The following is a 72,089-nucleotide window of genomic DNA, read 5'->3' as shown; positions in this document are numbered from 1 at the left end:
CTGCAAATACACAATAAACACTGCAAATACACCATAAACACTGCAAATGCACCATAGATATTCTAAAAAAACGGCAGAAATACACCAAAAAAATATAGATATCCGGAAAAGCATCAGAAATACACTATAAATACACCAAAAATACACTATAACGTAAATATATTATAAAATCACTACAAATACACCATAAATCAATTTGTTCTTTACAAAATCAGTAGTAATAAACAAATTTATGAATAAGAGAAAGACAAAATAATTATATGAATAATAATATAATTTTATAAACAAGAAAATTATAGATCTTCAATAATTTATTTACACATATTTAAATCATCACAAAAAATATAAAAATGTACACAAATTTAAAAACGATGTCGAAAAATTCATAGCACGAATGGAAGAGACGAACGGACTAGCGCGAACGGAAGAGACGAAAAGAAAATGAGTGAAAACGACCAGAAATCCATCGAAAGTAGATGAACGGAAGCACGAATGGAAATGCGAACGGAAAAGACGAACAAAAAAGTAACCGGAAGAGATAAACTGAAAATTAAAAGAAAAAAAAAAGAATAAAAGAAGAGAGAACTTTAAGAAAGAAGAGAAAAAAAATTGGTTATGTAAAAGTTTAACGTAAAATGAAATAAGGCTACTATATATAGTGGGTACTTTTGTAAATAAGTTATAAAAATAGGTAGCGTAGAAAATAAGGAAAAAATGGCAAAAAGTGATGTAAATACTTGAAAAAAACAGGTAATTCGCAAATAATCCCTTAAATTTTTTATATTTAGATTTATTCTTAATTTATAATAAATTAATGATACATCAGTCACGCGAAAAATTTAATGATAAATTTTTAAAAGAATTATAATTTAATATAAAGTGATAATTTTTTATGAATATATAAAGTGATAATTTATTATGTAATTAACCTATCAAAGAATCATTTGAAGTAACAAAAGTATATATCTGGGGTCAGATCATTCCTAGTATTGCCCCCACATTCCACATGACATGCTTTATTTTTGTTTATTTATAGGAACTGGTCATGATCATGGGTCTCTTTGATTATTGAAATAATCAAGCTTAGTGATCAGTTTATTAATTTAGTTATAAATGATTTTTTTTTCTTTTAAAACCAAATTAGTTTTTCTTCTTGTCATTTACTCGTTTTTTTATGTACATGTTAATAGTTTCTTAAACTTGTTAAATAGAAAAATAAAACCAAAAAGATTAGGGAATAAAATAGAAAGGATATAGATCGTTCACTATTTAGTTCTTTATGGGATAATTGTTTTAAAGTGGGCTAAGTATGGGACTCTTTAATTAACTAAACATATGTATTTTTTTTTCATGAATTATAGACATTATTTTAGAATTATTTGAGTTGCATTCGATGAATCTATTTAATAAGATTTTTTTGTCATTTTTCTAAAAACCGAACCGCAAAATGAAGACCAGTCTGATTCGGTTTTTCTTAAAAACCAGAATGTAATTCAACAATTTTTAATTAATTGAAAAAACAATTTGAATTAGTGAATCATTAAATTTGTTAAAGCATAAGAACCGAACGATTTTCATAAATTTAAATATAAGACGGTAAATAAGGTATAATTATATATTTTTATCTTCTAATTAGAGAGTATCGTAACACATATAATTTGTAATATATATTAAATTATAAATATAATTTTCATTCAAATGGTTCAGCCGGTAAATAAATTGATTCAATCGGTTAAGATCGTAAATCAATGGAATGACCAATACCGTTTCGGCTATCGGTTCGATTTTAATACAATAATTTTAGTATCAATTCAGTTGCACCTAATTTGAACAATATTTTATCAACTTTCTTAATCATTATCTTAACTTTAACTAATCAAATCTAATCCTAACTCTCTTTAAATACTCTCTTCTCAAGAATTACTCTCACAATCTCTCTTTCCTTTTGCTTAATGCAGTCCTATTTTTTTTTTTCCATTAGCTCTCTTTTCCACTTTTTAAACTAATCTGTATTATGATTATGTTCAAATCTTTAATTTTAATTTTGGATTTGGATTTTGATTTTGTTCAAATCTTTAAAGTTTTCTTTATTGCTTGTGGCTTATGGTTCCTTTTTTTTAGGGTTTTAGAGTTGTTGCATGGAGCAGATCTAAGAGTTATGATCATCGATCATCAGTGATCAGTCAGTCAGTATTGGCAGATACAGCATCATCAAGATTCACAAAAGAGTTTAAATTGAACAAAATAGATTCCTTTATGAGAATCTTGATGATGCTGCATCAGCAAATATATGACTATATTTTTTCTTCTAATTTATTTTTTCAAGATGATCAAAGGAATATAGAGATCACTGATAAATTTAGTTTGATATACGCTACAGCCAAATATCATGAAGATTCAAGGTAATATTTCTGTTTAATTTATATTTATTTCAAATATGCTCTTCATATATTATGGATTAATTAATCAATCTTGTAGATTTATCACTCTCTTGACATATATATAGTTTAGGGTTTGTTTCTGAACTACTTTTGTGTATAAAACATGATCACTCAGAAACCACAGCCATGGATGATGGTTATAAATGAGCTGGCCTCTAATTTATTTATATACCATTTCAATTGGTTGGATTATATAGTAACTTTTAAAAAAAAATTAATTTGAATATGATAATTTTATTAATAATTTTTTTATTTTTTATTACTAGAGTTAAATTTGAGTTTGAGTTCAAATAATTCGAATTCGAGTTTAAATTTAATGATTTAAATTCATTTGAATTTGAATTTAAATTATACACTCGAACTCAAATTCTTAATTGGTTGGATTATATAGTAACTTTTTTTAATAAAATTAATTTGAATATGATAATTTTATTAATATTTCTTTTATTTTTAATTACTAGAGTTAAATTTGAGTTTGAGTTCGAGTAATTCGAATTCGAGTTTAAATTCATTTGAATTTGAATTTGAATTTAAAATTTAAATTATACACTCGAACTCAAATTCCGCATATAACTTTAAACTCTGTTTGGCTCGTTTGTATCTCAACCATGTATCCATGCATCTACTAAAGAATGGTCTCCCACTATTCTTCCCCACTAATGAGTAGTTTCGTGCATGTGTATTTATTTTTACTTTTAAATTAATATTGGAATATTTTATTAATAATAGAAAAATAAATTTATTTTGAATTTCTCCTTTATCAATCGTATTGAAGGAATAATTATATATAACATCTGTAATTAGCACATCAGTGAGAAAAATATTCCAATCAATAATTATGCTGAGCCACATATTGATTGCATCATTAAAACAAGAAATCTTATATAGATGTTCAATCATTATATCATACTATTATTAGTACTGGTTTTCATTATGATACCTACTATCCACATCCATCTAAAACTCTGAATTTAAGCTAGGACTTGTTAAATTCATCCTATGAATCTTTTTGTTAAATTAGGCTCTAGTATGCCAAATCATTGGATCAAATATTATCCGACTCGCCCTAGTTTGGTATTCTCGGACCGAGCAAGAATATTTATTTTCTGCATCGCATTCAGCTCAATATGAGCCTGTATTAAATTTATTATTCACGTGCGAATTTTACTTTTTATAATTGATTAAGTGTGACTTTGAAAAAATCGGTATGAATCCGCATTTTTTTGTATTGTCCGAGATTGAGGAATGAATATTAGGTTCGAATTGAATATACGCCAAGCTTAGACTTGCATTTAGAAGAGTCAAACTCGATTGAATGCGTTCCGAACCGTCCATACCGGGCCATCAATGTAATGTATGTTTTGCTTTTCATAAAAGTTCATACATTGATAAGACCCGAAGAGCTTAAATGAGTCTGAATCTGTTTAAGATGTGCATTACAAACTGTAATATTTGTTTCCATTGGCCTAACTAATATATTTGTCTTTTCATAGGCTAACTTTTGCTGTTTATTCAATCATTCTTTATCAACTAAATATCAATATAGATAATTAAGAATTATAATTCCTTTAAACTGAATAATTAGCTAGAATTATATGATTCATAGGTGGTCAAGCTTTAGATTAATATTACTACTGTATAAAAGCGCTACTATGACTAAATTTTTTTCCTTCTTCTTATTATTACTAGTATTATTTTACGTGCTACGCACGTGGCTCGTAATGTGATACGTCAATAATTATAGTAATTTTTAATTAATAATAATATTAAACAATAATAGTTTAAACTAATAAGTTTTTACATATTTTTTAAGAGATAAATTATTATATTGAAGGTGTAATTAAAAATGGATTTTTGTTAATTTAATGTACATTCTTTTTTTTTTCCTTTTTATCAAGCCCCTATAGCCATATATATTTAACGTTATGATGAATTAATAACCACTAAAACATGTAAGCTATGTCTGATTCATGTAGCATAAGATAAAATAGCTATTTTATGAAAATAGTGAATAATTATTTTTGAATTTTTGACTATTTTGATTAGATCACGTTTCTGATACAATGATATTCCTAATCAAATTATGATTCCGGCAATCCTAATTCAATTATGATTTCGGCAAGTGGTGGTATACCTAATTTAAATAAGAGTTTATATTGTTCATTAATACAAAATAAATAATATCAGAATTTGATGCCTTAAACCATTCATGTTGATTTTGAGCATTACGGTAAAAATAGAAAATAACGTTGTTTGCTGCATATAAAACAAACCCTAAAAAAACTCAAATTAATTAAAAAAAAAACAAAGAGCAACGAAACCGAGACATTAAATGAATAAAAGCAATATAGAAAGAAAAACTTACTAATGAGAACAACTTCAAAAATTGGCAGCCATTATTTAGAAAGGTTGTGAGCACACAAAATTTTGTTAGTATTAAGGATATTAACATTTTATTAAAGAATAAAAAAGCAGGGATAAGAGGATTTGCCAACTTGAAATTTGATTTTTTTGTCGTGCCATGCATGTACCTCGTAATATAACTCGTCAATGAACGTATTAATAAATTTTTTATAATTAGATCAATTTTTTATTTATAATTAATATTAAATTAGTTAAGAATTTATTTGCATATCCCCATAATAATCATAATTAAATAATTAACTTAAATTTATTAATAATATCTTTAAAAATAATAAGATAGAAATTTAAATAATAATATATTGACCAAATATAATATTTTAATTTTATAGTTCAATCAAACTAAAAGATAGGCATTCTTATTAATTTGGAGACAATTTAGTTATTTTTTACATTCTAAAAATTAAATTGGAGATAATTTAGCTACCTATTCTAATTAGGACTTTAATTGCAATAGTGATTAATTAAATAACTAATTAGTTAATGACTATAAAACCTTTATTTAGTAGTAAACTGAAAAGAATTATTCAGTAAATTTGCCTGTCCCCCCCCATCCGTACTTTTATATATAGTATAGAAGATTACGATAGATGAGAAATATGGTTCAAATATGAGTCTTTCAGTACGGTAATACCATAAATAATTAATTTTTTACTAAAAGTATAAATAAATAAGAGGTCAAACTCATTTTAAGGCCTCGCTTGGTTCGTTTTATAGCAATTCCTGGGAAATTAACTTCCCACATTTTTATCGATTTTATCTAGCTCTTTTTCATAATTTTATCTTTAATTAGTTTTTATATTTAATTTATTTTAAATTTTAAATTCTTATTGGGATGGAAAAGGAGCATACACTACATGTACTTGGTATGAAATGTGTATGAGGTCAAACTTGAAGAAGAGTCAAATAAATAAAAATTCAAAAATGTAAGGATGAGAGAAACAAAAATTTAAAAATACATTGATTTATTGAATAAAAAACTTGCATCCACTCTCTAACAAAAATAAATAAGGGTTAAATGCAAATTCATACACCAACTTTGACCTAAATTGCAATTACAACATAAACTTTTAAACTTGGCAATGTCGGTAACAAACTTTCATTTTTTTGGCAAATTGACACACCGACTATTCATGCAACGACAAATGGCGGTATATTACAATATCCACGTTAGTGTTTTTTGAGTTTAGTGTATCGATTTGCCAAAAGTGTAAAGTTTGTTACTGAAATTGCCAAGTTTTAAAGTTTATGTTGTAATTGCAAATTAGGTCAAAGTTGGTGTATGAATTTGCATTTAACCCAATAAATAAAAGTTCCATCGGCCCAAACATCTTAGTAAGTTGACTTGCGACTTAATATTTTTCAGGCTAATTTCATCTACAAATGTTTTCAAAACTCGCACTAAAATAATCAAATATTTTCAAAACTCAGTTCAATAATTACACAAGTGTTTTCTAGGACTTGCATTAAAACCTTTAACAATAAATATTAAGACTAATTCACAGCTTAACAGCAAAGAATAGAATAAGTTCAAGAGCCAAGGAATTTATGAATACAATAGATGAAAGGTCAAGATTGTTGTTCCACCATTACTTCATACAATAAGTTCTATATATTATAGGTAAAGGCTTGTATATTTCGTTACTTAAAATTAGTGTCAAAACATATATAAAATGATTCTTTTCAACTTTGTTGTTAGAGCAAGTTCACCCTGGCGCCAAATTAAGTTCTCCGTCAACTTAATTTGCGCTTTAATGGCGAGTTTTGATTTTGAAGCTCGTCATATTGCCTCACGGTCGATGAAGTTCGCACCCGCAATTTATTGCTTCACACACGCATAGTATCTTCATGTTTCATGCTCAAGTTCACTCTTGCTAACTTCCTCAAACAGGCGGTGTAATGAATTGCATACATCGAGCTTTTGAGTTCACTCCGCCCTTGCAATGCTTATTGTCTATTTTGGATTATCAAGCTTGATTTTTACAAATTTGATCCTTTATTTGATTTGAAGTTTCATTGATTGTTAAAATAAAAACTAAAAATAAGACACGGGCGCGGTGAAATGTCAAAACTAGTTTCTCTAGAGGTTTATTAAGGTGATTGGACTCCACTTCAAAGGAGTGGTCGGACTCCGCCGAGAGTTTTATAATCATAAAAAAAGTCATAGATAAGATTAAATCATCAAATGTTTGACAAATAGTATCATGCAATCCTCTTTTTTCATAATTGGATATCTCCCAATTTTACAAATTAAGATAACTATATCCAACTACGACTAAAAAACCTACTTTCAGATACATAATTCTCATTTTAAACCCAAATAACCTTTTACAAACATAAATTAAAGATCAGTTATGTAAAATATTGGCTTCCGCCAACAATAACAGTGGACTATGTTACAGATGTTCTAAATCGTTTTGTAACTCGACCGCCCGCCCACCAAAAAATTCCTCCTTGTTCTTCTACGTCAATTAGCTGTGAAACTTTCACCGGGCAGTAAGTCATATATTTTAAGAAAAGGAAAAAGCTTCTGAATCAAGAAATTTTAAAATATTTACTCATGGAATAAAAAGCTTATAAAAATATTTTTAAAAAATAAATATAGTTTGAAATTTAAATATATTTATCTCTGTTTATAAAATGAATGACCAAAATATCAAAATTAATTAATAGAAATATGTCTGTCAAAATAGCCAAAAGTTGTAGAAACAAAAAATAATTTTATGTAGGCTTTTATGTTTGTGCATTTGTTGCTTAAATATAGTTAACATAAAGTAGAAAAGAGGTCAATTACAACAAAAACAAATCATAGATTTTTGCGTGTTTTGTAATTATACCATGAATTTTATTTTATTTTTTATCAATCATCGATTTAAAAAAAAAACTAGAACACCGACCTATTTTGCGTCGAAATGCCTACATGGTTACCAAAACAATTTATATTCTGGTGTCCACATCATCATTTTTAACTGAAAATAGCTCGGATTTTAATATTTCAAAATATAGAAGCTCGTGACTGATTTTATTCAGTTTAAAAGTTATTGGCAAATTATATTTTTTGTTTTGAAAACGCTGATGTTGCTGCCAAAATAATGTTTATTTTAATATTTTACTTTAGCATAATATAAAAGTTGGTGATACATTTTATTAAGTTTTATTTACAAATCATGCTAATATTCGTAATTTAATTTGCACATCATCCTAAATTACATCATAATTTTAGATATATTAGCTTATTTTACCCAAAAAAATAAATGCCTTAATGTGTGAAAATGGTCTATAAATTAAAGGGAAAAGTGTCATTTATGCCTCTAAGGTTTGACTCGAGGATCAAGTAAGCCATCAACGTCTGAAAAGATTCAAATATGTCCCTAACGTCTTAAAATGTAAACAATCATGCCTCCAATTTTGACACATAAATGAGACATTAGGAGTCTAGTTGTCTAAATTGGGGGCACGATTGTTCATTTTTTAAAATGTTAGGGGCAATATTTGAACCTTTCAAGACGTTGAGAGCTTACTTGATCCTAAAACCAAACCTTAGGGACATTAAATAACTCTTTTCCCTAAATTGAATTATTCATACTTTTTAGGTGGAAATCAGTATGATTATTTTAAAAAATAGCATAATTTTAAATTCACAATGTAATTGACAATTTAGTAATATTTTTGAATGTGTAAATGCATTTTACCTATATAAAATTTAGGTAAAATATATATTTGGTTCCATGTATTTAACCTGTTTTTGGCATTGGATCCTTGTACTTCTTCAGGGGGGGGTAGTAAAATCTAAAACCAAATCATATTTTAAGAAAAAAGTATAAAATCAAATCACACCAAATATTTATACAAAATTTTGGTTTGATTAACCAAACCGGTTTCGGTCTGTTTGGTTATTATATGTTTAGATAAAAATTAAAATATATTAATTTATACTTATATATGTATATTACTTTATATCTATTATTTTCATAAAAATACAGACACACTTATTATATTCATAAATTAATATATAAATAAGTAAATTATATATTTATATTAATAACATCAAGTTTCTAAATAGTTTTTTTCCTGTATGAATTAAAATTATAGCACTTTTTATGACGGAGAGGCCTATTGTTTAGAAAAATCAAAGTTTAATGACTTAATATTACCAAATAAAAGTGTAAGGATAAAGTGTCAACAATGAAATAAACTTAGGGATCCAGATATACTTTATGCTAAAAATCTACATTGTAACATAAACCAATTGTATTATTATACATGTAAACAACAATGTGAACTGTAAATTAAATTAATAATTAGGTAATTACAACTATGGTGGACTTCCTTTATGTTAGTTTTGACTACATTTTAACTTTAAAATATGTGTTTAAAAGAGAGGATTTTATTTTATTTTTCTCATTTTTTTTTAATTTCTAATAAGTAATATTAATAAGGCCATCTCCTTCCAGCCCTGCCCATGCCTTGTGCAGATCACATGTCTACATGTGGTTCAGCCAAATGCTTATATTCTAAAACCCACATGATTAAGCAAAAATAGAAAAATATTGCTATGCCCAAAGAGTTAAAAATAAAATAAATTTGAAAAATGTACCATAAACAACATTATTTTTTCTTTTAAAATTTTAAAAATACATTTTTTGAAAAAGATGTACATTGTAGATCAAAATAAAACATACCATGTGGCTAGATTTTGACTCATCTATTAAATTCATTTGACCAATTAAATTTGTGGTCTAGATCAGATGGGTTAAGTTCTTCAAGAAATACCCACAACAATGTTGTACTTTACATACGCTTTTGAAAGTTTAGAGAGTATTTTTTCAAGAACTATAATAAAAATAGTTTAATGGAAGTATAATCTAGTCTGATCTAATCAAATCATTGTCAAATTTAATTTCGACTTCGCTCAAAATTGTAAGTTTGAAAGTTAGAACTCGACATAAATTGAATTTAAATTTAATTCTTCGAGTTCGAGTTCGAATTTGATGAAATTGTTGAAAATAAAGATTGATTATATTTGACTCGATTAATTTATAAAAAAAAGTTAAAAATTAAATTATAATATTAAAATTAATTTATTATCATAAATATAGCATTTAAAAAATAAAAATAAATAAAGTAACTAAAACTCGACTAAACTTGTGGGTACGTCAAGTGGGATATCTTGATATTTAAATTTAACTTGACAATTGACTCGGGTTGTTTGAACTTCAACTAGGTTAACATCGAGTAGATTATCACCCCAGTAATTTTAGTAATAGAAATTTTTATATTTAAGGACCATAGGTCTTATATATGCAATGCATTTTATTTGACCAAACCAATTTATGTGAACTATAATATAGAAAAAGAACTAAGAAAGTTCTAAGTACTTGAACAAATTAATTTTCTGCATATCATAGATAAAAAAAATGTGAAGATTCGATTACATAATGTGGAATATGTGTATATTTATGTGTGTATGTTTTTGGGAAGGAGATTTTATGGGTTATTATTGGAATTTTTTGATTTTGTCATATGATTTCTTTCTGTCTCTCAAATTGATATGTCACAATCACATGCTCTAAACATGATCAGTTAGAACAGGAAATTTTAGTTTTAATTTTTAATTTCATTCAAATATTTTGCTGAGGTCAAATATTCTCTCTTAACTGTGATTCAAATACTGTGTTTATATCACATGGAGATAGGTAATTGTTGAGAAGAAAAACAATTAAATTTGCACGCAATTTGTAAAATAATTATATTTTTCTAGAAAAAGTTTAGTAAAATAACATTCAAAAGGGCAATAATCACTAAAAAATACGAAAAAACAATTTTATTTATTTGTGATTCGACTTTCAAAAAACGTCAATTTTGACCTAATTTCGATAAGTACATTTCAGTTGTAGTCTATTAGATATATTAATATGAAAAATATAATTTTCTCATATATGATCAAATTAAACTATTTCAATCGAAAAATACTTATTAAAATTTTAAAATTAATTTTTTTGAAAGGTTAGGCTAAGAAACAAAAAAAAATGAATATTTTTAAGTAATCAGACACATAAATTTTTTATTTGATTTTCAGAGGAGAGTTGTGTGATCGATCATACAACACAAGCATTCTTAACTTTTTAAACTAAAAATTTCAAAATTATTTAAATTAGATTTAATCAATAATTAAACAATTTTAATAGAATTAAACCAATTTTATCCTATCCTCAATCTCTGAAAATAAAATTAAAAAATAAATTATTTTTATACACATAAAATTAATACATGCTCATTTAATCTCAAAAGAAAAATATGTTTGTAATAATCTAAATAAACATTTTCAATTTATATATAAGTATAGTGAGAATTATAATTATGACATCTATATAAGATTTTTTTCTGTTTCTCTTTACTTATTTATTTATTATAGGAAAATGGTGTAAGAACTTGAATTGTGGAAGCCAATATTTTCTCTATCAAAGTCTATAAAAATATTTATGGAGAATATAAAAATGAAAGGAATAAAAAGAAAATGTGATCCATTTTCTTTGATTATGGTCGGTTTCTATAATTGTTTTTTTAATAATAGAAGCAGAAAAATCTTTGAAGTTTGTCATCCCCCACAGGCAGCAGAAACCACATATCAATTGCATCACATGCCATACAGTTCTAGAGAAGAGATCATGAATAATTAATTGGATTTCAGTGTATTTCAAAATTCTTTTAATCAGTAGTAATAAATTAATAGTAAGTAACTTTGATTTTTTTTAATTTGCTGATCCAAATGGTTGCATATTCATGTGAATCTAAAATTCTAACCACTACATAATTTGTTTATAATTTTATCCGACTCGAATCCAAATTAATTCGGATCAGGATTAATCTATAGCTATTTTTATAAAAAAAAAATGTAATACTTGATTGATATAGTATTGATTAACAATAATTTGCATAATTTGTAATGAATGAATTATCTTAAAAAAATTAATCATTGAATTATCTTAAAAAAATTAATCTGATGATGAAAATAAAGGTAATTGTAAATCTTGACGTGACTCACAGATAAGTAGTAGCATATGGATACATAATGTTTCATCAATTTTCATATGGAATTATTCATGGACAATACTAAAAATCATTTAAAAATAAAAGAATCCCATGAAATGAATATTCTGCTTCCAATGCAGTCTCACTAAGATTAAAGTATAACATGTAACTCTAAACAAAAACATTTTTATACATCTGTGATCTCTGCCAAAAACAAAAATTAATTTTTTTAGTTTCTTAAGGAAATTTTGAGTTAACCTCATGAATTTGCATGTGCTGATCAATTTATGATTCTTTTAATTATATTCTTAGTTTGTAAAATTATCAATTTTTTCTAAATTGCAACTTTTTATTTTCAGTTATACCCTTGACCAATTTTTCATTTAAAAATAGTACAAATAAATCTTTCATATTTGACGTATATTCTAAATAGATCCTTAATGTTATACATGGTACTAAAAAGTCCCTTTTTCAGAAATTCTAATATTTTATCAATATTGATATTTTATTTTATATAAATAATTTTTTAAGACTTTTTAAAGTATCAGTGTTGATACTTAAAATATTATAATTTGTGGAGAAAGGGCCTTTTAGTAACTAGATTGATTTAGTGTCAACTGGAGTAAATAAATTCCCAACAAAGGTTACAAGTTGAACATGCTCCTGGTTTCAACAAAAATAGTAAATTTATGAGCAAATTACTCTAACATCCTTCATATATGATGTAATTTTTAATTTAAAAAAATAAACAACATGGTTTTCTATTTTTAGTTTTTTTATACAGTTTTTATCATTCCGCTTATTTTCAATTTGTGCCAGTCAAACTAAACAAGAAGTATTTTTTAAAAATTGAAAAAATTAAAAAAAATTAAACTTCAAACAAAAAGCGAAATTATAAATCATGATAGATGAATTATTTTATCTTATTTCAACACTTTTTTTGTATTTTAAGGCAAAATATACATATATATCTTAATAACGATCTGAATATTTATATCAGATTATTTTTTATTTTACGTAACACATAATTAGTGAAGAATCAACTATCAAACTATACATTATTATATTACATAAACACATTATCAGTTAAATATCAACTTAATATTTTAGTGTTTTGCGGTTAAAATCTTTTCATGTTAAAATAAAATTAAAGTTTAATCATTAAAATAAAAACTTACTAAAATTTGATGAACAAAATGGAATAATTAAAAACTTTAGTGACTTTTTTTTATGAATAAAACTTTAGTGACTTACACAATCAATTACTCATTTAACTATATTTTGTCTATATAGACAACATAAAACCATATTTTGTCTATATGGACAACATAAAACCATGCTCCTGACATTATACATCAATTATAAAATGAAGCACCTTTATATCTAAAATAAATGGTGCTCGATGAAACGATCCAGATTCTACGTACACTATGCTGTGGGCTGGGGGTTGTGTGTTTTTGAAAGACTCGGCATACCATGAGAAGCCGATTAGCTCATAAGGACCGCCATTGTATAACCATTCATCAACGAATGCCGTTTCCCATCGCATCCCTTTTTATCCGCTTTGAACATTCTTCTAGCCACAAGTTTAAGGGAAAGAGCTCGATCATGTACACTTCAGTCGAAGCTCCTTAACTCCGGCTCCGGCCAGAGAGTTGGATAGATGCCACTTATTCTTAACACATTGACTCTGTATACAATAGCTAAAAAAATTAAAGGCTTAATCTATCAAAAAGTTTCTGTATTTTCAATTTTTTTTATTAATCCAGTCCTTCATGTACTATTTATTTTTTATTTAATGAGTCCTTTATGGACATAAATTTTAAGTATGTGGCGCTCAGTCGCCTTTATAAGTGGCTAATAACTTCCACATCAAATGAGACAAAAAGATTTCTATATTTTTAAAATTTTATTTTCTAGTCCTTTTTAAAGTTTTTTGATTTAATAGATCCTTGTACTTATGTTTTTTTATTTATCTGACCCCTCTATAAATTTGATGATGTGGCCCACTTTTTCGATATGTCGAGTTGGATGGATATCTAAATTCAGTCTCACGCGCATTTTACGACAAGTATAGTGCGCACTATTTTTCCATCGAAAAGAACCTAAACACTCAAAACAAAGTAAGTACATAAACTAGATAAATACGTAAATATAAAATAATATTAGATAAATAAATTTTTAAAAAATTTAGAGTCCTAAAGATGGATTTAGCCAAAGTTAAATCAAACAAGAACTTAAATATTTATCAATGTGAACAGTCAAAAACATAAAAATTCAACATGTTTGAAATCACACTTTGTCTTCATAATAAAAACAACAATCATACATAGACTATTATATTATATATTTTCATAACCTAACTCCCTATTTATATAAAATGTCATTGGCTACAAACTGCCTATATATACAAAAATTTACACCAATTTGACACTATACACCTCTCTCTCTCATCCCTCTTTCTCTCTCTAGCCACTCTCCATCTTCCTCCTCACATAGACACCAATTTTGATTGGTTTTTTTTGGTGATCTAGGGTTCAATTTGATGACATGGATGGGAAATGGAGAAAAAAAGAAAGTTCATCATCATCATCATCATTTGTTAGAAGTTTTTCAACAAAGAGTACATCTTCAAAATCACCATTATTAAGAAGCTCTTCAGTCAAAGTATCTTCTTCTCCAAGTAATAGTAATCTTTCAAGAAGTTGCTCTCAAAAAAACCCTTCTATTTCAAGAAAATGTAGTAGCTTAGCCAAGGAGCAAAAGGCAAGATTTTATATCATGAGAAGATGTGTTGCTATGCTTGTTTGTTGGCATAAACATGGCGATTCTTGATAATAAATTTTGCGTTTTTGTTTTTTTAGAGATCGATGGATGAAATTTTAGATATTTTTTTACATTTTTTACAATTTTTTTTCTTGTTTTCTTTGTTAGCTTCAGTTTGTAATTACATTTTGTAGAGGGCTACAATTGTAAGAAAGTGATCATTAATTTTTGAAGATAGAAATCCAATATCATAGCTTAAAAAAATAGCTACATTATTCTTTATTTATTTTTTACTTATAAGACGATTCGAATTTGAACTCGATCTTAGAGATATTAATGGTATATTTTGATGTTTTTAATATTTTTTGATTGATTGTGTTATTTTCATGGAAATTTATTAGGATCTCATATTCTTATTTTAAGTATTCATGTTGAATTTGTTTTGTGTTTTGGCTTTGATGGAAGAGAGAATCCTATCAGCTGTTGGGACTGACAGTAATATGGTATGGTAGTAATAGACATTATTAGCAAATTGGATCTGCATTGGGAATGCAGACTCATCTTTTCAATTCTTTTCTATACCTTTTAGTTGGTAAAAATAGGCCTTTTTTAAATTAAAATGCAAAATAGAAGTAGCATACGCAAAAAATTTAATCTCAAAAGACGAATTTTAAAATATAAATCGATAATTTTTTTATACCGATCGGGATGGAACTTATAATCGAAATTTAAAAAACATAACGATTTGCGTTTTCAATCAGCTTCGACTAAAAGCACGTCTCCATCTGTGAGTGGCTCCCCCTCTGTATATTATTATGATGTATGAGAAATTTTTATGTAGACTCAGTTAATCACGTCATCCGTGGACTGAGTCAATCATATTATAACACCTCATTAAAATAAGAGTATTCTTATAATTTCGTTTGTTATTTACATACACTTTTGAATAATGATATTATAAGAATACCCTCATTTTAATGAGGTGTTATGATATGATTGGTAGTTTACGGATGACGTTATAAACTTACTCTATCTAAAAATTTCTCTGTGATGTATATGTTTATAATATATTTTTCCAATATACATTATAGAAAAATCAACTTGATTTTATGTGTTCCCATATCAAAATACATCATATCTTCAAACCCATGTCCCAATTATATATACAATCTATCCAACTTCTTTTCGAATATTTAAAATTTAAATTCAAAAAATACTTACATAAATCCATACATGATGTAATTAATGGTTAACACTGAGATACATATGTAGTAATTATATAAAAATATATTCAAAATACATAAATTTTTCATCGTATTATGGTTTATTATCTTAAAAATTCCAATACTTTCTGTGTGATGTCAATTCTAACCAATACTTTTAAAATTGACTCATTTAGCCTGATTGTATATTTAACTGTTTATTATGTCAATTATGGTCATTTTTGAAAATAGTTTTAAATTCTATTGCATCTCGGCTATGTTACAGCTGAGCCAACATATTCAATTATAAATGCTAACATGTCATATAAATTCAAATTGAATCATCAATCACCTAAAATTGGTTGTCCGATTTATTTTCAGATTAAAAGCTACAAATGATTAGGCAACTGATCATTATTTATAGTTAACATTTTTATTAAGTTCGATTGTTTCTTTTTAAATGCTGTTTTTTCTTGCATATATGATGTAAATGATTATTTAATAAAACATTTATTATGTACTAGTATAATTGAATATTTAAATTTAATTTCTTAGTTTGTAGGCAGTGAACTATCTATTTCAAGAATAGACAAGCACCAAAAATTCCAAAAAAAGTTGAAAAACAGCACCTGAATTATGTAGGGTGCAATAATATTCTCAAAACTTCCATAGAAAGAAGAAGTTAAACAGACAGTAATAAGGTGAAAACTGACAATAAGCACACGTACTCTTACTGAACCTTCCCCAGCTGATCACAAAGAAACTTCCCATCAAAAAAGAAGAACAAATGCAAAATGAAAAAAAATATTTTTTTTACTAGAATATTTTACCCATTTCCATCAATTATTCATTTTTATTTTTTGATCGCCAAAGAGAATTATATTGAAAACTCATAAATCGAAGCAACATCTTCGATAATACAATGACGGCTGAGATTAGAAACATCCTCCATAATCATCATATCCTCCGAAATAGATAAAGCCCAAAAAGTTAAAAATGAGCCGCTTTGTTATTCTCTCGAGGAGTATAACCGAATAACTAAACCAAGAGGAGCTGTGCGTTTAGTCGAATAAATGACATTAAATTTTAAATGTTCCCACTATATCCATAATTTTACCTATTTCCATCAATTATTTTTTATTACTAACAAATTTTTAACATTTAAATGGATGTAACAAATTATGGATATAGTGGGAACATTTTTAATTTTATATATTCTACATAAAAAATTGCTAATACAAGCATCACAAGTTTAAAATAACTACAAAACACACACAAAAAGATAAGATAAAAAAAGTTTTATAGAGACGTCTATATTGTTTTAAGAAAAATCATAAAAAAAATTGGTGATGTAATTTAACCTATGTGATATGGTTGTAAAAAAATCAAGTCTTTATAAGTGTTTGCAATTTAAATTAAGTTTTTTATATTTTTATAATACTAATTTGATAATTTTATTATTATTTTACTCATCTTTTTTAATTAATTTTTTAATATTTTAAAATAAAAAACCAGAACTCAAAAAAAAATTACTTAATAAAGAACATAATTGATTATTTGGTTCCTTGTACCCTCCTAGCTTTCAGCATTATTATTTTCGATGAAAAATGAAAATTTACATATATAAAATAATATCATATGAAATTATACGACATGGACAGTAAATTTTTTGTATACATTCTCTTATTTTCTTTAAATTGTCAGAATTGCCATGTGAAAATGTGTAAGAGGAGCTATAAATGGGAATCAATTTGCTCTTCGTGGGGTATCTCACTTCTCAGACTGTTTTCATGGAAAATAATATCAGCTGCAACTAAAACAGTTAGTAATATATTTTGAATGTATTTTATATATTTTCAGTTTTTGAAAAAAAAAAAGATAATATGTTTGTGATTTTAAAAGGGTTTCAGTTTTTCCTCAAAAAAAAAAAAAGGGTTTCAGTTTATAATAATAAATTTAGATTTTATATATGGTATACAATTTTTCAAGTAAAAGTATAAAATCAACACAAAGATAATTTACTTTCTATTATGAAATCTTAAATTTTAAATATGAATTTTGTTGCAATAAAATACTAAAATTAATGAAATGCGAAAGTGATAAGTATGCTGAATGGAAAAATTCTAGGATTTTAATTATGAGCTCTAAATTTGAGTGTTTAATTCACCCGAATACAATAACCTACAAAGATAAATTCCACAAAGCTCAAACAGTCTAATATGGTGTTTAGTGGTGATTATTAATTAAAAATAATTAATTATATAAGCGTTTGGTTTAACTTTTTTAAACATTTTTCAACTTTAAAAAAAAAATTAACCGCTGTGTGTTCGATTCCTCCCACAAGCACTCTCCCTTCCTCAATTTATATATATATATATATATATAAAGTTGAAACACTTTTCAACTATTTTTTTTTATAATTATATCTGAAAATTTGGTGAACCGAATATATAAAATTAATTTTAATTTGAACAAATTATATATTAAAAGATCCCTGAGATATATCATAATTAACAATTTGGTAACTATTGTTTCAAAAGTTTACTTAATGGTCTCTCATTTTTAATTCCGTTAATTATTAGGCCCTTCCGTTAATTTCGACAATTACTTTCAAATGATTTGGTACCCACCTTTAATTTTGTGAACGGTTAGGTCCCTCACATTTAATTTTATTAAATGATTTGGTACCTCAATTTTAAACGATTTGATCCCTCAATTTTAGTTCCGTTAAACGATTTAGTCCCTCAAATTAACGGAAGGGTCTCTTAGTTAACGGAATTAAAACTGAGGAACCATTAAGTAGACTTTTGAAACGAGAGGTACCAAACTGTTAATTATGGTATAACTCGGGGACCTCAATGTAATTTTCTCTTTTAATTTTTACCGCTATTTTTATTTTCCTAAAATTATTCTAAACTTTTATTTTTTTATTATGCATAATAATACGGTGATAGATTTTTATTATTAATAATTTGTATATTTAATAATATATTGAATTAATTATTTTAGAGATATTATATTAATTTAAATAATTAATTTTTTTATCTATTTTTTATAACTTATTAAAAAAATCAGGATTGCAATTTTTTAATTTTTTTTTTATAATTGCAAGTTAAGATAAAGTTTGTGATTTAAATTTTAATAAATTTTTTTGATAATATCAGCATTTTCACAAAGAAATAAAGAGAAAATAACAAGAAAACCAACATTTTCATACCTTTTTTCATTAAATACAAATTAAACTATTTTGTTTACATTTGTTACCATGTTTCTTACATTCTTACCAATTTTCTTATTACTTTTCATCAGCACCATGTCTTAAATGTACTTAATAGATATATCGCTGATACATATTTTATACACGATAAATATATTTATAAAATATATTAAATAGATACATTGTTAATACAAATTTTTAATTATATTATTTTATATTTTTATATTTTTAAAATTTAGTTAATTTTTTAAATATATTTATATATATTTTTAAATATATTTACATTTTTAATATTAAAATTAGTATTAATATTTATATATAATAAATAAATTTTAGTATAATTTAATACAAAGTTTTAATATTCAAATAAATATTTATTAGAATAAGAAGAATACTTTTTGAAGTAAAAAATCATGCATCAATCAAAAAATCATGCATCAGTTACTAATTCAAATGCATGAGTAAGCATGGCTTACCCATGCGTCAGCCCTGCATGGTCTGACGCGCGTCAGGTCAGTCACACATCAGACCTGACGCGCGTCAGTTTATAAAAATAATTTTTTTTATAAAAAATTAAATATATACGTGTCATTAGTGGGTAGGTTATTTATTAATTGTAGAGAAAAAGGAGGAAATTTCCACTAGTACACGTGTTTCTATTCTAATGGAATGGTGCTAATGAAAACTATTTGTGTTTATTGGTAAGAATGAAAAATAGGTGATATAAGTGGTAATGTGTGTAAATGCATGTCAATTTTATGGTATTTTTGTGATTTACTCAGAAATAAATAGTTAAATATTATTTTATTTTAAATTTACTTTCATTTTACATTTATAATTTTTGCCTATGCTCAATTACATAATTCACAGGCAGGTCTATTAGAGTATATTCATGTTGATTCTTGATGGTTTGCTGCTACTCATACACGCTGCTTCACATGCTTCTGCTGACCACTCCAACACCAGATTATGGCTTATTAATCCAGCTCATATACAGCTGGAATAAGATGCAGTTATTCATTTTGTATAGCTAGATTAGGAAGCGGTTGTTGATGCGGTTGTCTATAAATAGTGTTAGGTTTATTGTTTTACTTCTTAAGTTTGTAATCTACAAGCTTCAATATATTTCAAGTTCTTTTGTTCTCTGATTTCAATATGGTATCAGAGTTTTGAATTGCTCTTATTGATCTTCATCTTCTTCGTAGAATTGTTCTCTGGTTTTTCAAGCTTTTAGCCTCAACAATGGCAGCTTTTCATGTGAGACCTGAAGACTCAATGTCCAGTCCATATTTTGTTCATCCTGGTGAGAATCCCTCGCTTGTTTTGGTTTCCACTTTGTTAAATGGTAGTAATTACCATTCCTGGTACAGATCAATGCGTATGGCATTGATTTCTAAAAATAAGTACAAATTTGTTGATGGATCTATTCCTGTACCAGCTGTTGATGATATAAATTTCTCTGTTTGGGAACGATGTAACACACTTGTTATGTCCTGGATTTACAGAGCTTTGAATCAAACTATAGCTGATAGTGTTGCTTGTCTTGATAGTGCTTTAGATATTTGGAGTGATTTGAAAGAGAGATTTTCTCAGGGAGATTCTTGTAGAATTGGTGATTTACAAGAGGAGATTTACAGTTTTAAGCAAAATAACATGTCTGTGACTGAGTATTTTACACATCTTAAAACTCTGTGGGATGAGTTGCATAGTTTAAGATCAGTTCCAGTTTGCTTCTGTGAACCTAAATGTCCTTGTGGTATTATTAATGCCATTAAGGTAACTCAGTCTAATGATGAAGTGATAAAGTTTCTTAAAGGTCTCAATGATAATTTCTCAAATGTCAGAACTCAGATTATTATGAGAGAACCTTTACCTGCTATAAACAAGGCTTTTTCCATGGTTATACAATATGAGAGACAATTAGCTGGATTGAACAAACCTGCTGTAGACTCAAACATTTTCATGGCAAAGGGAATGCATGATTCAGATTTTGAGTCAGAATATGAATCTAATGTGTGCTATGCTAGAGGAAGAGGCATGAATAACTTCAGAGGAGCTTACAAAAGAGGAGGTTATAATTCATATTCCAACATGAAGCAGAAACTTTGCTCTCATTGTGGAAATTCCGGACACACTATTGATTTTTGTTATAGGAAACACGGCGGCAACACCGGTGGCAACGCCAACTCCCGGGCTCGGACCCGCTCTGATACCATATTTGAAGCTGCATCAATGGCGGCTCAGGTTTCTATTCGGTTTATCTCAATGTTGAATTATTGTTGTCGATAATTCAACTTCAATCTCAGATTACAATTTCAATATCAGGTTCTTTCTCATCAATTTCTCTTTTGATTAATGTTTTGTAATCAAATCAACGTTTGATTTGATTTTCTATTTCTCGACTTTCTGTTCTATTTCTAATTCATAAATCAGGCCTGCTTCTATCAAATTTCTTGGAGTTTCATTTTTTTTCCCGATTCGATTTCATTATTTGTCAGTTCAGTGTTGATTTGATTCTCATTTTCATTATATTCAGTTTGTTGCTATGTTGATATCTGTTTGTTGAGTAAATTCAGTTCTCATCAATTGAGTTTCATATCTCTAATTCTTTGATTTTTTGTTTCTCACAATTACATCTGTCTCTGTTTCCTCTTTTTGATTCAAACTGAAATCTATATCAAATCGTTCTTAGTTTCTCATGATTTCAGATTTTAAAATTGTGATGTAAACAAGTTTCTTTAGTTTAGTGTTTCACAATCTCTTCTCTGTCACTTCAATCTCTGGATGATGATTTTCAAGGTATAATTGGAATCAGGTTATGGATTTCCAGTTATACTCATCAAGTGTTTGATTAAATTCCTCAATGAAATAATATTCACTTGAGTGAGTTTCTTTTTTGATCATTTAGCGCATGAGTTTTTTTTTTGTTCTTTGGCTGTGCTTTGCTACGAGATAAAAATGTGAAGAATGCAGCAAGTGTGTGTTCTTTGGTTGAGCAGCAACAACATGTTTTTTTTTTTTTTAAAAGAGCACATATGTAATTGTTTACTATGGTGTTTGCTTTGAGGAGAGTATTGCAAACTTGACTTCATTACTAAAGTGTGCGCATCTGCAAATCTCAGAAAGCTATAGAAGTAAGCATTGATTTGCCTTGTTAAAACCATTGAATAACTGGTCAGCTCATTTCATTTGGCATCATGGTTGTGGGGCTTCCATTTTATTCCTGCCACTTCTTCACACCATTATTGGAAGAAATTGGAATGGTGTTTTAATGTGCTTCTAGCTGCTATATGGTTATGTGCTGATAAGCTGGAAGGAGCTGTTTACATGTGGTGTTATGGTGCAATACCTCATGTTTGAAGGAACTTAGTATTCTGCTGCAAAACTACTGCATTTTCTGCCATAAGCTTCTTTATTTGCTTCTTCTAATGTCAATGGATGCAATCAAAAGTGAATAAAGGCTGTTGGACAAACTGTGGCTGCTTCTGCAAGACTATTTCAAGCTGAACATAACTGATTATGTCCAGCTTGAGGAGGGATATTAGAGTATATTCATGTTGATTCTTGATGGTTTGCTGCTACTCATACACGCTGCTTCACATGCTTCTGCTGACCACTCCAACACGAGATTATGGCTTATTAATCCAGCTCATATACAGCTGGAATAAGATGCAGTTATTCATTTTGTATAGCTAGATTAGGAAGCGGTTGTTGATGCGGTTGTCTATAAATAGTGTTAGGTTTATTGTTTTACTTCTTAAGTTTGTAATCTACAAGCTTCAATATATTTCAAGTTCTTTTGTTCTCTGATTTCAATAAGGTCATGTCGACATTAGTCGTATGCATGTATTCATATACCTTGCTGTGAATGTGCATATACATTAGGCATAATATCTTAACAATTTTTTTATCAAAAGAAAAAAATATCTTAACAAACTTTCACCTTTTAACTTTTTTTCGACTACAGTCTAAATATTATAAAATCTTTAATTATACCCGGCTATGCATTTTTAGGGTTCCATTATACCTCAAACATTAAATTGATCTCTTTTTATTCGGAAAAAATTCAAACAAATTCTTTGTATTTGGCAATATATTCTAAACATCATTTTGATGTTATAAATAGAACTAAAAACCTTTCTTCTTTACAAATTTAAAAAATAATATAATAATTAAAAAAATAATATAATAATATACTTTTTTAATTTAATATAAATTAATATTATTAATTTTTTATATTTATTTTGACATTTGAATGCCTCTGATTGTGCCGTCGCTTTTTTCCAACTCCACCGCACTCCTCGACTTTTCGTTCGTCTTTCTCAAAAAGAACACGATCTGGGTTCGTATTAAGGAAGAAGAATCGGGAAGACGAACTTTGGTTCGTCAAAGTTTTTCTTCCTCCATGAAACACGTATGGCAGGACTGAATACAGTGATATCCAATAAATTATTTTAAAAATTCGACCATCATCTCTAACCACTGCTGATCCTCCATCCATCGTCAGTCACCACTTAAACCTAACTCTAAACACCTAAATTGCAACCCCTTAACAAGGGGTAAAATATAAAATAGTATATAATAACAATGTATAAATATAAGTCCAAATAATTAAAAAACACTAAATCTTTTAATGAAAGTTTGCAAACGTCCAAATCTTTCAATTTGATCCAATTTGTCCTGAAATGCATGATTTCTTTTCAATTATGTCCAACTATAAAATTTTATTTATGTGGCGTCGATGTGTGGCATTGCCACATATGCGCTACATGGGTAAAATTATATAGTTTGACATAATTGAAACGAAATCGCGCGTTTTAGGACAAATTGGATAAAATTGAAAAGTTTGGACGTTTGCGAAACTTTCATTAAAAGGATTGGTCTTTTTTGGTCATTTGGCCTAAATATAAATATTTTTTTTTAAAGTAGAAACTTTAGTATGAAAATATTTTGTGGTCGCTAATGTAATTGTTTTAAAAAATGAGTTGTAAAATGTAATATTTTCAAGGATTAATGTCAAAAAAAATCATGAACTTTACACATTTTCTCATTTTAATCACGCAATTTAAATTTTCTCATTTTCATGCACGAACTATTATTTTTTCTCAAATTTATACACGGTGCTTAGGTGTCAAGGCTCCATTGGTGGAATTCGCTGAGGTGGAGGTCATTTTAAACCAATGAATGAGTGCCATCTCAGCGCCATGTATGAATTTGAGAAAAAATGGTAGTTAGTGCATGAAAAAGAGAAATAATAAATTACATGATTTATTTTTTTAACAAAGGGTAAAATTTCCATTAATAATAACGAAAATTACATGAACGGTTTCTCAACATACTGAGTCAACTATTCTAAAAAAGATGATGATAGCTGTAAAAATACAGTCATCGACTAGGGTTAAACTAACCACCAAGGGCCACCCAAATTTGTAGACTAATATTAGATCTAATAATAAAATCTAGATTTATTGAAGTTCTAAAGGAAGTCTAACTTCGAATACATAAAAACGTGTAAAATTCGTGATTTTTTTTACATTAACCCTATTTTCAAAAAGAAATTGAGTAACAAATCGTATTTGGCCCGACCCGTCTTCAGCCCCCACAATGATCAAGTCCTGTCCAGACTCCAGTAGGTGCCGTGCACCGTGCCCGTTTTGCCTGTCTCCAAAATTAAAGAGAGACAAGATTTGAAAATGGCATCAGAGCTTCACTCTTTACAGCACAGCAATCAAATTCAGTACATTGCTAAATTTAACTCTTTTTTTTTTTCTCTTTAGGCCATGTTTGGTTCATGAAATAGGTGCGGAATGGAATAGCTATTCCGTATAGAATGAAAATTCTTTGCTTTGGTTCACGGAATAGGTATTCCACGGAATTGCTATTCCATGATTTTGTGGAATAAGTACTCCTCTCAAAAACTAAAGAATGGCTATTCCATTCCTTATGGAATGACTATTCTATTCCATACTATTTCATTCCATGAACCAAACATAGCCATTCCTTTGAGTTTAATTCTTGATTCTGTTCAGTCCACAAGATAGATTATGAAAATAGATTATTAGGTTTTCTTAATGAGTCTGTTTAAAATAGTATTGGATAGAATATAATGTGCAAGATTTAGGTAGCACGGACACGGAGAATTGCAGTGAAAGTTTGGAATTCCGGAGTTTCTCAATGGAATAGGGAAAGGAGTTGAAACTCATGTTGCCAAGCTCGAATCTGAAATCGGAGACTTCCATAAACTTCTCGTCACGCGAACTTTGAAGCTCAAGAAGCTAGGCATTCCTTGTCAACATGTAATTTCCTCATCTCCATTGTATTCCATTTTAGTTATTGTTTATCTAGGTTGTAAATGAGTTGATCCATTCATGAGTCGGCCTCGATTCAAACCTTGTTCATTAATTAAATGAACCGAGTTCGAGCTTCATTTATTTAAATAAGCTGAATTTGAGCACTATAATGCTCGTCTCATTAAAGTTTGTGAACAGTTCGATTAGAAGTTTGCCAGTCTACTCATTTTGAAAACTCATAAACCTACTTGTTTAATCTAACTTGCTAAAACTTGATCATATTAAATATTTGTAATTTAAAAAGAACAATTATTCTAAGGTTCATGTTTATATTTTAATATGTATATTATGTATATTACATTTGTGATTATTAACATTTGAATAACTTTGTAATAAAATTTAATTTTTATTTTTATTTATCACAAAAAAGTTAAGCTCGATTAGAATCTTGAACACTATACAAGAACAACTGCGTTCAGTTCGACTTCGGCTAGTTCAATAAATAAGTCTAAAATTTAGGCTCGAGATTGGCTGGTTTAGTAGATGAACGGAAGCTGAACATATTAAAACTCATCTCGGCTCGATTATAGTCGTACCTCTATCTTCACATAGTTATACATGTACATTGATAACATTCTGTGTTCTGTTTATGAACTATTTTGTTTAACTCTAATGATGTGAAGTCCCTCCTGAGGGATCTGGTTTTGGAACATATGGAATATTGTTTCGCAGAACTCATAAACCTGTTGCCAGGCATTAAACACGATTTGGTCTCATTTCCTACAACTAACACTTTCTTGATTTTTCTGAAAATGATTCGGTACCATGCTCAGGCTTCTGCATGAAATGATTACTGCTGATTGGACCTTGGAAAAACTTTGTGCTTTGGTCAAATATTCTTTATTACATTCCGAATAGCATCAAACATTCAAATTGTAATATTTATTGATTTGCCGCACACTGTCTTTTAACTTGGAGTTAGTTCAGTTACAGCATTGGCTATGTCTAACATTTGATTTTGGTTTCGCAGAGGAAGTTGATCTTGAGCTACACCCACAAGTTTAGGGTGGGCCTCTGGAGGCCTAGAGCCGACCTTTTGAAAGCAAAATAAAGGTACGACGAGACATTATTATTTCTGGAAAATAGAACTGAATCAATTTGCTCTTTGGTTTTGTGTTTTGTAGGCTTTGCTTGCATGACATATTGACATATATAGTTTCTTTTATCACTTTTGCCAAATTCCTAGGATAGTTTAGAGGACCATCTTTTTTAAAATTACAGATTTAAAACCAAAAGAATTACAACTAAAGCAAGAATCGTTCATGAATTTGATACTTAATCGCCAAGAGTTAAAATTGAATGAAAGATTTCAACTCAATATCTGATCATTACGGACAAATAAACACAAATGCACCTAATGATCGTACCAAACCTTCTCGTACGCTCTAATATAGGAAAACTATAGATAAAGAAATATGCCTAAAACGTAAAGGACAGTCAAATAGATCCTTGCATAAGCTAAAAAGAATACTCCCAAAGGAAAAATTTAATCAAGAAAAAAGGTAAAACTTGATTATGTAGCACACACAGCATTATTGATGGTTAACATCTGGGAAGATCGCATGGTGGTGGAGGCAGTTTCTGATTCGGAAGTTTTCCGTCAAGGACAATCCATGTCATTTCTAAGCCCCAGCTCGTGTGAGCGTCAAAGTGGCAGTGCATAAACCATACTCCTGTGTCACATATCATCATTACAAGTCACCATTAACGTTAATGTACTCGATCTAAATAAAAAAATGACAACAATATGCTTGTCTCGATATATAATATGTAGTAGATGTTGAACTTGTTTTAGTATGGCATGTGTGAAGTCTTACTAGCATATAGGCATAATGTATTTGTAGTAGATGTTGAACTTGTTACTCACCTGGATTATCAGCGAAAAAGCGTATTGCTACCCACCCACCGGAGGGCACGCCGACAGTATTCAGTTGAACAGGATCAACGAGATTATAATTTTGGGGATCTTTATAAGGATCAAAGTTCCCAAATCCTTGGCCGACAACGAAGAAATCATAGCCATGGAGATGAAGAGGGTGGCTCTCAATGCTCAAAATGCTAGTACCCTGCAAGATGACCTCCACACTAGCATTAAAGGGAAGCACCACAACTTTTGTTCCATTTGAAACATAAGTTATATTTGGCGGTGTACCGGTATAATTAAATGGATTAGGAGGCAGTCTTGGAAAATCAGCTGTGTAGACCCCATTAGATTTTCTAAAGTAATAGGCTTGAAGAATTGCTGTTGAAGGTAAAACAAAAGAATTATTGTTAATAGAGGCTGAAAATTTCGTGCCATTAGGTCCTTGGCATGTCTGATTTATCGGGCATGGGTTGGTTCCGAGACCTATTGTGAAGAAAAATTTCTTGTCAACTTTTTGAGGAACATTAATCGGGTATTGAGCAGTGACCAATCTGCGGAGTCTGCTAGTATAACTCGTAGCAGTGTTTGTCGAATTGATAGGAGGTAGCGATGGTCTAATGAACGCAGGTCCTTTGCATTTGGAAGAATAATCCGGTAAAGTTTCATACTCCAGAATTCCGGCAACAGTTGTATTGTCGATTTGGCCTTGAGAAGTCGAATAAGGTCTAGCTAACATCAAGAACTTTTCTTTAGGGGCTATAGGTTTTGTTTTAAGGAGGACATTTGTTGTCTGACCAGCCGAAAGGAGCAAAAAATCAGTTTCGAAAGGCTTAACGTAACTCGCATCAGCTTCGACTACGGTAAGACTATGGTTAGCTATGGTGAAGAAGAGGTCATGCTCAAGTGCAGCATTGATAATTCTGAGTAGATATCTCTTCTTTGGTTTTACCCTTAGCCTGAATGTATCTGTAAAGAGACAAAGATATCAAATACAATGGCAAGTATGAAAGACCTAAGTAGTAGCAGGGACACTTAATTCAATCAACATTCCCCTTTTTCAAAAACGTATCCGAAACTTGACGTTTCGGACACATAGCTTCATTTTTAACTTAGGAAACTTTAAAATAACATTGTTCACCGTGGCCAAGTTTTCCGTTTTCTCATATCCGTCTCCATGATTTGCAGGTGATTGCTGGTGAACACAGAGTGTAGAAGAATGTAATGTACCTTTTGCTGAGCAATTGTACAATGGACCTGGAAGTCCATTGACGGTGAAGGCGTCAGAGACATTCGGAGCACCTCCGGTTTGTAAAGCCTGGCTAATGACTGCCTCAGTATCAGAATTGTGCCATTCTCCTATTTATCATCAGAGTATATGTCAATTTTTTTGACGCTTTTATCAATTCTAATTAAGAAAATTAATTTTATCGACTATAGCATAATTTTAAGGGTTAATTGCAAATAAATTATAAACTTTAGCGTGTTTTGCAATTAAAATCAGACTCAATCCGTTCAACGGAACAAACTTAGCTATATAATAAAGTGATTAGAATTATACCAAGCAAGATGGTGGCTTCCTTGTAGGGTTTGGGGAAAGGATAAGAAGCATTGAGCGGAGGAAGAATGATGATGGGGCCATGAACAGAAGCTCTAAGCCAAGAGTAGTGAGCATGCCAAAATAGAGTTCCTCTTTGTGCAATAATGGTGAAATTGTACACAAAACTATTTTTTGTTTGAATTGGGCATTGAGTTATATATGAGGGACCATCTGCCCATGCACTTTGTATTTGTCTTATTCCATGCCTGTTTCATCATCAACAAATTGCAAATATCAACATTTATATAATTTAGGGTCATTGTTATATTCTCACATTTTATATTTTTTTCGATCTAAACACAATTTAAAAAACATGATATTTTATAACTCAATTTTTATTTTATGTCATTTATAGCCTAAGTGCCTTATATGACAATATTTTAGTCAATCATAAGGCCAAAAACGATATCATTTTTATAAAATATAACGTATGAAACATAAAACGGGTTATAGGATGAAAAATTTGAAAAGATTGGGATGTGAGACGAGACGTTTTTAAATTGTGCTTAATTGAAAAAATGATAAATTAAGATGGAGATATATAGTAACAATAACCTTATAATTTAGTAAAACCTTTTTCTATTATTCTTATGATAAATTGGTGTAAATATTTAAAATATGTATATTTTTATAATAATTTTAATAAAATTAGACAAATTAGTTTTAATATATTTTAAGAGTTTTCTCTATTTATGAATTAATTTTACAAAATAGAAAAATCAAGATTCATATACTACCTTTTTCAATTATTTCTAATGCTTAATTGCTTTTAACATTTTGTAAAATATTATGCAACTTTGTAGGAATAATTCAATAGTTTTTTTTTTTTCTCGAAATAAGACTAACTTAATAGCTTCATTAACAAGTGATCGATACTTCTTTAAAAAAAATTAAAATAATTGAAAGTAGTTGTAGACTACACATTAATTATTTTGAAATTCAAATGATGAATAACTTAAAATTGATTATTTTTAATTCATAGCATGTAATTTATTTTTAATGTTTTGATGTGTGTGCGCGCGCGCGCGTACATATATATATAAATGATATTTATACCCATTAATTATTTTATTTTTTACTAAAAAATACATATACAACACACATTATTAGCTAAGAATAATAAATTGAAAATACCAATTTAACATAATAAAGACTTTCAAAGATATCATAGTAAACAATAGTGATATATATTTTTTGTGAAAATAAATTTAATAAATTACTGAGGGCACAAAAATTAATCAAAGTGTATATTTTGATATTAATCATAGTAATATCTAAAAAATCTAAGATTTTATATATAATATATTTTTATAATAATTATTCTTTCGACCGATTTTATTTTCATGTAAAGAAACAAGAAAGAAAAACTGGTGATTTCCATACCAATGAATGGTGATGTTATTGGAGACATGATTGGTGACCTTCACTATGACTCGATCTCCTTCTCTAGCAATTAAGGGAGGTCCTGGAAATTGCCCATTCACTGTCACTATACTCTTTGTTGTACATAATCTTGTGTAGTTTGCCATTACTATCTGTAATTATTCAATAATAAAATTATATATTAGCCAAAACACAAATTTATCACAAGTATAAATATAACTATAAAATTATAATAAGTGAAATGATGTGGAGATGAATAGAACAAACGAAAAAAACGGATGACTAACGATCAAGAAAATCATCCGTTCACCCTACCAGTGACGGATTTAAAATTCTTATTCAAGGGAGCGCATTTCTTTTTTTTAGGATTAGTAATACTAAAACTGAGAGAAACAATATAAAATGTCATTCGGTCTTTTAAAAAACTGAAACCACACGACATCTAATTGACAACCGGTATCTCTAGGGTCGGCTCAAACAACTGGGCTAACCCTAGGGTACCTCATGGCCGACAGACAGGGGCGGAACTAGAGAGGGTCGCAGAGGGTCGGCCGACCCTCCTCGCCGGATAAAAATAAAAAAAAAATAGATTTTTGGATTTTTTTTTCTGTAGGGGCGGTTATAACCGCCCCTACATTTGTTAGGGGCGGTTTTCCTCTGTAGGGGCGGTGCCCCTACTACTGAAAATCATCAAATTCGAACCGATTTACAGCCATTTAATTTTTTTTAGATAGCCGAACGTAAAAATTTCGAGCCTCTCAAGTTGGAGTTCTGGTTCCGCCACTGCCGACAGAGGCGGGGCAGCCGTCCACTCCCTCCCTCCATCCGCCCCTAAACATGTTCCTTAGTTCCGCCCGTGAGCACAAACTTAATAATAAATCTTTACGAGCTGAACAATATGAGCTAAAAATGTTATTCATCACATACATCAAACTTATAATGCCTAGTAATGCCTGCATGGGCAAGGTAGCTCATAGCAAATGCAAGTGACACTAGCAATGGTAGCAATGGAGGAGCTGAAGCACCACCCATTTGCTGCTAGCTTTTTTTTTCTTAGTATTGATAAAAACAAGAGCCAAAATATATAGCTTGGTATATAGTTAAGTGAAAGATTATTTTATTATTACTATCATATAAATAGGGTTTGCTAGAAGGGTGTATATTGTTAATTAAGTAATAAAAATGAATATTTCCTATTGTTGGATCATGTTCAATTTGGAGTGTAATGAAAGTCATGTAGTTAATTTTGATGCTTGATATTTTAATTTTTCCTCATTTAGTATTAATTTCATTAGGGTTTATCATAGGTTAATGTCTTTAGTAATCTAAATAAAACTTCTCATGGAAATTCTTGTCATGAAAATTTTCTTTAAAAATCAAGTGGGTTGCATGTATTATGAATATCATCATATTCTAATCCAAGAAAATTACTAGTCACTTTGCCCTTGTGAATAGCCCTAAAAAGGACATATCTTCCACTGAAAATGATGCATGGGGAGTCCACATAATCATGCCAACTTGAATTAATTATATTCCATATTTATAAACTTGCAATCTTATATTGTTTTGATCTAGAATAATTCATAGACCTAGCTATTATAATCTTCATGACTAGGACTTCATATTTGCCTAATTTCTTGTTAATAGTTAATGTTAAAGATAATAACAATCCTTTATTGGAGTCTCACTAACCATCTTAATTTTTTTTATTTGATTAATTATTTTACATAATACCATAGCTTCTATTATCAAAAGGTTTAGGGTAGCGATTTTTATGCTCCACCTCTTTACATAATATCATAGCTTCTATTTTTTATTTGACCTCCTTGGCATGCACCTCATTTATTTCTCTATATGGCGTTATGGTTAAAAAATTTCAAACTTTTAAGACTTATTACAATTTAGTCCAAACTTTTAAATTTTTATAATAATAGTCAAATGATTTTTTTTATTGCAATAATAGCTAAATTGCACTTTTTGTGCGAAATTTTTTGAGTACTTTTGAATTTTTTGCCATTTCTTGTGGCTTTTAGTATATTATTTTTATAAAAAAAATAGTCTAGTAGTCTAATTGAAGATAACAAGTTTGGCCACCAATTTGGCTATTATTGTAATAGAAAAATATAATTTGGCTATTATTGTAAAAATTAAATTTTTTGAATTAAATTGCAACAAATCGTAAAGGTTTTGATTTCTTTTTACCATTACGCCATTATTAATTAGTAATATAAATTTTATAAACATATTTGGTTAATAAATACTGAGATAATTCCAAAAATGTATAAAAAAACTAAAATATTTGCCTATAGTATCTCTATTCAGTCTATACTCCACGCGCTAAAAAATCCTATTTTACTCCATAAATTTCAATTAGTTCACAAACTGAAATTTATTAAAAAAAAAACTATATTTAAATTTATTGAAACGATTCAAGTATATTACATTTACTAAAACTATATTTAGATCTATTTAAAACATACTACAACACACGAAAAATGAAAATACAAAAGAAATATATCTCGTTGAAACTATATCAAAATTGCTGCAAAATCACATTAATCCTATGCTTAAAAACATACTAAACAATACAAAACCATTAAACATATATTGAAAATCATAATGAAAGTCCATTGGAATCATATCAAACTATTACAAAATATTAAAGACATGCCTTTAGAATTTATATAGATACTTGAAATTATTAAAACATACTGAAACCACATTCAAACCTACCGAATGCAGATGTACATCTACTTAAACCGTTCTGAAACTCTACTAAAATCTACTAAGATCTAGTTAATTAAAACCGTATTATTCATGCTTCAAGCTCAATGTGTGTAATTTTAATTTACAAGGTGAACGTGCATTTATTCATACTTGAAACATTTGCGTGCAAAAGTATATTAAAAATAACAAAACTATAGTTGAAGTCTAACTTAATAAATTAAAAATTTCGAATTAATTAATTGCCTAACAGTTATCAATTGAATGTAATTCAATCAACACAGAAATTACTCTGAAATTTCAAATTTAAACTCTAATCATAACAACTTAATAAATTTTGATAAATAAGTAAAATAATCAAGTCAATAAGAGACTCCATGTTAATCATTTTTATGGAATTGGTCATGGCACATATACATATCTCAACCAAACAGAGTTTTAGGAAGATAATGACATTTGAGCCACACAATTGACAATAATTAGGTTGTTTAGTGAACTAATTTTCTGTAAGTAACCAACATATTGATTAAAAATTAATTATCAAGTCACAATAGCTAATAGCAAGTTGAAAGAGTAAACTAGGTCAAGTGGTGCATGTGTAAGAGATCTTAGTTATAACATGTTAGTGCCAATTTGTAGGTGCACCAACTACACTTCTTGTGCTACACTCCTCAATAAATTTCTCCATACATTCTTTTAGCTCTCAACAAATAATTTTACCATATTGTTTAAAAATTAATATTAGCTTAATAACTTTAAAGTAAATAAAATATAATAAATATTATATCCTTATAATTTCATCAAAAGTCATATAGTGGCTTGCCTATAAAAAAAATAGAAGTCGATAATCGTTCTATAAAACCATTATAAAATTAAGAATATTAAACCATTCTAATTTGATAACAGCAAAAACTTTTAACCTAAGATTCATACGTTTAGATAATCCCTAACAATGATAATACACTCCTAACCAAAATATCCATTAAATTTGAATTGTGAACAAATATATACACTTTAATTTATTCTCAAATATTTAAATAATCAAATAAGTTAAATTTAAAACGTGAACAAACACAAAGGCCTCAACCTGTTTTCAAATATTTAGTTAATCTAATAAAAATTATCAAAATCTTAGACCTTCCGATTATATAAGAAATCAAATAACGGATCAATCCAAAACGGTGAACTTTTAGATGAAACTTCAATACCAACAAATATTGTGTGGTAGACATGGTTAAACAATTGAACACAAAAGAGTTTAGTAATTCATCATCAAGATCACCATCAAAATTGCAAATGCACCCACAAATCTATACACATGACAATACATGAAATTTTTACAAGATGAATACAAGAAATATTAGGCATTCAATTAATTAATCCCAAATCATAACAACTGCAATAACTCCAACACCAAGAAGAACAGCAAGAAACTTAAAAAATGGAGTATCAAAAAACAACTTATTAGTCAGTGGTTTAAACCCTTTAGCTATAAGATGATTAATTGCGACATAAATAAAAACTCCACAAGCAATTCCCATCGAAATTGCATAGAGCCAATCCGCATCTTTGCCTTGAGTTGTTGCATCAATTGCAATGCCTATTCCCACTCCAATTGGACTAGAAATTGCAAAGGCAAATGAGTATGTTACTGTTAATAAAAAGGGTCTTTTTGGTATCATTCTTAGAAGTGCAATTCCCATTGCAATGGCTGCAAATATTTTGTGTAAGGATATTGTCCAAAGATTTCTCCATGCCTCTGCCTTACTTCCTGATCAATATCAATTTATGTGGGTGAGAAAACTAAATCTGTAAAATCAAAATATTAAATAAAAGACAATGACCAGTAAATAAAAAGAATTGAACCAGCGACGTTAGCATAATGCTGCAAAGCGCTTATACCGTTTGGACTATATATTGCTCATTGGTGTAGAATCTCATCTTAACAGTCTGAACTACTTTCGAGTTAGATATTATTTAACAAAGTTTTGTGACGGATGTGTGACATAAACTGCCGTCACAATATTTTGCGACTGCACTTTCTTGTCACAATTCCGTCACGTTCTCTAAAATCCACCAGAAATCCTTCATAAGTGGTACCATTATAATTGAAATATCTAAAATTTGCTCTTTGTTAATTTTCATTTGATTGATTAAAAATTTAAATACAGTATAAAGTGACATGTAATTGTTCACGATTATCCACTAGGCTTTCGTGTGCAGAATGTACTATAGATAATAAAATAATAGGCTTTTATGTACGCAATGTATTAGACATGATAAAATTATAGTTTAAGTCTAATGAAACAATTTGAAATTTTGGATTGATCGATTATTTGACAATGCAATTATGTCGATACACACAATTTTCAAAAAGAAAAGTTAAACAAAAATCATTAAAAAATGGAAGATTTTTACCTGCCACTCCAACAGCAATACCCTCAAAAACTGAATGAAAACACAAAGCAAGAATGAGCAGAACAGTATCACCAAGAGATGTTGTTTTCAAGAAAACTGGATTAGCATCAGCTTCTACAGCAGCATCCTCATCGCTCTTCGGAGCCACCCTTCCCTCTTCAACTCTACCTTCTCTTTGGCTAATACCTTTAGTAACAAATATCACTATGCAATCACCAAACATAGTCAATAAATACCCAAAAGAAGCCAACATGAAAGCAAATGGGTATGTTTTAGAAGTAAGACTCTCAAAAGTTTCTGCTGAATCACTCAAGAAATGCATTAATGACGTCCCAAGAAAAACTCCACCGGCAAATTGAGTACCCAAAAGAAGGAAATTCTCGTTCCATCTAAAGAAATATGGAGACACACCGCCAGCAAATGTAGTCACTAGAAGAATTATCAAACACCAAATTTTTACCAGAATCAAACCTTTTGCATGCAAATCTACTTTTTCGTCACTATCGCCATCGTCATCACCGCCTCCTCCATGGCCATTGATTAAAGAAAATTGAAGGATTAGCAGAGAAATGAAGAGGGTTGACTTGAGAACTTGAAGAGAAGCCATTAATGTTTTCTTCTTTGTTTTTACCCTGGCTTGAAAGGATAGTATAATGACATATATATAAACCTTAATTAAATATAAACTGCACCTGATACCTCCTCATTCTTCTTATTTGTAGTACAGTTTTGACTTTTTAAGATTGTTGTACTACACAAAAACAAGTGTTTAGTAGAATACTAAAATGAGAAGGAGAAAAAAGGTTGTTTAGACAATTAAACAACAAAACTAAACAAATTTTGTATAAGGAAAAATTCAGGTAAACACTTGGAATGTAAAAAATGTCTAATAGTAAGGTGCAACTACGATGAGGTAACTTTGAATGTAAAAGAAAAAGATTGTTTAAAAAAATTATTATCATTTATTAGTATGGGAAGATAATACGATAATATCATAATGCAGAAAAGAGATTTGAATACGTCATAAAGAGATCTGAATCCGATATATCTACCAAATTTCTACCAAAACGCATAACTAATCATTAACTATGACATGGGAATATGAAGTACATAGATAACTTCATAGATATGATGACAAATGCAATGACAAAATTCATATGAGACTCGGATAGTAGCAAATAGATATCAACTATGAAGTTATCAACAACAGGCCTAAGACAATTGTACGTTTGTGCAGCTAATTTGATTATTCCATCAATTGTTTGCCGGCTTACCAGATCAAGTAACAAAGCCAGCTATGACATTGACTTGCTAATTTAAAGCATGATAAATTAGAAATAGAGTTCCATTTAACATAATATATGACCTATATTTACTGTGAAATTCATCTTTTTAAAATAAGCTTCTACAAGTAAACATGACCAACTCTATATAATTTAGAAAATTAACTCTAGATAATTTTGTAAATGAACCATAAAACCAAATTTTATAAAAAAAGTTATAAATTCATTTACATTACACCAAAATTACGTATGAGCAAATAAAAGCCAGGCCATTTTAGGAGCAAGAAATAAATCAATTCTCTAATTAAGTAAAACTTGGTTTACATTTACCTATATTCTATGCATAAAGACAAAATGGTTGAATGTACAAGAATTTACGGCACAGGATTTTATTACTTTAGAGGAGTCATTAGACCATATCTGGAACATCAGATTCGCTCTCTCTGATTTCCTGCCATCCTGAACCCATCCGAAGTTTGCACACAGGACATGAACCTTGTTGCCGCAACCATGGATCGATGCAATTGCTATGGAACTGGAAAATGCATAAGCCCATTCTGGTTATTAGAATTAACCACCATTTATCACACAAAGTAGCTCAAGAACACATTATAACCATCAGTTCTTTAAGCATGTCAACAGAAAACTTGAGAAGCAAAGGAATTCAGAAGAAAAGAAGGTAATGGTGGGTTTCTTTGATAACAAAAAGATATTGCGTATATAATTGAAACCTTAAATTAAAGAGTAAATAGTAGATTTGTTTGACTTGAAAACTTTTCACATTACAGAATCCAAAACAATAACAGTGCAACTAAATTAAATTGGCTGTGAATGCTGAAATTCAAAGAAGTGTGGAATGATTGTAAACAAAACAAAATTTACATATTCAAACAGATTTTTACACATAAGAAACCATACTTGGACAATGACAAAACATTTTTATTTCAACAATTTAAAATACACAAATTCAAACGGATTTGTACACATAATAAACCATGCTTGAACAATGATACAAATATTTTTATTTCAGTTTTAATTGATTACAGTTCAATACAACGTATAAAAGTATTGCATATTCGCGCATAAGCAATTTAAAGGACCTTAGGCGATATACAAATTGCAGTTATAGAGACAAGACAATAACATATAATAGGAAAGAAAAATGAACCTGATGCAAACATGGCAAGCTACGAACAAGTTCCCCACTGTTGACTTGCTCCAAACAAATAGAGCATGTTAATCCATCTTCTGAAGCCTTCTCATTCCCCTCTGCCTTTCTAGAGTCTTGCTTCGTCTGTGCTCATAACGATGAAATTAAATGCATAAATTGTACGCACAAAAGAATAAACACCTTAATTCCACAGAAATATGATCACAGATAAGCATATTAATCATTAGTATATCTCGAGTACAAGAAGCATATGCTGTCCAGTATGTGGCAATTTAAATTAAGCATGAGAGAGGACAGGATGAAATTATCTCTAGCTCAATTGAAAAGTTTTTTAGTTCATTTTCAAGTTCTCTTACTGGTAAGAGCTCATTACTTCACAAATAGAGTTTCCGAACATGTAAATAACCACAATCAACAATAAAAAAAATAGCTTGAAAATAGCAACATCATCATGATACATTTTTTGATTGATAAAGTAATAAAATTCCAGAAACATTACCTGTATTGGAGCTGAAAATGATGATCCACGCTGCTGTGATGTGCTGGCACTGTTTCGAAAGCAATCAAATCGTATTTGTTTAAGGTTTAAAAGGAAAACCAAAACATATTGAAGGGATCATGTGAACCTACTTCTCTGAGGCAGCAACCTTGTACTTATGAACAGGTAAAGCATTAATCTCTTCCTCGCTCATCGAATAAGTTGTTGAAACATTATCAGAATCAAGAGCTCTGAGTGTCTCATAATCTGCACCAAACACACAAGTAAAAACAAAACAAAAATCAAACAACAGATCTTGCCACTTTCTTTCACCTAGCAGCACCACAAACTACAGAAAACCACCAATAAACACGTATATACCTAGGTCATCAAATTCCCGTTCAAGAAGAGCTAGCTGAAGTCTAAGTCCCTGTAACCGTCCTCTAGTAGCAAAAGCAATCGACGGAGGCACATGCAAACGCAATTCCGTATGACCGCCTAATAAACCTCTAGCCGCTACAGCATGAGCTCGAGCTTGAGCTCGAAGTTCTTGACAAGTAGCATACATTCTCAAGCTCGTGGCCATAAAAAATACACCGACAACAATCCATAGCTAAATTCACACAATACACACATAATCATTAAAAAAACTAAAACTAAACTCTTAAAAACTGCTATATGTATGAATTAAACGTATTATTAAGCATATAATGATACACATACCACGAAATTCGGCGATATTTGGTAAGAATTCAAAATCATAAACAGCAAAATAACTGCTTAACGAAAAACGACGAAATTTCTCAATTAGTATAAAATTTATCAGATTAAACATGAAATGCAGGAGGAATTTGAGATTACCTGTGATAAGAAAGGCTACGGGATTGAAATTAACTGGACGATCGTCATGAATTCGCTGAATATAAAATAAAAAGCAAATAAATAAGAATATATATTCAAATTTGATAACGTAGAATTTTACTTGAAATTGAGAGTAGATTTTACCGGAGATTGCTGAGAAATGAAATTAGGAAATCCAGCTTCTATATCTGCTATTGATCCTCCGCGTAACGCGAAGCTCATAATTATAGCGACAGTGATGATACTAATTCTCTGCAAAAACAAATTGAAAGCAAAAAATGAATTAAACGACCTAGTTTACAGTTGCCGACTACGTAACCAAACCCGCAACTTGCGTTTTTTGTTCAAAAAACCCCCTCTGACAGAAATTGTACAGAACGCGCTGAAGAAATCGCGTTATTTCTTTGTGTCTTTAAAATTGCGGGAAAAAACTGACACGTGTAGGGCTTGGATCCTTCATCATAATGTCTCTGAACAAAATAACACAAAATCAAAAAAACCCCTTCATTTCTTCGATAATTCTCATATGTTCTTGGTTTTCTCTAACCTAGGTTAAAATTGGGGATTTTTCGATTTCTATCAAATTAGGCAAAATTAACTGCCATCGTTTCTTTTCAAGAGTGAAATATATCGCGCTAAAGGTAACCCAAATAGGATTAGCTGTGAAAGTGGAGCATTTGGATGCATTGAACGGTGCATCTACTGTGAACTGATAAAATCAAAAAACGTGTCCAGGTACGTTTTTCCTTTCGTTAATGTCTTCTTTACAAGAATGAGAGTTGTTAACGGTGAGAGAGAGTTGTGTTGATTGTTTTTGTTTGTAGTTTTAGGATTTTTATTAATTTCTGTTTTTTCAATTTGTTATGCCAGAATGGTGGAATGTATGCCTATTAAAGTATATTTGAAAATTAAGCATGGAGGAGTTTTTGTCTTTAATCCTAATTTTAGATATACTGGGGGAAAGTACATTAGGCAAGTAATTAGTGATCTGCATCAACTGAATTACAAGAGAGTAACTCATATAGTGAAAGGGCTGGGGTATGGTCAAACTCCCAAAATATTTTGGTTGCCTAATGGGGGACTTTTGGATGGTGATTTGAAGTTTATGTACAATGATGAATTTTTGGATACTTTGTTAGAAGAGGGTAGGGTTTCGAGGGTGGTTAATATGTCTCTATTTTTAGAACATGAAGTAGATCAGGCACATGTCATAGGTGGGGGTGAGGTTTTGTTACTGAAGTGGACAACTGATGTGGAAGCTGATAATGCAGAGGAGTTAGATAGAGATGGTGTAGTTGTGGGAGAGGGGGTACATACTGGGGATGCAGTTGGGGGATTAGATAGAGAGGAAGAGGTTGTGGAGTTAGGTGTGGAGGCTGATTTGAGGGAGTTAGATATGGAGGATGAGGATGTGCAGTTAGGTGCAGAGGCTGAAGTTGTAGAGTTAGATGTAGAGGAGGATGGTGAGGGTTTAAACCCAGAGTCTGTATTTGAAAGGTTGAATTCAGAGGACAGAATGGTACATGAGGATTTGGCTAAAATGTGGGATGAAGTAATAGCAAGGAGAGAAGCTGGTTGGGTAGAAGAGGGGATAGAGGTTGAGAGTGAGGCTCCTCACACCCAAGCTAATGATCCAGTGGCAGTAGAGGCAAAGCACTTATTTGATACAAAGTGGCTAAGTGGGTTTGATGCAGACGTAGTGCATGAACCAGCAGTAGAACCAGCAAGAAAGGAGACACCAGTCAGTAAAAGGGCTTCATCATCAAGAGTGAAGAGGAAGCAGCCAGCTAAGACTCAGAATAGGAGCAAAGCATCTGTGACTGACAAAGAGAAAAGAAGGGTAAGCAAGTCGGCCACTTTGTGTGTGAGGAGAGAAATTGATGCAAATGTGGATGATGAGGAAGAGGATAGCAGTGGTGATGAGAGGGCATGTGAGTTGACCAATGAGATTGATTATTTCTCTGATGTGAATGATGAGGAGTTGCTGAATGCTAGAAGAAAAATGAGAGAGAATTACAAAAAACAAATGGAGAGAATTGCAAGGGCTCAAAGGGAGGCAGAATTAGGTGATGATGAAGGGGTTCCAGAGCAAGTAGGGATAGATGTCCAGGGGATTGCAGATCCCAATTCTACTGTGAAGGTGGTGTATGATCCTAGAACACAATCTCCTGCATTTGTAGTTAGAATGATATTCCAAAATGCTGCCGAGTTTAGAGAAGCTCTAAATAAGTATGCAGTTAACAGAGGTGTTGAATTGACAATGCTGAAGAATGAACCAGCCAGAGTAAGGGCTACTTGCAAGAAGGAGGGATGTGAGTGGACTATCCTGGCTAGCAAGCAAAGTAGCACTGGAGATTTTAAAGTTAAAACTTATGATCCCCAACATATGTGCTACAGAGAGTTCAAAGTAAGGCAGGCAACTCAAAAAAATTTGGTGGATTACTTTAGAGATGGGATAACTAATTTTGATCACCTCAAGGCCAAAGAACTCAAAGCTAGGGCTATGAAGGAGTTGAAAATGGATGTTTCTGAAATCAAGTGTAAGAGGGTGAAAGCAGAACTTCTTATGGAGTTGCAAGGGGATTATTTAGAAAAATATGGGTTGTTGTGGGACTATAGGGAGGAGCTGCTAGCTACTAATCCTGGGAGTACAGTGGAGGTGTTGCCTGATAAGGACAATCCTGCAGAATTTGGCTGCATGTACATTTGCTTTGAGGCTCTAAAGAAAGGGTGGAAGGCTGGCTGTAGGCTAATTATAGGATTGGATGGCTGTTTCCTGAAGACTATATGCAAGGGAGAACTGTTAACAGCCATAGGAAGGGATGGCAACAATCAGAGATTTCCAATTGCTTGGGCAGTTGTGAGGACAGAATCCAAAGTAACTTGGAGGTGGTTTTTGAAGCACTTGAAGCATGATCTTGACTTGGGGGATGGCTTAAAGCTGACACTTGTTACTGATATGCAAAAGGTAAGCACACTTGTTATTTTGTTATGTCATTCCAATAAAATAGTTGTTAAATATGTGTTTCCTGGTTTCTTGTTTCAGGGTCTGCTTCCTGCCATCAAGGAAGAATTTCCTGAAGCAGAACATAGATGGTGTGCACAACATATCTTTATGAGGTGGCAGAAAAGATGGAATGGAGGAGATTTCAGGAAGCAGTTCTGGATATGTGCAAGAAGCACATATGAGGAGTACTTCCATGACCAACTTGAGAAGATGGACTCATTAGGTAATGGTTTTGTTGAACATTTGCTCACATATCCCCCACATACATGGTGCAAGGCATATTTCTGTTTTGATGCTAAGTGTGATTCTGTGGACAATAACATGTGTGAGTCATTTAATGGGGATTTGTTAGAAGCTAGAAAATTGCACATTTTAGGACTTCTAGAATGGATTAGGAAGGATGCCATGTCTAGGATTCATAAAAAGAGGATGGAAAGTTAGAAATGGTACACTAATGTGAGTCCTAGTGCAGTGTTAATGCTTGAGAAAAATATGAATAGGGCTTGTAATGGCCATGTAGAGTTTAATGGTGATGCACAGTATGAGATTTCAGAGGGGGAGGATAGGCACACAGTTAATATCAACACTAGAAGTTGCACATGTAGGCTTTGAGAATTAACTGGTATTCCCTGTCCACATGGCATTGGTGCCATATACCGTAGTGGAAGGAAATTGCTAGACCAGATTCATGATTTTTATGGGAAGGACAAATACTTAGCTAGCTACGGGTTTGCAATGACGCCAATAAAGGGAAAGGCAAGGTGGCCTAGGACAGGAAAAGAGCCCCTATTGCCACCAAAGCCCATCAAAAATGCTGGTAGACCAAAAAGGGCAAGAAGAAAGGACCCAGAGGAGCCAAAACCATCAGGAAAAATGTCAAGAGCAGGAGGTGTAATGACTTGTGGGTACTGCCATAACAAGGGCCATAATGCAAGAGGATGCAACAAGAAGAAGAAAGGTATTCCAGTCATTGAACATGCATGGCAAAAGGGAAAACAGAAGAACCAACCTGATGAAGAAAGTAGAGATTATGTCCAAGAACAAGCAACAACAGAAGGACCAACAATTGCAAGTGAAGAGCCAGCATCTGCAACTGAACCACCCATGGTATGCTTCTCATTAATTTTTTCAATTGTGCTGTGTATTTTTCATGGGGGTGAATTGAGACACATCTATGTACTTTCATTTTGCAGGGATGGGATAGGGGGCCTCTGCCAGGGATTAGCATTGGAAATTCACATCAGAGAAGAAACACTGAAGCATCAACAATGTGGAGGGACAAAGGAAAGACACCTCTTCCTAATCGCAAATCCAAGAAAAACATGTCAAATTCAGTAGGAGCAGGACTTTGTAGGGATGACATTACAGGAGAAGTTGAATTCGATGTAAGTGTGGTTTCTAGCCCTATTAAGTGATGTGTCAAAGTTATCTAATGTGTACTTATTACATTGCAGCCTGGGCAACTAGGTGAGAAGCTACTAAATTCACAAAATCCCATTCCTAAGGAGCTACAGAGAAAGATACACCATAAAGTGAGCACTGTACAATATGAGGGAAGACCTTACTATGGAAGATTTATGGCAATTGGACCTCAGTGGATGGGGAGTAAAGCATCTCAACAACCCAACTGGAATCTGAGGTACAAAGAAGGATATTAGACATGCAGAGAAACAAGGGGGTTACTGTTGAGTCAGCTCCCAATCCATCATATAACAGCTTCTCCATTCCCACACCCCCTCCCTTCCATAGTGTAGGCCCACAAGCTGTTAGTCACACATTCTCTGGTCAGTCTGTTTCACAGACTGATTCCAACTCTGTCACCACACCAGCTCCATTCTACATGCAGCAATCCACTACTATTGGATCACAAGTTTCACAGTCAGGCTCACATGTACCTGCAATGCAGCATATGCAAAACCATGGAGATACAGAACAAGCAAAGAAGCAGAAGCCAACAAAAAGAGTGAATCCTCCTTTCAAGAAACCAACAGCCAAGCCAAATTGGAAGCTTTGATTGTTTATGTAGTAATTTAGTTATTATTACTTTTTGGTGAAAACTGCTTGCATGTATGCATAATGATATTTATGTTATGCAGATACAATGTGCTTATATGCACCACATTTTGGGCAGTTTGGTAACAGGGTTATTTGTAATGACTGTTAACCTTTTTGGGCAGTTTGTTAATAGGGTTCTTTGTAATGAATGTTAACCTTTTTAGGCAGTTTCACCTTTTTGTTAACTGTATCTTACCCTTTAGTTTGTTATATATGTGTTATTATTAAGAGCAGATGATAACAAGAATCACATTTGCTTGAACAATGATATTGCATTTATAATCAACAATTCCATTACATATTGCATTGCCACAAGCCTTTAGGCACTACTAATAACAACAACTAAAACAAAAAAAACAAGCATCATAACAATCCCAAAAGCACCAGCCACAATCTAGAATCTTTTTTTGTACATATCACCCTCTTCTCTTGCTAGTTTCACCATCAATTCAGATGACATTGTCACATCAAAATCATACCTCGGCTCTTCTCTATTTCCCATGCCATTGAAATATCGATTCAGACTAACCAATTCTTCATTTTCATCTAGCAAATCATTGATAAGTTGCTTCGACCGAGCAGTATAAGCATCATCAACCCAATCAAAGAAACCACATCCAAACTCACCTTTTCTGCACCCAAAAAACCTTCTGCCTGGGTTTTCTTTGGTCCATGCTACCCAAATCGGCGCCTTCACATAAACCCCGCAATGACAATAACGATCTCCTCCTTCGTAGTTAAAATCAGGTCTATTGGTCCGCTCACGTCGAATGGAACGTCGCCTATTGGGTCGAGCTGAAGATCCTCGAGATGTGGAAGAAGATGACATCTTCAGTAAATAAGGAAAAAATTAGGGTTACAACTTAGACAATTTAGCTATAACAAATTAGGGATTTGAAAAACATAATTGATTGCATTTAATTCAAGATATATCAGTTAGGGATTTGAAAGAGAAAAAATTTAGGATGATATGGTCGTTATTTTTTGAATATAAAGAACTTTTTCTATTAAAAAAATGAATTTAATTGAACGCGTGAGACACAGTTTCAAGGAGAGGGGGTTTTTTGACCAAAAAACGCAAGTTGCGGGTCTGTTTGACCCAAAACGCTCCAAAATGACCTTTTTGATATTTCGTGCCAAGTTGAGGGGGTGAATTGATCATTTATTCTATTTTTATGTTTAAAACGTAATTTAAAAGATTTAAATCTACTAATTTTAAAAGGGATTATTTTCCAAATACCTGTTTTGGATAAAGTATTTACACCATATTAGCCCATCTTTTCCTCTTATCCTACATTACCTAATAAGTTAAGTTATTTATCAAAAATACTCACTATATAAAGAAGTCTTATCTCATTTTAGATTAAACTTTTACATAGCCATCTTTTTTTTCTGTCTCTTCTTCTCTCTTCTTTTCTTCTTCTGTTCTTCTTCTTTTTCATTCGATTTTCAGTTTATCTCCTCCGATTACTTTTCCGTTCGTCTTTTCCGTTCGTCTTTCTGGTCGCGCTTCCGTTCGTCTACTTCCGATGGATTTCTCATCGTTTCCGGTCGTTTTCCGTTCGTCTTTTCCGTTCGCGCTAGTCCGTTCGTCTTTTCCGTTCGCGCTAGTCCGTTCGTCTTTTCCGTTCGCGCTATGGATTTCTCGACTCATTTTTAGATTTGTATAATTTTTTAGGTTTTTTTTAAATGATTTGAATATTTTGTAAATAAATTATTGTACATTTATAATTTTTTGTTTATAAAATTGTTCTATTATTCATAAAATTATTTATTTTGTCTTCTCTTATTCATAGATTTGTTTATTGCTACTGATTTTGTAAAGAAAATATTGATTTATGGTGCATTTGTAATAATTTTATAATATCTTTACGTTTTAGTGTATTTTTGGTGTATTAATGGTGTATTTCTGCAGTTTTTTAGTATATTTATGGTGTATTTACAGTGTTTATGGTGTATATGCAGTGTTTATGGTGTATTTGCAGTGTTTATGGTGTATTTGCAGTGTTTCATGGTTAAACCACGAAAACACTATAAAATGTCATAAATACACTACTTATACACTATTTTTACACTATATAAACACCATAAAAACACTATATATACACTACCGTTACACTATAAAAAATAAAATAAAAAATTCCAGAAAAAATCTATAAAAAATAAAAATTAACACTATATATACACTAATATTACACTATATAAAAAAACTGTCGGTCGGTTTGGTTGACCGAATCAAAAAAATCGAAAACCGAAATTGAAAAACCAAAAAAGATATTTTGGTAAATAAAAAAACAAAACAGATAAATAAAGTTAGGGCAAAAAATCAAAAAATAAAACTCAAAACTTGCAATGTAAAGTTGTAATTAGTTTGGCGAAACATGTATTTAGGAAAATTAGCATATTTTAAAATAAAATTGACTTAAATGGAAATAGCCACTCAACATGCAAAACAATTGTCGATTAGCACATGTTGTAATAATTTAATTTTAAATTTAGCTTTTTATCAATATTTTTTATTTGAACATAATAATTTATTATCTGAAGTGAGTAGCATGCACCGAATTATGAGTAAAGTTACGATAATTAATACAAAAAAAATTGAATTAACGCTAAAATTGAAAATTATTAATTGATCATTGTTTTAAGAAAGAAAAAATTGCCACTTAAATCAAACAAAACTCAATCTGTTAGTATTGAGGTAAACGAAGTCGAAATTTATCTTGTCATGCCTATGTGGTTGATGGAAGATTTATATTAGTGTCAATTGGCTGAATTTTAAATTAATAATTTGATATATTAAAAAGTTAAATTCTAAATTAAACTTATTTAATAATATATTTATTTATATTTAACCATAAAATAATTGAAATCTATTACTCTGTAGAGTCATAGAATAAGATATTTTTTTGATTTGTAATTTATCTTTCTTTTTTCATTTTTAGTTTTGGGTTATGTTGCTGTAGTGGGGAGATGACTGTGTTGTCATTAGTGCATTTTGTCTAGTTTGGTACACTAAAAATGACAAAATATCTCAATTCATAAAGTCTTTTCCTTTTTAACAAAATAATTCAAATACTTTCATCACAAAAGTAAGAAATGGTGCAAATTCCAACTGGTCCATGAATATTTTGTAGCTGCTGGATTTCGGGATGCACATTACTACATTTAATAATTTATTCTAATAACTCAAACCGTAGTTACAGTTTCAATTCGATTCGATTACGGTCCGTTTTGTTTTTTTCAAACCCCTAATTTTGACTAGTATATGAAGCTAGCTAGAATAATCAAAACCTATATTGGGTGTTGTTTGAATTGATATGTAAAACGCTTAGAATATGAAACAATAAGCTATCTCCATCCCACCCGTGGAACGACTGGGTAAACTTACACACTTGCAATCCACCTTGCAGCACATAGATATGATTCACAATCCATAGTTCCATACGCATGGATGGTTTAGTATTTCTTTCTTTCTGGTTACTTAATTTTTTAAACTGGATTACTAAATACCGCTTCTTTTTACTATCCACCGCCCCTACACGTTATCATTTTGCCCTTTTTCCAAAAAAAAAAAAATATTTTTTAAATTACTCTGGAACATTCCTCCATAAGGAGGGACGTCGGACGTCCCTCCATATGAAGGGACTTCCCCGAGGGACGTCTCTCCTTATGGAGGGACTTCCATATGGGAAGTCCCTCCATATGGAGGGACTTCCCCGAGGGACGTCTCTCCTTATGGAGGGACTTCCATATGGGAAGTCCCTCCATATGGAGGGACTTCCATAGTGGAAGTCCCTCCATGGAGGGACTCCCACGTCCCTCCATATGTCCCTCCATATGTCCCTCCATATGGAGGGACGTCCAACGTCCCTCCATATGTCCCTCCATATGTCCCTCCATATGGAGGGACGTCCAACGTCCCTCCATATAGAGGGACTTCTCATAGGGATGTCCCTCCTTGTGGAGAGATGTTCCTCCGAAACGTCTTCCGGAATAATTTTAAAAAAAATGTTTTTTTTTCTTGGAAAAGTCTGAAAAAATTATTTCTGAACGTCTATAATTATTATCCGACGAATTGTAATCGTTGTCCGTTATTTTAATCAATTTTTTACGTATTTGTTTGAATGAGTTGAGAGAATTTTTTTTATTTTGGTTTTGCTAGAAGGGCGAGAATGTCTTTTGCAGGGGCGGTGATAAGTAAAAAGGGGCGGCGAATAGTAATACCCTTTTTTAAATAAAAAAAGTATCCCCAATTTCATAACGGAATTATCAAATAACTGAAATTTCATATGAGTCAGTTATATACCATGTGCCATTCAATTCTTTATTATGTGTCATCCAACTCAAACATATCAGACTGCCACGTGAGATAAAACAAATATTTTTTTAAATATATTTCAAAAATTATTATTATTAAATGATTTTTATTAAAAATATTATCCTTTTAATTATTGTATTTATATTACTTTTTTATATATATTTTTGGAGAAACTAATTAAATTTATTTTTTAATAATATTTTCAATTGTGACTTGGAAAAAATGTTGAAAAAGATTAAATGTATCTCCATTTATAAATCACTTGATTATTGTATTATCCTTTTAATTATTGTATTTCTAAGACATTAAATCAAAGATTATATATATTAGTATATTATAAATCAACCAAGTGATTTATAAATGGAGATACATTTAATCTTTGATTTAATCTTAAAAATACAAATTATTTTACAGGTGAGAGAATCTCTTATCGACTCTACAAAGAAAGCGGCGCTCCTCGGATTTTTGAGTCTATCAATTCTAGGGTCGATGGAATTGAGCTCGACCGAAAGCAGCTCTTCCACTCATCTCATTAGTCACTTCTAGCCAATATTTTCAAAATCGTCTCATTTAGTTTTGATTTCATATTTGTTGTGTCAATTATGGTCATTTTTAAAAATAATTTTAAACTTCGTCATATATCTGCCATGTCACAACTGTACCGGCATATTTTAATTACAAATGATGACATGTCACCTAAAAAACCGAACTGAACCATTAGTCATTTAAAAATTAGTTGGATAGTTTTATTTTTGGATTACGAGTCGCAAATGTTTTGAATTGGTTTGTAGGTGACACGTCACCATTTTTAATTAATTATATTAATAAGCATTGATATGGCTGACATGTGGTTAAAATTTAAAACTATCTTAAAAATGGTTACAATTGACACAACAAATACAAAATTAGGCTAAATAAGATGATTTTAAAATTTTGATTAAAACTAACCTAAATTCATTAAATATTGATATTTTTAAAACATTAAATTTAATCTTTTAGGTCAGGTTAAATACTCAATTAATGATTTTATCTAGCACTTGTTGTAATATTGATACCGATTGTTGAATATTTGGTAACAATTGTCGTGACCGGTTCATGACCGGATTGGTATGCGCAGCGGAATCGAAACCATTCGGTAGGTATTTAATTATGGATTTGATCAACAACAATAATATAGCAAAATAAATAAATAACACAAAAGATTTACGTGGTTCTGCATTAAAGCGTACATCCACAGGCAAAAGAATCAAGTCATCCACTAATCATCAAAAAGAGTACAAATTGGTGGAGAATCACCAGATAGAGAACATCTCTAATAAATATGTCCTTAGAAGAAAAACTCACAAAGTGTTTAACTCTCTATAAGAAGTAACCCAAAAGGGTTAGGATTAACTTTTATTCCTCACACCTCACACCGCGCACACACCCCTTTTTCCTTATTCACATTAATGTCTACATTGTATGTTCGGTTTTAGTGTACTCTAAAAAGTGAATAAGGTAAGCTATATATAGAGAATAATTAATCTATATGGTATTAGAAGTATTAATCATAATTGGATTTATACTTTCTAATTAGCCAACGATAATAAAGTTACCATTTTTCTAAATACTTAACTAATTAGAATCCTAATACAAATTAGAATGAGAATTTTAAGCATATTTTAACAGCACTATTGAAGCGGATCGAGTTTTTTTCTTCATCATTCGGAAAAGAAGGAATTTAACGCTTGTAGAACGAATTGATCTTAGGACATTAAGAGAATGCTAACAAGCACGTACGAATTTGAGCAGATGAAGTTTGCACACCACAAACATTAGTATCAAATTCTCATCAGAAAAGTACAATGAGTGCATCTAATCTAAGCCACCAATAATAAATAAGAAAAGAAAAAAGCAAAAGGATGATCTGTCAAAACTAGGCACATGAAATTTTAGTGCTTTTTTAAAATATTTATCCCATGCAATCGTTGCGCCACATCATTTTTACATCAAGCTAATGAGCATTTGCGATAAGGAATCTTTTAATTATTATTCACTTTTTTTAACATTTAATTTTCCATATGGCTAACACATAATTGGTTTGTTGCACGAATGACGTGGCGCATCGGTTGCATGCAATAATTTTCCGTTTTTTTAGCTAACAAGCTCATAAATTCAGGACACCATCATTTTGTCAAGTAAAGGATCAAACATGCCATTATAAGCTTTGAAATAGAACCAATGTACTTTGAATGCTTAGCAGCAGTACATAAACCAAAGACATAACACATCAATACAAGCTTTCTACAGCAAAACCCCTGATTTAAAATAAATAATATCACGATCAGGGGCTGAACTAGAAAATTTAAAATGGGGGGCTAAAAAATAAATTTCATAAAAAATATAACTATATCGTAATATAAATAAAATTATACATGTAAAATTTAAAAAAGTTATAAATTTTGAAGATATTAACAAGAAATTAAATATGACAATTATATAAAAGTATAGATTTGATGACTATATTTTTTCAAAAAGAAAAAAGATGAAGTACTAATTTGTTTTTTCTGAAAAGTTTGCGAGAGCGGTTGCTACTTCACCCCATAGGGCTGGTTCCGCCCCTGATATATTATAATTTAGTTTAAATTTGATTTCTAAATATAATATTTTACAATATTTTTTTAAAAATTAAATAAAATTATTCTTATATTTTTTTGTGCAAAGTTCATAAACAACTTTTCTAGTTTTTAATCTTTCACGATCAGAGTAATCCTCATTCGAGTCATATAGTCTGTTGCAGAATATAAACTCTGGTCAAATTTTAAACGGCTTTATGCACAATCCTATTACTGTATTACATGCCAAAGAAACTAACACATGTTTTGGGCAATCTTTCTCCCCTCTTTTAAAATATACACAATATTTTGCCTATTTCAAAAAACATTCTCCATCCCCAAATACATTTTGACACAAAAAGATTCATTTTTGCAAGCCTTGATCAGGTATAAGCAGAAGAATAAAATTCAATTCAATACAAAACTTCTTGCCTGTTTAATAATTCTATGTACATTGATAAAAAATAAAACAATTAAAAAAGAACAGCTTCTTCATCTGAATACAACAATCTTGTTATTTCAAATTTAAAATCACCATCTATCTGTTCCATTCTCAACTTCTAAATCCAATCCTCTCCTTCTTCTGCTTACATATCTACCGAACCCGGAACTCGAATGACTCGACGAGCTTCTACTAATCGACCCCATTTCCGAATCGGGTCTTAAACTCAACGACGGACTACTTATCGTGGAATTATTATTCCTCCTCCTCCTCGACAAGGAAGAACTAGACCTAGACCCGGACCCAGACCCGATTCTCCTTACAAACGAAACCAACCCGCGAAAAGCCCTGGTAAACCCGTTACGGCCTCCGCCGCCCGAGCTACTATTTTCTCTTCCTCTACTTGCTCTACTAGCCCACGAAATCCTCCTCGGAGCATTGCCGCCATTACTACCGCCATTTCCGCCACTAAATCCGCCATCCATCTCTGTAAACACTCCCGGAAACTCTCGCTCGCCACCTCTTCGCCCTCCGCTAAACCGCCCTACCGCAAACCCGCCTCCCGGTAATCTCCATATAGTCAAACCCACAATCTCCTCCGATTCCTCAGAAGTGTTATTATTATTACTATTACTACCATCATTATTGCTATTTATATTGCTAGTGTCGTTGCCATCGGAAATTTCCTCATCGGCCGGCATTTCAAACCGACAAACCGGGCAAGAATTTCTCAGAGCTAACCAAGGTAAAATACAATCGGAATGATAAATATGCTTACACGGCATCTCACGCGCCTCACATCCAACTTCAAACGCTTCCTTACAAACTGCACAGTGTAAATCAGCCGCCGCATGACTGTCGGTAACCTCCACAAACGGCATAGACTCCACCACCGCCTTCGACGCCGGTGGGTTCCCGACCCGGCCAAATCCATTTAATTCAACCTGCGTTAACTGCTCCAACAGTCTATCAAATCCAGATCCCATCAAAAACTCCGACATACTCGCCGGTACGGGTCTCAAACCCGACCCGGATCCATCATCATAGTAAAACTCATAGCTATTATTATCAGAATTACTCTCTTCTTCAGGCGAGGCAGCTCCAGTAGCTCCACGGAGAACTATAACCGGGTTAAACGGAGAACGATCGCCGGTATTACGGCGGTTACGGCGGAATCTGAGAGTAGGAACCCGATCAGAGCTGTCGGGTTGGGTAGTCGGCCGGGTATTATTCTGATCCGATAACATGTACAGAAATCGACGGTGAGGATTATCCGATTGAGAATTAGAGGCGTCCATCTCCTCGATAAATCCATCTTCACAGTGAGGACACGAGATATTGACAATCTCGTCTGATGACGATAAAACGGAGATGAAACGCGTGCATCTATGACACCAGTACGACGTAGTAGAAGCCGGGGACGACATCGTTTTGAAAGTTTTCGGATCTGGGTTGTAGAGAGAAGGAGAAGAGTATGGTGAAGTGAGATGAGAAAATAAAAGGAGAGAGGAATATGGGTTATAAGGTAAGGAGAAGACTAGGCTGTGTTTGAATTAAAATTTGGCATTTAAGTAACGCGTGAATATCACACGTTTGACTGTGTTTTAGCTAATGAATATGATTTTGACGATTTGAAAATCGTATTAAAGTTTCCATCTGGCTACTTGGGACTTTACTTTGATTGATGATCTAACTAGTAGTATAATTTAAATTTGGAATTTTATAATTTGAAAAAAAGACTTTATTAATTTAGGAATATTGGAATTAGAAAATAAAGGCATAATAAAATAAATTTTCCTTTCTTAAAAAATAAATTTTGACGGCCAGATTAACACTAATAAATTTTTGATTGGAAATTTAAATAAAATAAATTATGTTAAAATCATAAAAAATAAAAAGTCATGCTAAAATCAGAAAATGTGCATTATTTTATTATTTTACTAAATAAAATAGTAAAAGAGATAAATATTTTAAAACATTTAAATTAAAAATCATTAAATAAATTTAATATAATAATTTTTTTATCATTTTATTTTTCTGTTGTTCAAACTATACTTAAAAAAATAGAGAGAATTTAAACTTAAATTGAACCGTTCCCAATAAATATGATGTTCATATGTTTAAAACTATTTTATACTATATATTATAAATTATAAAATCAAATAAGATCTTTTTGCTCCATTTAAAATTTAGGAGCGATTTTTTTTATATATATATATAATTAATCAGTATCACTTTTTGTTTGTTTTATAATATTTCAATTTACATTTGAAAGATCATGTTTTAATATTCATAGTAAAGTTCTATCTATATATTTTATTAATTTATTTATTTTGAAATTTTTAATATACATTTAACAATAAATTAAAAAAATTACTTGTTCCATTCTAAAAGTCAATTATTTTTATTAAGTATTAATACAAAATCTCAACAATATTATAAGTAACAAATTGTTCGCAGGAAAAACTTTCAAACTCAAATCTTTGAATTTATAATAGGAACTGTTTCGGTTTGATGCTTTAATCGAAATGCGAATTTCAATCAGGTCACACACAAGAACAATAGTAATCAGCTAAACTAAAATTATCAGTATCGCTCCGGAGGTTAAGGAACCTAAGCATGATTGATTTCAAACTACTCCTAAATTAAGGTTTTAATCCAGAGATTAAGATAAAAAGCCTGAGCTTTGGTTTGTGTTTTTTGACGAATTGTGTAGACTTTATTAATCTGAAAAATCATCTATTTATAGGGACAAATCCCCTAATAATAGGAAAAGGAAAACAACTAAAACTCAAATACTTCAATTAAACCCTAACCTAATAAGACTAAAAGTCTGACTCAGCTAATAAATAAAAAGCAATAAAAAATATCTACTATGGGCTCAATCCCAATACAGCCTGTTATGTTCTATCTTACTTGACAGCCCACCTATCCATAATCCATGCTTTTTTGGGCCGATGTCAACAATGCCCCCAACAAGCCTTATTTGTAAAAAATATGGGCTTGTTCTTATAAGAGGCCCATTTCCAAATATCCATTTCCTTTTGTAATCCTCCAACACTCATATGGTTAACTATAAAAGGAAACTTTCCAATTTTTTTTTCTTAAACCCTAAATCTGAGAGAAATAAAATTCTCTTCAAATCGCACTAAACCGTGCTCGCGAACCAATCTCCCGCCGGTCACCTCTTCGCTGCCGATCCTGCTATCTTGCCGAACCAAAGCCTCACCGATCGTCTTGTTCACTTCCCGAGCCGAAGAGTCGTCGATCTATTACCTGCCCGCGACCATCAACCCGCTGATCACCAATCTGCCGATCTTCGTCGCCGTAATCTGCCGATCATCAACCTTCGTCGAGCCAACTTACAGTGATCACCATCTTGTCGAAAGACGTGCGCCGATCATCATCCCCAACCGCAGCGATCAAAACAGCCGATCTTCCTACCCGTTCTGCACATCACCGCCGATCCTATCATTCGCCTTGCAAATCATCGCCGATCTTGTCGCCCGTTTTTTGCAAGTCACTGCCGATCTCCTCATTAAGCACTGCACTCCATCAACGTCTTGCCGAGTCAATTCCCAAGATGTCTCGCGTTGATCCTGATATAATAGCCAAGGTCCACGAAAAGATCGCTCGCCATCGTACAAAAGCATCTTCAGCTATCACAGAGGTATTAATCCTTTCCGAAAACGATAAAACCTATGTTGGTCCTTTACTTAAACAACCATCTCAATTATGTGAAACTGCTCTCCCGTTCCACGATCATTGTCCCTCACGGCTTGCCATTGATCACCATGCCTCTGTTTGGATCGGTGAACAATTCAGAAATTGGCTGAATCCTTCTTCAGATTTCAAGTTGTGGGTATCCAGATTGAAACCTTTCTATGAAACCTCTTGGATTACCGCCGGTATTGCCGATCTTATTGCGCTTGCACAAATAGATATGCCGTGCCACAAACATTATTTGCTAGGATCAGCCTTGTTTTGGTCCCGATCGATCAATGGGTTTGCTTTCAGAGTTGGCCCGATGTCGATCACCTTGTTAGATATTTCATGTATGCTCAACGTACCTATCTCCGGTCACAGGATCACTCCAGAGCTCTCTCCCACTTCCTCTACGCTCGACACGGGTCCAGCACGGTCGTCTTTGAATTTTGGCAGATTTCTTAAAGATCGCCGACAAACCACCGCTGTTCCAGATCGTGAAGAGCATATTGCTTTTCTTACTTACTTTCTTTGTAAATTTGTGATTTGTTCTACAGCTTATAAAGTAACCAAAGAATACCAACGGATCGCTGTTGCCCTTGCCGACGGAGTAAAACTGAACCTTGGGGAATATATATTAGCCTTGATCTACCGTGGCTTGCATGAAGTCATTCCCTCCGAGTTTACATAAGGCTCCTAGTGGTCCAATTTGGATACTTCAAATGTGGTTAACTATGTATTTTCCCGAACTGATGCAAATTACCGATCGTGTCGAAGGTTCATGTCATGGATACACCCTGCTACAATGCCGACCACTCATGCCTACCATTGATCAAACCATAAGTTTCTTTTTGGAAACTGAAAGTCGATCTCCGGAACTGTTTTGCCCGTTACTAACACTCCCTCCATTGTGGCTCGGATACGGGTTCAGAACCGATCTTCGCGTGGTGAATCAAGAGAAGAAAAATTCCTGGTGGGTTAATTGGATGAGTGCATTCCGAGCCAGAAATTTGTTTCTGGGGCTTACTTACCTGTCTAGTGGTTGTGAAGGATATTTTGCTCACTACTATGCACGCCAGTTCGGTCGACCTCAAGGCTTGCCTTGCCCACTTCAGATCGATTGGAATCAACGGGATCAATCCAGACCGAGACTGACGAATATGATCGATATACAAGAATTGTTTTTGTTGAACAAACAATACCTTGTCCAATGCAAGACTATCCCATATCCTGAGAGCCAACCACTTGCCGATCCTTCGTTCAATTCTTGGTGGCAAGACTTTGTTGACCGATACTTCACTCATTCGGTTGAAGAAGTGTTGGCTCGCCATGATTTTTATCTTCCCCTCATTAAACGCAAAGCTTCTCATGAAGATGTTTTTCTTTTGCAGGGTGATCCATCCAAGCAAGCGAAAGGTAATGATGACTCTGATCTAGGTAAATTCCATTATTTGTTTTGTTTAAAAACTCGTTTGCTCAACTTTTTTACCTTTGATTAAAAATGTCTTGCCAGCTATCGAGATTATGAAGGAAAAATCTCCCGCAACACGAACTACCTTGGAAGCGTCTTCTCAATCCAAGAAACATCCAATTCATACTGGTGGCAAACCAAAGAAGGCGGCTGTGAAGCCGAAAGCTCCCAAGACTACTACTAATGTCACTCCCCATTTGATCGATGAAGATGATGCGCTGTTTAATCTCGGCTCTCCTTCTGATCACCTAATTATTCCAACTCCCGAGGTGCGCTCTTTGGTCGAGCCGGATATTGTATTGCCGATCCCAGATTCATCTCCTGTTCGATCTACTCATGAATCTCAAAAACAAAACAGCAATCATACTAAGATCATCATTCGCACTCGCACTTCATCATCGACAAAGACTATCAACAAGTCTCCTGTTGCGCCGATCATTCCGAGCCATCCTTCTTCTGCCGCTTCAGCTCAAATGGTATGTTCTTCTTCTACTTTACCCCTCAAAATAGCAACCCTTTGTATCAAGTAATTCATTTGACCATCGTTTCTTGCTCTCGCAGAAGACAGCTCTGGAAGAACTAGATGAGATTCTGAACTCCGATGTGGAGAAAGAAAGTTCACTGCAGGAAGATGAAACTTCATCCGATCACAGCGATCATTCTGAACAATCTGGCGATTCACTTGCTAAGATCGACGACAAGATAGCTGTCATCCGTCGATTGAAGCCAAAAGGTTTGAAAGTTTTTGAAGATAATCAAGATACTGAAGATCTGCGATCGGCGATATCTCTGCTCGTCAAATACCCGTACACCGATCGAGTAAGCTCCACGGGCCATACATCTATCTTTGTCGCCAACAGTAGCTTTGATTCCATCAAAGAAATTCTTGATTCTTGTGGACTGACAAGACGTATCTATGAGGAGAAGAAGAAAGAAAAAGAGAACGCCGATCTCAAGATGAGCGAGCTCCGTAGTCAAGCCAAACAAATGGCTCCCTCGATCGACGCCGCCACTAAGGAGATTGAAGACCTTCATTCTGAGATCGAGCGGTTACAAAAGAAGTTGTTGACCAAAGAAGATGCTCTTTTACCGATCAAGACACAATTTCAATCCACTCTCTTAGAGGCGAAAACAGTCAATGCTCGCCGATCCTTACTGAAGAATGAGCTTGCTGCCGATCTTGGGAAATATGATGACGCTTGCAAGGGATACAGCGAGATGAGAAAGTTAGTTGGGGATCTTTTCAATGCTGTGTGATCGGCATCTTGATTTTGATAGCATTTCTATTTTTGTGTTTGCAAAACATGTTTATTTGCTGTAGTTGAACAAGAATTATCCTGGATTTTGACAAACTATGTGTTTTGGTATTTGCAAATTAGATCGGCATATGATGTTCTAATTTCGTTTTGCTTAACTGTTAGGACAGCGAAAACTTAAAAGAAACACACTGCCGATCAATAAGGTCGATCCGCGTTAAAACTTTTTGGCCGATGGCTTTACAAAAATAACTTTCTATCGGCCAATCACCAGGATTAATTTTTGATCGGTATATTCATGATTTTTTTGGTACAAAAGAATAATAATTGTCGAACAATAAATAATTTTATTTATTTTTTGCTGTTTACATCTTTTATTCAGCTGGATTTCCGAAACATAGATATTAATTGCTCGACATTTAAAAGGTCTCCCAACTTTGCACTAGGTTTAATCGGCCATCCAAAAACTTATAGAACATTGATTCGGCCGATCAAAAACCTTATATCATTTAGACTATTAGGGGATCACTCCATATCGTCTCGAAAATTTTCCTTATTTATACCCTCCCAACAGCTAGGAACGTACTTTTTGAGGTATTGACCATTAATTGACCTGTTGTGCACATCTCCATTTATATCTGTCAAGACATAAGCGCCACTTAACAAAACTTGTATTATTTGAAATGGCCCTTCCCAGTTTGGGCTCCATTTTCCGAGACGTCGATCTTAAAGCCCCAGTGGCAAAATTGCTTTCCATACTAGATCTCCAATTTTGAAAGTTTTACCCTTGACTCGTTTATTGTATGATCTTTCGACCCGCCTTTTTTGCGCTTCTAAATGATCAAGGGCTTCCAATCTTTCTTCATCGAGATCTAAAGCTTCTAAGATCATTTTATCAGCATAATCATCTTTTAAGATCATATGTTGTCTCTTTCGTCGTACAAAATGTATCGCGAGTTCCATAGGTAACATTGCGTCATATCCATACACCAAGCGGAATGGAAATGTACCAATGGATGATTTCTGAGATATTCTGTTCCCCCAAACGACTTCAGACAAAATCCTATGCCATTGATTTGGGTTTTCTTCGATCATTTTGGACAAACAGTTCTTTATAGATTTGTTTGTAGCTTCTGCTTGTCCATTTGCTTGGGCATAATACGGTGTAGAATGTATCATTTTAAAACCGTATTCTTTCGAGAAAGCTATAGTGTCCGATCCAGTAAACATAGTTCCTTGATTGGTCGTAATAGTTTCTGGTAGACCACGTCGATGAATCAGATTTTCTTTAAAAAAGTTGATAACTTCGTCTTGCGTTGGCGATTTCAACGGTTTAACTTCTACCCATTTCGTGAAATAATATGTCGCAACGATCACGAAAGTATGTCCTTTCGCAGATGGTGGGTAGATTTTGCCGATCAGGTCTACTGCCCATCCTCTAAATGGCCACGGCTTGATAATCGAATGTAATACATCCGCTGGACCATGCTGAACCGGTCCAAATTTCTGACAAGCTTCACATCCTTTGGCATACCGGATACAGTCTTGTTCCATTTTCGGCCAATAAAAGCCGTATTTGTGTATTAACCACCTCATTCTTGGCCCAGCTTGATGTGCCCCCGAGATTCCTTCATGAACTTCATCCACGACCAACATAGATTCTTTTGGTCCTATACATCTGAACAATAGACCTTCACGACATCGTTTGTACAATTCGTCAGCTAGAATCACATAGTTGGTGGCCAACATTCTGATTCGCCGATTCGTCGGGTCTGGATGTCTAAACCAGTCGATCAATTCTTTCCTCCAATCGGCTGTCGTGTCCAGGTGGTATGCCGATCTGCAATCATCTGGTATTATGCCCCCAGTGTGAAGACAAGGCGTTGTTCTCTCAATAACCACAAAACCTGCCATGATTTTGTATCCACTTCCATGCTGGGCTAAGTTGTTCGCCTCTTCATTTTCTGCTCTTTCTACGAACTCTATCCATGTTTCAGAAAAACCATCCATGAGGTGTTTGGCTTTATTGCAGCACCTAATCAAGACGTCTGATTCGCATTTGAACTCGCCAATAACTTGCTTAATAATTAACAAAGAATCTCCTTTTACTTGAATAGCTTTAGCTCCTAGCTCGGCCAGGATCTCCAACCCAATGATCAGCGCTTCGTACTCTGCTTGATTATTAGTACATTGGAATGTTAGTGAAAAGGACATTCGAAAAACTAAGTCTTGCGGCGAGACAATTAATATCCCTGCGCCTGCCCCTTTATTGGTTTTAGATCCGTCAAACCAAAGCTTCCAAGGAATTAGATCGAAGCAGGCCACCTCCTTGATCGGGACATTGGGATGATCGGCTAAAAAGTCTGCTAATGCTTGTCCCTTAACGGCTTTTTGTGGAACATACACTAAAGTAAATTCTGACATTGCAATAGCCCACTTTCCAAGCCGACTTCTCAAATAAGGTCGAGACAGAATGTATTTGATCACATCTGTTTGGGATAAAACATATACCACCACCGGGAGCATGTAATATCTTAACTTACAGCATGTAAAATAATGACAAAGACATAGCTTTTCGATTGCCGAATATCTTATTTTCGTATCAGTTAAACTCTTGCTCAAATAGTAGACCGCTCTTTCGACCCCTTGATCTTCTTGTGCCAACATGCATCCTAATGATTCATGAGCTGCCAAAATGTACAACAATAACGGATGTCCTGGTTTAGGAGGCATCATGACTGGTGGCTTGATCAAATATGTCTTGATCTCTTCAAAGACTTTTTGCTGTTCTTCAGTCCAGGTAAAATGAGATGTCTCTCCGATTTTCAGCAATGTTCTCCAACTTTTCAATCGGCCGGCGGTGTTTGAAATAAACCGTCTCAAGAAATTGATTTGGCCGATCAACCTTTGGAGCTGCTTCTTAGTTTTAGGGGGTTCAACATTTATGATCGCTTGTGCCTTGTTCTTGTCAACTTCTACCCCCCTTTGGTGAACTAGAAAACCTAAGAAGTTACCAGCGGAGACCCCAAATGCACATTTTAAAGGGTTCATTTTTAAACCATTTTCTCTCATCCTGACAAAAGTGTTCCTTAGATCGACCAAATGCTGCTCACTGGTTTGTGACTTTATAACTACATCGTCGATATAAATTTCCAAACAGTTCAAACCGGCGAACATCTTATTCATCGTTCTCTGGTATGTTGCTCCAGCGTTTTTTAGGCCGAATGGCATAACAACCCATTCGTACGCGCCGATCGGCCCTGGACAGCGAAATGCCGTCTTGGAGACATCTTTTTCATCGATTGGAACTTGATTGTAACCAGAGTGTGCGTCTAAGAAACTTAAAATGGTGTGCCCAGCTGCGCCATCTACCATCATGTCTGCAATGGGCATTGGATACTCGTCTTTTGGGGTAGCTAAATTCAGATTCCTAAAATCGACGCAGACCCTTAGTTTACCATTCTTTTTCATGACCGGGACAATATTAGATAGCCACTCCGTGTATTTTGCTTCTCTAATAAATCCGGCTGCCTCGAGACGTTTGATTTCATCGTGAATCAGTGTTTCAACTTCTTTTGACATACGTCTCGGAGGCTGCCGAAATGGCTTGAATCCAGCCTTCAATGGAAATTTATGTTCGAAAATGGATCGGTCTAGTCCTGGAATTTCTTCATATGACCACGCAAAACAATCTCGAAATTCTTGCAATAAAGCAATTAATTCATTAACTGTTCCTTTGTCAAACCGATCACTGATGAACATAGGTTTCACCTGCGCTGCTGATCCCATATTGATCTCTATCAATGTGTCTTGCACTTGAGCGGGATCATCGTCCAATTTTCCAGATGCAACCTTCAAATCCACTATTTGAAGTGTCCCTGTTGGATCTTGATCTTCATCTTCATAGATGCATTCTGCCGATTGTATCGCATAATTTTTGGGGAGTACGCGAACTTTCTCCCTGATGAGCCTATGTTTACTAATCATCAGATTTATGCATTATGGACGATCGGCCTTTGCCCCCGAGCGTGACGGTCACTGGCCGATATGAGTTCAAGATGATCCGTGGGGTGGTTCCGCCTTTCGTACTCAAGGACTGTATATCCTTTACCTAGTCATCATACATCAATGCCTCTAGACAATTAGAGTCTTCTCCAAACGGGTTTGGGTCACCTTGCACAACTTCCGCTATTCCATCTTCGTGCCACATTATCAACATTTGATGCATTGTTGATGGAATACACATATTAGAATGGATCCAATCCCGTCCGAGCAAAATGTTATAATTGCTCCTCGCATTGACAATAAAAAACCCTTCTTCAGTTTCGATCCGGCCAATTTTAGTTTTCAGACTTATAAAACCTTCTGCCGGTGTCTCTCCTCCTGCGAAGTCGGTCATGTAAACATCAGTTGGTTCTAGCTGATCGCGATCAATTCCCAACTTCTTCAACATTCTAACGGGTAGTATATTCACTCCAGCTCCGTTGTTAATAAGCACCCTATTAACTGGAATGCTATTAACATCGGCCTTTATGTATAAGGGCCGAATATGTCTTGTCATCCGCTGTGGTGGTTTGCTAAGAGACACGACAGCTGATTTTTCGGTGTTGTCTACTTCTGGGATTATTACATCATTATCTAATATGCCCTTCTGACCTGGTTTATTACGAAATGACTCGGGTAAAGTTACGACACAAACCCCTTGTGACATCTCCTTAACATTTCTGGCTCGCAATTGTCCATCTGTGTTTGAGATAACAATATCCTTATATGATAGTCTATTTATCTCAGTACTCGTACCGATCGCCATCTCAACAGTTTTTGTTTTTGATTGTTCGATCGGCTTGATTGACTTCTTCTCGACCCAGATCTTCCTAACCTTCTGAACTGGAGATCTGACAACACTGGCACTTGTCATGTGGTGATCGTCGAGACTGTCCTTCTGACCGACCGCATAATGATCGCCGATGTTTGGAAACGTTAATCATCGCTTAACAGGGAGAATTTTCTCAACTGTTGATGGTTCTTGTCTTAACTTTGAATCGGCCAACTTGCGAGAACCTTGTCTCATCCTTTGCATTCGTCGTTTCTGAGTTTTGCTCAGGTGAAGTTGGTCCTCAGTAGGCCGAAACATTCGCTTGAAGACTGTTACACCCTCTTCTCTTTTGGGTTCATGCTTCTTCCATTCTCTCGTGGGAGCTTTTGGTTTAAATGTTTTTGGATTAGATCGACACTTGTTATGTTCCGCTTTGAAGCATGTTTTGCATGAAGGACATTGAACTTCATATAAGCGTTCGAAAACATTCTTCCTTGGCACTTCGTATTTTGGGAGTGGTCTCCATACCTGTTTCTCTTCTACTCGAAACTTTGGCTTCTTTGGATCCCATTTTTCCAGAACACGTCCACTTCCCAAAACTCGCTCGAAGTTTGGCCGAATTGCATTAATGATAATACATTTTGCTTCGGCCTCTTTTTGGTTGGAAACAGGAGTTTGCCCTCAGTTATCGCCTTTTGGATCACGTTTCTGAAAATAACACAATTGTTGGTACTGTACCTCCAAGAGTTATGATATTTGCAATACTCTTTTCCAACCCTTTGGTCTGCAGGTGGGATCACATGACCTTCTCCCAAAATTATCTGATCGTCTTTCAGTAAAGCATCAAATATGTCGTCTGCCTTCATGAGATCGAAAGAATAATCTTTCTGAATGGCTGCGCTTTTACTCTTCTTCTGGAATTCTGGCTTTTTCAATGCCGAGCATTCTTGTGCTTTCTTCCCTAAGAACTCGACTATGCAAACATCTTCATCAGACTCGCAATCGCTATCATCTGTGATCACCGCCACATCCAATTGATCTCTGTAGTACGTTCCTTTTGAAGAACCTCGTCTCTGTTCTTTCTCCATCAAGAGCCTTTCATAACTCATCACTCGATTAGTGAGCTCGAACAGGTCTCTGAAACGGTGCCCCTCAAAATGTTCCCTCATCGTGAAGTCCATTCCTTTGATCACCATAGGAACACAATCCGATTCAGCAATATTGGTCATACAGCGGGTTCTTAAATTGCGGAACCTAGATATGTATCTCTCCATAGATTCGTTCGAGAGTTGAGAGATTCGAGCTAGATCGGCCAGTGTTACGTCTGGTGGGGCACGATAAAATTCCTCGTGGAATTTTTCCTCCAAATCTCTCCATGTACCAATTGAATTTGGCGTCAAATGTGAATACCAGGTGAACACCATTTTTGTTAGCGAGCTAGCAAACAACCTCAACTTCCAAAAATCGTGTGCTCCCGCTTCTCCGCATTGCGCAGAAAATCTAGCAACATGCTCGACCGTTGATTGTCCTTTTTCCTCTCCAGAGAACAAACTGAACTCTGGGACTTTGTATCCCCTAGGAAAGGGGTATAATTTGTCGACCCAATCTGGATATGGTTTGACATAATACGGTCGTGGTGTCGGCCTGCAATCGACGCCTAGTTTCTCAAGTTCACTCATCAATCGGGATCGATCGTATCCTTCATCTTCTCCCTTTGTTGCCATGTGAACAGAACCTTCTTTCATGGGATTTTGCAAGTTTATAAGCGGCTCGTTCATCACTTCTTTGCCAGGTCTTTGTGAAATATGTTTGCCTATGAGACTTGTTTCAACATCGTCTCGCGACAAGATTTTCACCGATCCATAATGCATCCCGGATTTGGCCAATGACTGAGTCTGATCGGTCGGCGGGTTTTGAGAATTAGCACGGATCGACGGTGGAATGAGATCGACCCTTTTATTGGTCGTCTCCGCAATGTGCTGTCCGGTCATGATCCTGGCCATATTTTCGATCGCGTTTGACATAGACTTAACATCTGTTCTGATCTCTCGTTGCAAGATCGCATGATCGGTCATCATTGTCTTGATCACCGATGCCATTTGATTCATAACACCATTAAACATGAGCCAATTTTCTTCAGCAATTTCATTTCGCATAGAGGAAAAATCGGCATGTGTGAGAGATGGTCGAGTTGGAGGAAGGTCTCGTGAATATTCGGCCGAGTCATCCTCGTGTCTCGGAAGAGAATCTTTGGCCGAATTTTCAGATATGGTCTCTTGCGAGATCGTGGTTTTTGAATTAACTGCTACTGTTTTATCCTTGGCCATTATTTCTTCAATATCTGAATCGTAATCGCTCGGAAACAATAGCTTTCTTTCTTGCAACGCTCGGGTAGCAGATCTAGTGTATCTCTGATCGTCTTTCGATGCTCCGATTTTTGTGCTAACCATAAACGTGTCCCCAGTGGAGTCGCCAAAAGATGTTCGCAGGAAAAACTTCCAAACTCAAATCTTTGAATTTATAATGGGAACTGTTTCGGTTTGATGCTTTAATCGAAATGCGAATTTCAATCAGTTCACACACAAGAACAATAGTAACTAGCTAAACTAAAATTATCAGTATCGCTCCGGAGGTTAAGGAATCTAAGCAGGATTGATTTCAAACTACTCCTAAATTAAGATTTTAATCCGGAGATTAAGATAAAAAGTCTGAGCTTTGGTTTGTGTTTTTTGACGAATTGTGTAGACTTTATTAATATGAAAAATCATCTATTTATAGGGACAAATCCCCTAATAATAGGAAAAGGAAAACAACTAAAATAACCTAATAAGACTAAAAGTCTGACTCAGCTAATAAATAAAAAGCAATAAAAAATAGCTACTATGGGCTCAATTCCAATATAGCCCGTTATGTTCTATCTTACTTGACAGCCAACTTATCCATAATCCATGCTTTTTTGGGCTGATGTCAACACAAATTAATTATTTTTTCAAAACTAGATTAAATTAACTAAAGCGATTAATTGTTTTTAAAGAACCGATACAGCATCACATCACTGATCACCTCAAAAATTTACAATTTCAGAGGCGCGTAAAGGGTGAGAGGAGCGTAGCAGGGAAAAGTTGACCGCAGAGGCGGTGTAAGAAAAGCAAGAACTCGGCGAGTTTGAATAAAAAAGGGAAGAAATCGGCGATGGAGAAGGCAACTCGGTGGAAGATTCTTAAAACGAGGCATAATACTATACTACTGTATGTATGTTAGTGTTTGTCTTTGTTTGCTTCTAAAGCGTGGAACCCACCTACGAACTTTGATCAGGATGTTTGGTCCCATGCTTATGTGACTAGATTGTGTGTTTATCCCATACATTGTTGTCCCATATCATATTTACAACAAGCCAATTGGAATTTGCGATAAGGAATCTTTTATTTATTATTTAATTTTTTTATTAAGAATTTTTCCACATGGCTAACGCATCATTGGTTTGTTGCACGAATGACATGGCGCAACGGTTGCGTATAATAATTTTTCGACTAGATGCTAGCTCATTTACTTAAATCCTTTACAAATTAAGTATAATTCAAACCACACACTTTTTTTAATTAATTTATTAAGATAACTCATATAATGCAAAATATTTTTTTTATATATATATATATATACACACACACATCCATAAATATAAAAGTTAAATTTTATAAAAATTAAAAATAAAAATGAACATTTTTTCTTAGCTTTTTATTGTATGGAGTAGGTGGTTTAGGTTTGATTGGATTGAGTTGGTTTGATTAAATTTTTAAATTATTTAATAAAATTTTGAGGTTTTTAGGGATATTTTAAATATTTTGAATTTTTTGTGAGATATCAGTTGATGTAGAGGGTGTGTATATTTTTCTTTTAAGTGATAGTTCATCATTTTTTATAGTGTTAACAGATTTTTGATAGAAGGGGTTTACAGGCTTGATAACCATAATCTAGGGAGTTTAAATATTGTTTTTAAAAATTTAAAGGATTTAAGTGTATGAAAAACTTATAGTGAGGTGTAATGGGTGATTATTAGCTAAATTTAAGCACATGATAAATATCAACACAAGAATTTAAGCATATTGTAAATCTGAACATGAAATCAACAAAATATACACAAGCATAGGATATATATATATATATATATATATATATATATATATATATATATATATATATATATATATATATATATATATATATATATATATATATATATATATATATATATATATATATATATATACACACACACACATTAACACGACATCAACAAAAGAATAAGCCTGTTGCTATTTCTTCTTTTTTCAAAAAAGAAAAAAATAATAATATATGTATAAATTGACATGTTAAAACTCGGGGTGGGTATGGACTGCATAACAGGTCCATGAGGATAATTTATAAACCGGTTTATAGTAGTATGGTTTTTTAAATTAAAAACTTAAACTTAAAATTTTAAACGGTTAACCATCAAATCAATTAACCATTTAAAACGGTTCAGTTTTTCGGTTTTGCGGTTTTTAACCATGTAACTATTAAAAAAGTTAGATACAAAAAAGAGAAAATTTATGGATAAAATTTAAAATATAATCTAATAATTAAATTTCAATTTACATTCTGTTTAATTATTAAAATATAAATTTTATATATTCCTACTTCAATTAGATAAATGTTTTGTCAAGAAAAATAAAATTCTTTCAATATATATATATATTATTTATAAACCGGTTAACCACGATTTTAAAACTCCAAAATCTAAATCAGTAACCATAAAAATTAAAAATTAAAAATTAAAATTTAAACGTAAACTCTTGAACCGATTAACTATATTTTTCGGTTTGGTTTTGCGGTTCCGATTTGGTTATGGGTTTTTTTCCACCCCTAGTTAAAACACACTAATTTATATATTAGATGAACAATAGACAAAATTAAATTGTATTATCTTATAAGTTTATTAAATTATTAATGCACTATATTACATGTACTTCCAAATAGAAATTATATTGATATAGAATAATTTCAAAAGATATTCAATTGACATATTGTTTCACCATGTGGCTTTTCCATTGCATATATTAAATGGTTGACAATCAAATAGTGACATGTCATAACGGCACGTCAACAATTTTTACCAGATTTTTGAACGATATACGAATTTGAGAGAAATTGGTATTTGTTTTATCGAAATGATGATTTTTAAATGGCGTGATTAAAATGAGAAAAGGTGTAAAATTGGTAAATTTTTATTAATTATTTTAAAAAAAAAGAAGAAAATGAAAAATGCTGTACCCACTTATTACCTTTTTTTTTCTTTTTACTTACAATAATTTTATGCCTATGTTTTTTTTTCTCAAGTGCACGCCTTAAAAAACAGTAATAATTATTCTCATTTTTAAAAGTCTTAAAAATGATTAGCGACCCTTGATTTTGTGTGTCATCTTTTAGGTTTATTCACTTATATTTTGTGAGAAAATCTCTTTGGACACCATTATTGATTGCGACATTCTGAGAAGCAAAAGAACAAAAAATGAAACAATTTTGTATCAAAAGAAACTCATTCAAGTTCATTGTGATAATTTAAAGTTTGAAACTTGAAAGTAGAGTTTTTTCTAATTATTATTAAAGTTAAATGCAAATTAAATTACGAATTTTAACATAATTTTTAAATTAAACATGAGCCTTAAATTTTGATAAAATAAATCACCAATTTTTATATTTAACAAATCGGGACACCAATCTATTTTCATTGAAAAACAACATTGTGATTTGCAGATTAGAATATGCGTACTTCTAACATTTATATTAAACAAATTCATCACAAAATATACTCTTTTTTTGTTTTGGTAAAAAGAAACGTAGTATGATTTATTTTGTCAAATTTTAAAATTTGTATTATAATTGCAAAGACACACCAAAATTAATTTTTTTTCACTTAACACTTATTATTATTAATATTATCTGAAAAATAATGCCTAAAGTTTAAGGAAGTAAAATAGCTCTTTTAGTACGATTATACTTTTCATTGGTCTCAATATTTTGCCATTTCGACCAAACTATCTAATTTGAACTCGATTGAGTTCTAATTTTAAGATTCGAGCTCAACAACTTTATAGTAACTTCAAACTTCGATGAAAATAATTAAATTTTTAGTTTTATAATTAAAAACAAACTAATACTGACTCGCTTGAATCCGTTTATATCCGACTAATGTGTAGGAATTGTACGATGAAAAACTTTATTACAGATTTAATAATTAAATTTACAGTTATAGAAGAGTGAGGTTTAAACTTTGATTCTCTATAAGAATTTTTGGGATTCTTATATGAAATATTATTATTTTTTCTTCAACATTTACTTTTTTTACTGCCCTTTTAAATATTTACATTGCATACCAACTTTTTTTTTCCTTTTTATACTATTTTTTGAAAAACTTTACTTTTATACTAACTCTCATTTTCAATATTTTCTTTCATTTTTTTTTTTCACCATCATATTTCTGCATTTAATATTTATCATATATTTTATTTTATTTTATTTTAAATTTGTTTGACTTTTTTTGAATTTTGACTTTTTTTAACTGTTAACGTTTTTCGTCAATTTTAATATCACCACAATATCAGTAACATTTAATAAACTAATCAATTTAAATTTTTAAATCTTTTTTTACTATGATTTTTAATTTTTCATCATTATTTCAATTTCATTTTTATTTTTTATTTTATTTCACATACAATGTAATCTTCTTTGCTAATACTAAAGTTAACTAAATATCAACACAAAATTAACATTAAAAATTATAAATAATTCAACATTATTATTGTCTTCTTCACCAATGCTAAAATCAACAAAATATCAACCAAAAATCAACACAATATCGACACTATAACATTACAATAATTCAACATGATTATTTTTCTTCTTTCCCAATGCTAATATCACATTATTTAGTTTCAGTTTAATTTTTATTTTTTTAGTTTATTTCACGGACAATATAATCTTACTTTCAAATGTTAAAATCAAAAAAATATCAACTGATTATCAACATAAAATCAACAACACTATAACATTATAATAATTCATCAATCAACTATCATCAATAATCGTGCTGCACGAAAAAAATACATAAATACAACACAGTAAAAATGCAGAAATAACATATTTTTATTCATAAAATCACAAAATTATTTATCTTTATATATAAAAAGTAAACAAAAAGAGAAAAAAATTGTAGATCTGAAACGAAAAAAAAGAAGAAAAACGATGAGTTTCAGATATGATGAAACCAAAATAGAAAACGGCGACAGTGACAGCAAGCGGAGGAAATGACTTTGATGGCGAGACAAAGATAGAACGACAGAGAAAAGCGTGAATAACAAATCTGAATATGCCGACCTATTTGATTGAAGGCGAAGAGGTGATGATGGAGAAAAAGAAGTTGTGTGAAAAGTGAGTTGAGAGAAAGAGGCGAGAGAAATACGGAGAGAGAGAGAGAGAATAATTATAATTATGAGTATTTGTTTGAGAATAGCGTATATATAGTATCGTATAAGAAAGTAATTTTCTCTGTGTGCCGTATTTTAGAGATACAAAAATAGAAGCAGTATAAAAGTAAAATTTTTGGAAAAATTGGTTAAATCTCTAAAAAGCCCAGTATTTTTTAATCCAACAAGGATTCGGCCCAATTAACATGACCCAACAAAATAATATCCCAATAAATTTTGCATAATAGACCATGTTAATTCCAAAAATTCCCCAAATTTTTAAGTTGGTAACAAATAGGACCAATTTTGTTTTTTTTTGGTTGCAAATCAAACCTTAACTTCTTACATGCAGTAATTAGTAATTACTGAGAAGTTAATGTGTAAACTAAAATTCGGTAAGAGTGTTATTATTATTAATTTTTTTCCACGTCATTGTTATTGATATTGCATTATATTCTGTGTCACTGATATTCAGTTTTTGTTAGTGTGATAAGAGCTTTCATTTTCCTTTAACTAATTATTTACATTAATTGATACCATTGTGAACAAAGTTTAGTTGATGGCAACTCAAAATTGGAATTACATTTCAAGAATGTTCACCATTGAATAAAATTTATTCAATTTTAATATACATTTAGTAAACAATTAAAAATACTAGTATTAAATTTGACTCTAAAAAGATATTAATATTTTCTCTATTTGTTTAAATATCATTTTTTTTAAATATATATCAAAACATTTGTCCATTACAAAATTCTAAATAAGGTTTTCTGATTGTTTATACAAAATTTTAATAATTTTTTTAATATGTGTATTTTGTTAAAAATGAATAATTTTTTTTAAAAAAGAGAAATATTAAATAAAATAAAATTAAAAGACAAAGCAATCTTGAAAAGCAATGTAAAAATTAATTCAATTAAATATTTGCTTTATTTTAAAAATTTATTCAATTCAATGTTTCCAAAATGGAGAGATATAATCAATATATAAATACATATTTGTTGACACACAATGTGAAATAATTTCATTTAACGCATAGTATGATCAGAGAAACAATCAATTATATGCCATTTTAAAATCAATTGATGTTAAATGAAGAGATCTAACTGATATATAAACACATATCCATTCATATACAATCAAAATGAGATAACCCCCACCTTGGGCACTTCCTATAAAGCCTCTTTTGTCCTCTCCTCTTAACTCTCTCAACTTTCTTGTTCAAATTCGGGTCGCATACTTTACGGCGAGAGATGGTTTTTTGATCATTTTTGGCTAAAAATCACCTCCCTTCCCTAATTTTTTTTTACAATTTCTAGCAAACAAGTAAGGTTTTTTTAGCTTAGATTGTTTGTTTTCTTTTGTTTTTTTTTTTACTTTCTTAATTTTATCTTCTCTTTATAAGTTTGTATATATTTTTTAGTTTTATCTAATAACCTACATGCATGAATAATGACTTATATTTTTTTCAAATGGGGAGCTTGACGTCTTTTTTGGCATCTTCAGCGTCTTTTCGGCATCTCCGACGTCTTGGCATCTCCGACGTCTTACTCGGCATCTCTGGTATACTCTGGCGAGTTGGAAAATTATATTATAAATTTTCATGGTTACAATTTATTTTAATTTTTTGATTTGTCATAAATTTATGACTTTTTGTTATAATTATATACTTGTGTAGTTTTCTGCTCATATAGCTAGATCTATTAGTAGAT

The 72,089-nt window shown here is 32.0% G+C and overlaps 6 protein-coding genes across 7 annotated transcripts; 2 read left to right on the top strand and 4 right to left on the bottom strand.

Moving 5' to 3' along the window:
• The first annotated feature begins 14,326 nt into the window (after positions 1-14,326).
• LOC126653491 (small polypeptide DEVIL 13-like) lies at positions 14,327-14,942 on the top strand. The gene has a single exon (XM_050347395.2). It carries the CDS (start codon positions 14,445-14,447, stop codon positions 14,727-14,729), a length of 285 nt encoding a protein of 94 aa, XP_050203352.1. The 5' UTR covers positions 14,327-14,444; the 3' UTR covers positions 14,730-14,942.
• A 10,286-nt stretch (positions 14,943-25,228) lies between these two features.
• On the top strand, positions 25,229-28,302 carry LOC126686694 (uncharacterized; the record flags this gene model as incomplete). Its single annotated transcript, XM_050380880.2, has 3 exons — positions 25,229-25,375; positions 26,400-26,482; positions 27,309-28,302. Coding segments are annotated over 2 exons (228 nt in total), but the record flags the coding sequence as incomplete, so codon positions are not given.
• LOC126687147 (laccase-2-like) lies at positions 26,719-30,421 on the bottom strand. The gene is made up of 5 exons (XM_050381560.1): positions 30,274-30,421; positions 28,852-29,096; positions 28,521-28,649; positions 27,297-28,259; positions 26,719-27,102 (listed from the first exon to the last, which is right to left on the bottom strand). Exons 1-5 carry the CDS (start codon positions 30,417-30,419, stop codon positions 26,972-26,974), a joined length of 1,614 nt encoding a protein of 537 aa, XP_050237517.1. The 5' UTR covers positions 30,420-30,421; the 3' UTR covers positions 26,719-26,971.
• A 3,925-nt stretch (positions 30,422-34,346) lies between these two features.
• Positions 34,347-36,022, bottom strand: LOC126687148 (zinc transporter 1). The gene is made up of 2 exons (XM_050381561.2): positions 35,416-36,022; positions 34,347-34,768 (listed from the first exon to the last, which is right to left on the bottom strand). Exons 1-2 carry the CDS (start codon positions 36,020-36,022, stop codon positions 34,374-34,376), a joined length of 1,002 nt encoding a protein of 333 aa, XP_050237518.1. The 3' UTR covers positions 34,347-34,373.
• A 17-nt stretch (positions 36,023-36,039) lies between these two features.
• LOC126687149 (E3 ubiquitin-protein ligase SDIR1-like) lies at positions 36,040-39,502 on the bottom strand. Of its 2 annotated transcripts, XM_050381563.2 has the most exons (9): positions 39,353-39,502; positions 39,209-39,263; positions 39,071-39,123; positions 38,729-38,960; positions 38,500-38,614; positions 38,369-38,417; positions 37,867-37,992; positions 37,095-37,233; positions 36,040-36,166 (listed from the first exon to the last, which is right to left on the bottom strand). In XM_050381563.2, exons 1-8 carry the CDS (start codon positions 39,428-39,430, stop codon positions 37,108-37,110), a joined length of 834 nt encoding a protein of 277 aa, XP_050237520.1. In that variant the 5' UTR covers positions 39,431-39,502; the 3' UTR covers positions 36,040-36,166; positions 37,095-37,107. The 2 variants fall into 2 exon arrangements, with proteins under 2 accessions (XP_050237520.1, XP_050237519.1); XM_050381562.2 differs by lacking the exon at positions 36,040-36,166 and having other exon boundaries at positions 36,883-37,233.
• Positions 39,503-51,597: 12,095 nt separating this feature from the next.
• Positions 51,598-53,164, bottom strand: LOC126653907 (E3 ubiquitin-protein ligase RDUF1-like). The gene has a single exon (XM_050347905.2). The coding sequence runs from the start codon at positions 53,052-53,054 to the stop codon at positions 51,717-51,719; it is 1,338 nt and encodes a 445-aa protein (XP_050203862.1). The 5' UTR covers positions 53,055-53,164; the 3' UTR covers positions 51,598-51,716.
• Between the last annotated feature and the right edge of the window lie 18,925 nt (positions 53,165-72,089).

The sequence above is a fragment of the Mercurialis annua genome, linkage group LG6 (assembly GCF_937616625.2).
Source record: "Mercurialis annua linkage group LG6, ddMerAnnu1.2, whole genome shotgun sequence".
NCBI lineage: Eukaryota > Viridiplantae > Streptophyta > Magnoliopsida > Malpighiales > Euphorbiaceae > Mercurialis > Mercurialis annua.
This window is presented reverse-complemented; position numbering and strand designations above follow the sequence as displayed.

Excerpts from the sequence above, each read along its gene's own strand:
- LOC126653907 (XM_050347905.2), bottom strand. The coding sequence starts at position 53,054 with ATGTCGTCCCCGGCTTCTACTACGTCGTACTGGTGTCATAGATGCACG.
- LOC126687147 (XM_050381560.1), bottom strand. The coding sequence starts at position 30,419 with ATGGCAAACTACACAAGATTATGTACAACAAAGAGTATAGTGACAGTG. Across the intron at positions 28,650-28,851 it reads GGAAGCCACCATCTTGCTTG|GAGAATGGCACAATTCTGAT; the intron begins GTATAATTCTAA and ends GATGATAAATAG. Across the intron at positions 28,260-28,520 it reads GTACAATTGCTCAGCAAAAG|ATACATTCAGGCTAAGGGTA; the intron begins GTACATTACATT and ends GTCTCTTTACAG.
- LOC126687149 (XM_050381563.2), bottom strand. The coding sequence starts at position 39,430 with ATGAGCTTCGCGTTACGCGGAGGATCAATAGCAGATATAGAAGCTGGA. Across the intron at positions 39,264-39,352 it reads TCATTTCTCAGCAATCTCCG|CGAATTCATGACGATCGTCC; the intron begins GTAAAATCTACT and ends TTTTATATTCAG. Across the intron at positions 37,993-38,368 it reads CATTTTCAGCTCCAATACAG|ACGAAGCAAGACTCTAGAAA; the intron begins GTAATGTTTCTG and ends TTATGAGCACAG.
- LOC126687148 (XM_050381561.2), bottom strand. The coding sequence starts at position 36,022 with ATGGCTTCTCTTCAAGTTCTCAAGTCAACCCTCTTCATTTCTCTGCTA. Across the intron at positions 34,769-35,415 it reads TATTGCTGTTGGAGTGGCAG|GAAGTAAGGCAGAGGCATGG; the intron begins GTAAAAATCTTC and ends GATATTGATCAG.
- LOC126653491 (XM_050347395.2), top strand. The coding sequence starts at position 14,445 with ATGGATGGGAAATGGAGAAAAAAAGAAAGTTCATCATCATCATCATCA.